We start from the raw sequence: 61,052 nt of genomic DNA on the forward strand, positions 1-61,052 counted from the left end.
CTAAATGAGGTCCAGTGGGAGTAGGGGGGTTCTGTCCCAAAGAGCACAACCACCTAACCATGGTCCATGGGAGCCCACAAAACCCAGGACCCCGTCCCCCCTCTCCTTAAAAGACGGTACTCCAACAGAATGTCTGTAGCATTTCTCCCCTGGCCACCCTCTCTCTCCATCAGCTACCGTTTCCAGGGTTTTTGAAATTGAAGTTAGGGAGGAAGGGGTGATGGGGGTGGGTAAGGCAGTGAGGTAAGAAAATGCATACACCCACTGGGCTGAGAAAACTCTTTCCTCTCTCTGCCTGTTCCTTCTGCCAAAATAAAGCGGCATTTCTCCATTCTGCTGACAGTCACCACTAGTAAATAATGGTCATTCCTCACTGGCTAGGCAGCTAGGCAGAAAGTCTCTCTCTTAGCAAGAGATTATATTTGGAAATATGGATCATTTCAACAATCCTAAGCAGGAGCCTTTGGTGTAAAGCACTTACTTTAAGAAAATAAGATAGTGACTCCAAATCAAAAACTATTTTAATCAGGACCCTCTTGCGGGGTGTGTGGATGGATGGGGAAGGGAAGGGGAAAAAAACAGGAGGAAAAAAAGGTAGAGGGAGAACAGAGGACAGCATATCATTTTCACAAAACCAGTAACATTATCACCACTGAGAGCTAAGGGCTTCTTCCAATCAACTTTGATCCAACTACTGAAATCCAAACTTGCAAACTCAACCTTAACAGCTTATCACACCTACTGTATATCAGTTTACCCCAATCCAACATGCAATCCTTAATTTCAGACATTTAAAAAGCTTGCTAATAAACATATAAAAGAGGGACCCTGAATCGTTGGATTTATTTATTTATCTATGCCAAACGTTTATTAGTGAAATAGTCCTGAAGATATAATTCTACATATGGCGCTTTGATTTCACATAATATTTAAGAAAAAAGACAAAACACATAGAATTAGACATATAATTCAAAGACCACGATACAACCTTTATCTTTTTTTTTTACTTCAGCAAACAAAAAATAATGTCAAATGACATGAAAAGTGGCAAGTCTTCTGACAATAAATAATAAATTACTTTATAATTTTTGCAATGCAAGAGCAAACAAAAAAAGTTTCCTTTTTCCTCTTTATTTCCAGAGAGAGAGAAAAAAAAACAGTCATTTTAACCAATAACTATACACATCTTTGGGGGTAAAGTTCTTGGACAGACACAAGTCAAACACAATCCCGAGACGCTTGTGGCAAAATAGAGGTAACCTTGTTGCAATGCTTTATAAGTTGGTTTTTTAAACTGAATTTAAAAACCTTTAAAGTCGCTTCAGACTTCTTGATAGAGGATGGATCTCAAAAAAAAAAAAAAAAAAAAGGAGACAGGGACAAAAGTAAAAAGGAAACCAGCTATAGGACATGCTAAGAGACCCAGGATTTCAATTAACCCCTTGTTAGTCAACTAAAAACATCGCAAACCAATGTAGCTCCACCTTCCTGAAAGGACTCTTTCCAGCCAAGGAGGCCAGTCTCTCTTCCTGATCTTTGCTGGAGCTCTTGTTTGGCAAGGCAATGACCAATATAGAAACAGCACCATTCAGATTAGGACGGACTAGAAAATTTTCTATTTCTGCTTTTGTTTTTTTCTAGATGTGCAGTGAAATTAAAATGCTTTTTTTTGAGATCCTTGAATAAAAATCCTCTACATTTTAAAAACGTCTTTTTTTTTTTCTTCAGTACTCCTAAGGTCATTGAATAGCGTATGTTGGGTTTTAGGTTTTGTTTGTTTTAATTCTAGTAAAATCCCATGATTGTCTTCACAGTGTTGCTACCATATCACCTTGTCGTTAAAACAGACTTCGTGCATTTCATGGAGCATTCATTTCTTGATTCAGTTTTCATTGACTGGGTCGTTAAATACTTTAGTTTCGGAGTTCAACATTATAATTTCCCACTTTCTCCAACAGGGGAAAAAAATACATCTGAATGAATGTTCCTCATGCCTCAATAGGACTGGCTACCATGCTGTTAGGTGTATCTGGGAGTTGAGAGGACATCGATGCTACTTCACTGCCAGTGGAATTAGAGCCTGGTCCTCCTTCTGAAAAATTGACCTGCATGGAAGGTTGAGAAATAAATAAAGTAGGCTGTAATTGTATTCAAAAAGTAAACTCGTCGTACTGTGTATGTATGTACAGATGTTTTGTAAACAGATGGACACGTAGATACATACATAATATAATTTTAACATGCTTATAGAAAGCCTATGACGAAGAGAAGTCAAAAAGAAATCCTCTCACTTTCCCATCTTCTTAAAGATCTGTTTTAACTCAAACTGAATTCCCAATTCCCAACATTATGTTGCATTAAATTATTTAAGAACAAATGTGTTTCCCACTGTAAAATGGTATCACAACTCTAACCATGCTTGCTCTAAATAAAATTATCCTGCTGGCAACATGTTGCCCTGGGAGCAGGCGAGTTCTCAGTCTCTAGGCATCAAAGCCTCTCTTTTTGAGTTAGAAAATCCATAACACACGCTCAGATCAAGTGACGGGAGATTCAGAGAAGGCTCCATGAACAATGATTAACTCCTTAGAGGACTCACAGTATGGGTTTTCTTCCTCTGTCCTGCTGCTTCTCTGCTTCTTGCTCTCTCTTGCATTTTCCCTCCCTCCTCCTTTGCTCCCTTTCTCCCTTTCTCTCTCTCTCTCTCTCTCTCTCTCTCTCTCTCTCTCTCTCTCTCTCTCTCTTCTTTCACAGAGGAGATCCATATATTATAACATCCTCATATTATAAATATCTGGCTTTTCCTTTTAAATGAAAAATCACTGCATTGCTGTAGAAAATCTCCTTAGCTGACCACATCCTGATCCCTTCCTCAGCTTCCCCTCTACTGCTCCTACCTGACACTAAAGTTTCAGAAGGTACCAACATCTGGCTGTCCAAAATCTGGCCCTTACCTTCTTTTGTGATTTAGGTTTTTATTCAAACAAATTATCAGATTAATAACTTTAACTTAAGCTCTTTTCTAGTTTAAGAGTCTACTTACCTTCCTTCCTACTCTGTTAAACTTTTCCATTGTGAGGTCAATGGATGAACTTCTCAAATTTGCCTACCCTTTGCTTGGGGCACTTAGAGACACAGGCCTGGGGCCAACCACTTGCCTCCGGACCTTTACTCACAGTTTACACCAGGGAAGCAAATGCCCTCTGGGTAAACAGGAGGGTGGAAAAACTGTCCTCTCCTAATACTTTATCTTTACTGCTCTAGGAAGGATCATGCTTTTAGGATAGAGCTTCATGTTCTATAAGACAGGATTTTATAGGGTTAATGACACTTTAAGAAAAAAATTATAAGCCAGATGCAGTGGCACATGTCTATAATTCCAATAACTTGAGAGGCTGAGGAAGGAGAATCACAAGTTGGAGACTAGCCTCAGTAACTTAGCAAGACCCTCAGCCACCAGTGAGACTGTTTCAAAATGAAAACTAAAAGGACTGGGGATGTACTTGGTGGTAAAAAGAAAAGAAAAAGATTGTTAAGTATATATAAATACAAAGGACACATAATTAATACTTATAATTATCTTGGCCTTTTGGAGGTTAACAAGGGGAAAATAATTATCTTTTCTGAATGTGTAAAACATATTAATGTAAAATGGGTTTCCCAGGATTAAATAAGCACTCTGATTGTTACAGCTATGTCCCTTTTCCTATATAAATGCCAGCACAATATATGACTATATGACATTTGAATTTATATACTTAAAAAAACGTTTAAGTAGTCTTTTGTATATGCAATATAGCATTGTATAGCATTGTATATTACAATATTCCCAGAAAGGGATACAGTAATAAAAAGTGTTGATCAACTACTTGAACTAATTCAATTAATTAATAAATCTCTATACTAATAAATCTGAAAATTGTACCTAGACAGGTGCCTGCTGCTTATTGATAACAACATTGATTATGTATTATAACATTGCATATGTATTACAATCACTTTGAACTGGGCCCCTGGAATATCCCATTCTCTAGATGTTGAAGAGAGAATAAACATGCTGATTGTTGATTCAAATGCCAAGGTGATCTCTAAAGTTCCTGAAAATTCTAAAAGTCTAAGGTACTTAATTTTGCAGCCCTTATGCATCTCTTTTCACACAAGTCATCTAGTTGGGTACCTTGAAGTTAATCCCAAAAAGCATGTCTGATAAAAAAAATATATATATATTTAACCTATGGAATCAAATTTCGCAGTCTCATAAAAAAAAAAGAGAGAGAGAGAGAGAGAGAGAGGCTTGTTTTCCTCACATTTGCCTCACTCCGTTCTCTTTACCACCATGCCTCCTCAGTCTCTCCCCAAACTGGGGTCAGGGAGTACCCTCCCCCAGAATCTTTCAGTATATGACAGTTAAACCAGAATCCCTTTTCTGTTGGGAATTTGCCCTTCTCTTTCTGTGGGCTGACACTTACCAGTTGCTGAAAAGCAGGCTGATCTATGTCACTCTGCAAGGCGAAGTCGCTCAGTACTTTCCAAGGCGGCTGGTAACTTTGCACCTCAACTGGGTTAGCCTGTAAGCCACCGTCGTGCCTCTCTGGACTGGCAGCTACCATGGGAGTTCCTGTCATCCCCTGGATATTTTGTGAATAACCCCCCCATCCCAACATGTTAATGAGCAAACTCCCTCCCTCCATTGTCTGTACAGGCTAAGCAAATATACCTGGGTATTATCTTATCTCTACGGTGGCCCTTTATTGATTCAGTTAATCTGCCGCACCTATAGAAATGAGCTGGAGTTCAGTTTTGTTTTTCTACTTCTGTAGTCTATATTAGGTCTACCTAGACCTTTTTAAAACAAATTCTACTTTGACTGTGATTTTTCCCCTTACCTTTGCAGCTGATCCCCAATTCCAACTATGGGCTCTCACAAGCCATAATTCCCCCCTTCTGCCTCAGGACATGGTGGTTTTCTGGGCAGTTTTAATTAGTCTGCAACTAACTAAAGTCTGCAACTAACTTGCAGACTTTCTCCAAGCGGTTTTCTCCTCCCAGAACTAGCCCCCACTCCCAAGTCTTTGGATCTGGCAGCTATTGTGCTATTATGTACTAACCAACTTACAAAGTACCCTGGCCCAGTCTCGGCTGGCCTGCCAAGTTTAATGACAGCAGGTTTTATGGCATTTAAAAATAGAGCCAAACAGTAAAATGAAAGGGGAAAAAAAAGGAAAGAAAGAAACTCTTTAGCTTAACCAGGAAGCCTGCAGTGGGGTGCTGCCCTGGATAACAGTGCCAGTGGCCTGACGCCTTTGTGGAGGCCTGGGCTCCACCAAGGGTGAAGGGTGGAGGAGGAGATCACCCAGGGGGACCTCCCCAGCCTACAAGTGCATGGGCAAGCCTCATCAAGTAGTGGGGTAGGCCCTGGAGACTGGCAACATGACTAGTCCCCAAGCCCCAGGATCTAGACTAACACCCAAGGTGTTACTCATTGTGAGAAATTGACAGTCCCCAATGCTCATTGTCACCTACCCTTGGAGGGGGCAATTGAGTCCTTCAGGTTCACATGTTGGTAAGGTTCAGAGCCTGAGCCCACCCATAGGGATGTGAGCTCCTATCACTTTGATAAGTGCCTTTCTAACCTATCCAGTGCTCAGATCAGCACAGGGTGGACATCAGGATGGCCTCCCCCAGCCACTTTGATACATACTTTGTTGGGGCTGGGGATAGGAGGGCCACCCCCATTGCACTTCAGCTGGTGCAGGCCAGACTGGACACACAAAGGCTCTGCATTTCCTCCTTCCCCTTTACACTTGAGTCCCCTGCCTGGGCCCCAGGACAACTCACAGTTTTGTCATTGGGTTGCTGCTGCTGTAGCTGCTTCATCATGATGCTCCGCTTCTTATCCTTGCACCGCTTGTTTTGAAACCAGACTCGGATCACGCGGGGGCTGAGGCCTGTCATCTCCACTAGTTGCTCCTTCATGAGTGCATCAGGCCGGGGGTTGGCAGCATAGCAGGTCCGCAAGGTGTGCAGCTGCTTCTCATTCAGCACAGTCCGCACACGGGTGGTCTTCTCTGGCTGCTTATGGACATGGGGCCGCAGGGCCGGCTGCCGGGCAGAGATAGGCTCCGCTGCGGGGCAAGGGGCACCATGAGCACAGTCCAGGCTACTAGCTCACTAGCCAGTTAGACCAGGCCTCTCAGAACTATAAGTAGAGCTTTGGGGACAGCAGAGGTGATGGTGAGGCATGTGCAAAGCAGAATAAAATCTCAATCCTGCTCTGTAATCTACAAGGGTTAATGCTGAGTAATACAGGTCTGAACACAGCCCTTGCTCCTGTTCACATCAACACAGCCTTAGCCATGGAAAGGGCTGCTCAGGATGGTTCCCCCAGCTCACATCAGAGACAATATTTTAAGTGTTCTTTTTCCTCCTTCCTCCCTAATTCCCCATATCCAGAATGGGCTCAGATTACAACAAGCACCCCCACTTCCATACTGGGAGTTTCCTCTTGGGTAAAGTCCACAGAGGGTACTAGGGAAGGAAATGCAAAACATCCCAATGACAGCTAGAATGTCTGCAAAGGGAAGGTCCAGAATTCTGCTAGAAAGCCTTGAACTATAGTCCCAGAGGACAGTCCTTTTAATGGTCTAAAAAAAAAAAAAATCCCATATTTCTCTCATCTCTCCAGTCCCTGGTCATTTTAGTACTGAATCAACATGGGATGGGCAGGAAAGGAGGCCTAACCCTCAGCAAAGGAAAACTGAAACTCTATTGAGCTGCGTCCACTAGAGATAAACTACTGACTAGGAAATGATGTGCTTCCACATCCAACCCCCAATATTTTGGGCTCTTCTGTATTTCCCACCCTTGGCTTTGCCTTTATACAAGCTATTCACAAATCCCTAGAGAAAGAATTCTTAAGAGCTGCCAGTAAAGGGTCAGCTGCGGGTGGGAGGGAAGAGCTGTCTTTTCCTCACCTCTAGTATATGGGAACTGATACTTTAAAACTACATGGTGTGGGGGAGGGGCAAGGGTTGCAAATCTATTCAAAACTAAAAGGCAGGTACTGAAACACTGCCTCACCAGAGTCTTGGCACTGGCCAATTTTGCTCTGTTTCCACTTTCCTTTATAGGGAACTGGCCTTCTGATCTATATGGTAGAAATCCTGCACCTTCTAAGATCCCCTGGGGTCAGTCCAACACCTATGGGGTCATTTTGGACCTACAGCAACAGGCTTGAAGTTGAAATTCTCACCGAATCATATAGAATGAATGGCTTAAAGAGTCAGGTTTCCTTTAAAATTCAATTACTGCAGATTAGCTTGTTGACAGTTTTAAATTACAGCTCTGCACAGTGGCCTGCAGTTATTAAGACCTTCACTTTTCTGGGCCAATTCTCCTACAAAATGATAAAATAAAATCTAAAAATGTTTTGGAGTGTGGAGTAATTCTCAAGGAAAAAAATATATTTGGTAGGATGAATGACTTAGGGCCATCTAAGCTTCCTTCATTGGGCTAAAGGAAGCTCCTGGAACCTAGAACTCCACCCCTTTAATTAGGCAGCTCAGAGAATACCTGGCGGGGAGCTGAAGCCCTTTTCAGAAAGCTATGGTTTGGAAGCCAAGGTAAGCTGACAGTACTGTTTGGGCTTGTGTATACTTGTGAGCACAAGCGGTATTGTGTTCGTGTGTACCCATATATAGACACACAGACTTGTAGGTGTGGTTGCGGCGTCAAGGCAGACAGTGTGTGCATTGAACCTTGCTGCAAAAGAGCAGAACGCATATAACACTTCATTTAACTGCAGGTCTGATGTCGTGATCACCCTGTGGCTACCAGGGTTGCTACGTCCAGTGCCTCTGCCTCCCCAAGCTGGGTCTGACTCAGGGCGGAGGAGTACCTGCCATTTGCAGCGGCCGTGCCGGATGCAAGGGACTGAGAGGGTCGCTGGCACCCAAGCTGGCTCTCTCCACCACATCGTGGTCCGCGCGGCAGAAGAGCCCATCTTCCCGCAGCGCAAACTCGTCCCCGGGGATGAGCTGGCGGCTGCAGGCCACGCAGCGGAAACACTCGATGTGGTACACCTTGGAGCGGGCGCGCATCATGAAGTCGTTCTTACTGAAGCCGATGCTGCACTTGGCGCATTTGATTCCATACAACCTGCGTAGGGGTCCAGCCGGGGACAGAAGACAAGCACAAGGAGAGGGGGTCACTTCAGGCAGATACTGCCCTGGCCCAAGATCTTCAGTGATCCCAGCTGTAAGCCCCTGAGATGCCCAGAAAAATCAGTTTACCGAACAGAAGCAAGGAAACGGGAGGATAGAAATGAAACCTCTTTCTCTCCATTTCCTCCATCTCTTTCCTTCTCCTTCTTCCTCTCCTTTTTCCTTTCCCAAGAACCTTTGTATCTCAGTTGGTACCTCTTAGTTCAGAATACTACACCCCAAACAAGGGAAATTCATTCATGGATTCAAAACCTTTGTCGCTGTTCTTGCGACCAGTCCCAAGGTTCTCCTTGTAGATCTTAGCGGGAAGGAATTCAGGAGTGCTCTGGTGACCAGTACTTCTCCACTTTTGTTTTCTTATTTCTCAATTTTAGTGGCTAGAAATATTTCTGATATTGCAACAAAAAAGGGGACCGGGGAATGGGATTGCCACTGCACTTCATATGTGCACACATACAAATACACACAGAGAATAACAAAATGAAACCTCTGGGGGTTTCCAGGTCCCCTCTTTTAAGGCTAATACATTCAAATCTTTATCCCACCAAAGATTTTTCATAGGCAACAACAATGTTATTGAAAAGTTCCCTCTCCATTCTTTCTTTTATTATTATATTAAAAATCTGCATCTGCTCTCTCTTTTTCAAGTTGTGGAAGCATCTACATCTATTTCAGTTTCCTTGAAAGCCATGACCAGTCTAAAAAAAAAAAAAAGGAAAGACTCACTTCTAAGGTCTTCCTCATTGCTTTCTTTTCCTTACCAAGGGACAATCCTTATAGATTCTACCTAAGGTTGCACTGCCTGGCCCTCTTAGTGACTATCAGAATAACAGAAGCCCAGCCGTTCCTTCAGAGAGAATGAAAGAAAGAGAAAAAGATGCACGCAAAGCATGAGGAGATTTTGAAAATTTTGAAATCCAAATGGTCTGTCTGCTTTGTTTTTACAACTGCAGTATTTCCAAGGGCAAGTGCACACATACAAAGATAGAGTTACAGAGTGGAGGAAAGTAAAAGAGCAATTGGGGTTCTTCTATAATTTTATGTATCCAGAATTAGGAACGTGCAGGTCTGTGCAATTGAGCAAAACAGTATCTCCATAGGAGTAAAGATGTTCTTGGAGGTGTCAAGTAACTCTCCAGAATCTTGAGTTTACATGCCAATCGAAGAAGAAAGAAAGACAAAAAAGGGGAAAGAAAAAAGAAAACAGCTCATTTGTCAAAGGTTAGAGGTAGATTCAAAAGTTTTCCTCCCTCCGCCTACCCAATGTGAGATCTTCCATTTTATAGGATGAGGACTTTGCCTATGACCAAACAATTTAGAAAATCCCTCCCCCTTCCTGTACCCCACTTCCCCTACTTCCTCCCACTATCCCCCTAAGTATTAAAAAAACCTCCCTTCGTGTATAGTTCAATTTTATCTATCAAAGTTATACTCTCTGCTTCACAATTTTAAAAAGGAGAAAAAAATATTGGATACTATGTGAGCAGAAGAAAATTGTGATTGTGTATTAAATCTTAATTAAACTTCAACAAAAGTTCTCAAGCTCCAAAACCCTCCAACTTACAAAAACTAATTATGTGTTAATAGCAACTGGAGAATTTTAAAAAAATACCACTTAACATAATAGCAATGATAATCTCTTCTGTTTGTTATTATAACTAATACAATTTTTCTTAGAAATTGTACTGGTTTCCTAAGGGAGAAAACAAATTTCCTGAAATCTACACAGGTCTGAGAAAACTTGAGACTAGAAAGACCCATGTAGAGTAAACTGAAAGAACAATAACAACAACAAAATCAAACTCAGAAAGTTCCTATGTAGTTGCAGTTGTGTCAGTATGGGCAAATCACTAATTTTATCACTAACTAGATTTTAATGTGAGAAAGGAAGCTGTTCAATTATCTAAATATACCAATTGTTCCTAGACAGATGATGGGCAATTTGATCTGCTCTGTCTAATTCATCAACTCAGATAAGATAAGAAAGAACAGACAGTCAAATGTCACCAAAGGGTTAATATTTAAAAAGATTAAATTTCCGGTGTTTTTGCAAGGAATATTTCAGTTGGTTTTGAAATTTCCCAGGAAGGAATTCTTACCCTAAAAGTAAAAGGGGCAATATGTCTACTTGCTCTTTCAAAATTCATCTCCAAACATGCTTCAAACTTTTATCTATTTCACTGACACCTCCAATGAATTTTTAAGTTACTAATAAAACAGGAGTAAAATAAACAAATAACACTGTTTTATACAGTGAAAATCAACCATATTTTAAAGTTTAAAAACTCAAACTTATCTGTCTTTAAAGTTTTTATTTGTTTTGGAAGGGGAAGACAAAAGGAGGAAATAATTTGAGCATCACAAATTCCAAGAGTAATTTACTTAATACCATACAATTTATGACACCACTGTGAAGGGCTTTTCCCCCCCTAAAAAGTGAAATGAAGAGCATATCTTAAATTTTTAAAATACACTTGGACAACTTTTGAATGCTACACTCCATTAAGGCAAACTTCCCCAAAAGACAAAGCCATACCAAATAACACAAATAAGAAATGGGGAGAGACAGAGAAATCTCACACAATTAAGAAAAAAGGATAATGGCATACCTGATATAATCTCTTTTACAGTAGGTTTTCCCATCCCTAACAAAGCACGTACAGCTCTCGTCCAAATACTGATTACACTCTGCACATTTCAAACATGCCGCATGCCATTCCAAATCCGGAGAAACCCTCAGAATAAACTGATCGTGAATTTGATTGCCGCAACCAACACATAGGGAAATCAGACGTTTTTCTGAAATGAAAATAAATACATGATTGACTAACCGTTTACTTCCTACAGAGATAAACACACTTTTAGTATCATTCTCTTATAGGGCGTACTCTGGGAGGTTTTTTCTCCCCCCCCCCACCCTTTTTTAAGAGTATTGCACTTTGGGATGGTAATTGAAGTGTGCCATCAAAATCTTGACTCGTTTTTAAAAAGGAGGTGGAATATATGTAAAATGCAGATTTGAATAGTCTACATTTGTAAGCCTAGCACGCAATCAAACCCGCTCATTTTGTATTTTCCCCCTCCTACTTCTTTGCTATAATCATTGGGAAAGATTATGGATAAGTCAAGTCAAAGAAAAGGTTTTGACTAGAAGCGTTAAGTGAACGCAGGGATGTCTATATTTTCCATGAAGCACGCTCTTAAACAGCACATAGGACTGGATATTGTTAGCAATAGCAGACATCAATACAGTTGTCACTCGTTCTCTTTTGCAAGTCTAATGCTAATTCGTATCTCCGAATATTGTATGTGCGGCAGACCTTTGCAACATAATAACCTTCTCCTAGAGCTCAGAATTCCAAAGGAGGAAATCATCGCTTAGCACCAGAAGGCTAGGCTTTGGGAGGGCACACAGAATTCAAACACAAGGTACAATCAGTTTCCCGAAGATCAGAACCAACAGCAAGCATGCAGGCGGCAACAAGAAAAAAGCCACCTTTTCTTTCTCTCCAGGCAATGACTTCAACTCCGAAGAGCCCTTTGCATCCGTGCCTAAGAGATACCCCGCACAAGAACAGCAAACCGAGCCCCACAAGGTAAAATAGCCTCTTACTTTTTGGTGGATCTCCCATGTCTCCCATATCTGTGAGAGGGAGTAATGTCCACAGTGAAATGGTGGTTGTACAGTTGGTGAACAGCCCACAGAGAGGATGCTGGAGCTGTGGCTAAGTGGGAAATAGTGGCCCCTGGGGTTGCCAAAGCTGAGAGAGCCGCTGCCCGGCTGCGCCGCGCCCTCACAGATCCGGGAGTCCACTTTAAGCCCGCGGAGTTGGCGAAGCAGAGGCGCTGCGGCGGCGGCGGACTCGGCGCGGCTCGGGCACCTCTCTTCCTTATCTCTTACTCAAACTTCTCTGCTCCAACTCAGCTCCATCGCCATTGGTCTGACGCAGCGCGCGGGGACGTCAGGCGAGCGCCGCGCCCATTGGCTGCGGGGCGCGCGGCGCAGCTGTTCTGATTATCATATTTCAGCCTTGCCACTGCCGAGTGCCACTGACCGCTCGGCGAGCCCGCGGGAGAGGATTAGGGCTCCTGAGGCAACTTGCTCCGGGCTCAGGCTGTTCTCCCCCGATGCTCAGGCTGCCTGGCTGCTCGGCTGCTCTGGCTTTTGGCCTCCCTTTCCTCCTCCTCCTCCTGCCCCTCCCTGCTCCTTCCTGGCTGCTCCGCCTGCGCGCTCGCCTCCTGTCGCGCTGCTCCTCCGCCCTGCGCTCCTGGGGTCCCCACAGTCAGCTGGCTGCGTTGAGCGCGGGGCTCACTTTTCTGCCGCCGGTGGCGAGTGGCTGGTGGGTAGGTCTTCGTGTTGACGAAGTCCCTCCTGGGCTCTAGGAAAAGGGGGAACTTGGAACAGTCTGTTTAGCTTGGTTGGTCCCACGCTGCAGTGCACAGCCCAGGGCCTGGCGCGTCTTTGCTGCCTGAACTCCCGAACTGGCTGCCCATGGCTTGCTAGGGAAAGAAGAAGCGGGAATGGGTGCTTAGAACCAGAGGAATTGCTCGCTGACTGCTACCCCATTACCTCATCACCCCGACCTCAGAACTCCAAAAACGTGGGGTGGGAGGAAAGGGGCTCTTCTGGCCATAGCGGACAATCAGGTTGGAAACGCACAGGTAAAACGAAGTTGACTCCGCGGACTGCCTCTCTCCTTTTGACCCGCGAAGTCTGCTTTTCAGTTTAACTCTAGAATTAAAGTGTGTACTAACCCGAAGCCAACGAGTGAAATGATCTTCTGGTAGGCTGAAGTTTGTAAAGCGGTTATATACTGTCCAGTTTCTCTCTGGTGATCTCTTGCCCTCTGTTTTTAAGCAGTCTCGCGCAATTAGTTAGTCCTGCTTTGATAATTATAAAGACAATTCTCCGTATATTTCCAGAGAGTTAAAAAAAAACTGTATTAGTCTAAGAGCTCCAGTAGTAAGGAGTCTCTTACAGAAAAACAGTGAAATGCCCATTTCACTGCACTAAGAGTGGATATAATATTTTTCTCTCGGGAAACTACCTGGAGAGAGAGAGAAGACTGTTGGCTGCATCTCGCCGGTAACTTTTCTCAATAATTTTTTACATGCACCTATCATCTCTTACAGTTTCCCAAAGACAAAGTCACAGGAAGGCCACGAAGAACTCCCACATTTCCCCCAAAACTTATAAACAGCCATCCCTTATTTAGCGGTACTTTGAATTTTATCTTTAAAAGCCTGCATCATGAGCCGTCAAAGGCTAAATTTCGGTATCTTGTGGCAGCGAGAAGATTCTGTGGGTTAGGGAACTCCTTTCTTTGTATCTTTCACCAGATCTAACCCTTGATAAGACCTGTGAGCTCTCGGATGGCCTCAGTGGCTGGGTTTGAACGGATATGCCTCTACAAAAAGCAGCTAAAATGCGTGAGTTCCCTCCTGACATAGCTGGGACTTTACCAAGAACTGATAATAATATTATGTCTTATTTATTTTGTTTTCTCTCAAAAAAGATTTCAAATTTGATACCTTCTTTTCCATACTTATTATGTTAAAAATGAGTGGAGTGCGTGTGTGGAATTGGAAGTCAGATTGACACAGGTTGATAAAATTTACCAGTTGTGCTTTGTTTTGTTTTAATCCATGTTTCTAGTCTCTGGTGTGTGCATGGAGTCCTTTGTCAAGCTGGTTCTGTAAAGATGATGGTAGTAATCCTAAGCAAGCCTTCCCAGTATACGGGCATGTTTCCCTTACAGATAACCAAGTTGACCCTAGTAAAAAAGATACCACCATAACACCAGAAAGTAAATAGAGGACTTGAAACAATCATATTCCCTCCTGCCATGTTTATAACATGGAATTAAACACCAGAAACACCCTGGTGAGTTATATTTGAGACCCACAAAACACCTTTACTGCCCACCCTCCTTTACACACACACACACACACACACACACACAGAGAGAGAGAGTTGTATTTTAACTCCCTTAACCCATAAGCAATCACAAAGAATTATTGCTGATGATAGCAATTCTAAGTAGAAAATCTGGCATGTGGCTCCGAGGAAAACCTGCAGCAATAAGCAGTTTCACTATAATGGTGAAGACAACAGGTTTTCTTTTGCTTAGCCCAAACCATTATTGTCAACCATTATTTTCTTAGTTCCTAAACTAACAGAAGCAAGGATCCATCCAATAATTATGTTGTTCCATGATGAATACGCTCTGGAGATCTATGTGTTTGATAGTACATTTTGCATTAAAATCAAAATTCAGTTGGCAGCATTATTTCACTTTACCTGAAAATTCTAAGGTGATCAGATCCGAATTTCCTTAGTTAATTGCTACATGTAGATTTAGCATACTAAATATATCTGTGAAAATTTTAATGTTTATTAAAATACATTAAACTGATTACATAAAATTATGATTAGCAATATTTTTCCAGAGCACTTGATCACAGGAGCGACCTCTTGTGTTCAAAGGGGAGATGAGACACTCTCCTGTGGTAATTGGACTCACTTTGACCTTTGTATATTCTGTTAGGTCAAAAATATATCTTTCAAAACATCAGTGGTGTGAATTTCTGATTTGATCTCCTCTACTGACAAGAGGAAAAGAAGAATAAGTATTTGTGGAGTTTAGTACCAATCACTCCAGGCTGACCCAATGTACCTTCTAGTGTCTGGTCTGAATACAACAGAGATGCTGAGAATATGCTACTCTTGAGTCTGTAGCATTTGCCCACGTGCACTTTTACACACCTTCCAAAATGCAGCTGTTACATCCAAGCTTCTAGTGAGCTGTTATGCCTGTTTTTGTGAGCTATTGCTTTCTTCCTCTGCTCTAATTAAACATTCTAGATCAGACTTAATGCCAGATGTGGATGCCTGAACAAACATCATGAAGTCAAGTTACTTTCCAAAATATTTTAAAAGGTTTTAATTGCACTTGAAAAGTAAAGTTATACATTTAGAATTTACTTCTTTCTACCAACTTCTGGTAGATATAAGTGAATTGTAAGTTGTTTTTTTCAGAAATTATGTACTGTGAGAAAGCTTTTTCCTTCCCACCTAAGAAAGACTGGCCCCTAAGAGGGGCTTTGATTAGTTTACTTGATCTATGAATATGGTTGGCAGTTTTTTCCCCCCTCAGGGAGATGTTGCTCTGTTTAGCCCATACCAGAACTAGATTTGAAAGAGTAGAACAATTAGGCTGCCAGTTTCAATGACTTATAGATTTTATGTACCACATACTCCAATACATGAAATGTATCAAAAGTGTATAGCTTACCATTTAGGTATAATTATAAAGCAATTATATGCTAATGATAGCACCATTTAACACTACAAAATAATTCCATAAAGAAAAAATTGAAGTACTATTTTTAATACAGATAAAATCCTCCTTCCAGGAAAATAATTGGTAGGCTTAAAATAATATCCAAGGGTGCTTTTATAAAGAAAATAGAACAAAATCTGAAGCAACATGAGCCAAAATTATATCAAACAGATTGGTCCATAACCAGGTTGTTATGTGTTAATACTATCAGAAAATATTCTTATGTTTTGCATATCCTCATTTTAGGTGCATAAAACAAACATATTTAAAGGTGTGAATTTAAATGTGTGTGTTACTAGTTTGACATCTTCAATCATACCATACAGCAAGAAATCAAACCTGAATACATCATAGGCAATGCTTAAGGAATAACTATGTGGTTAGATGATATTGTATGTTGTCTAAATGTCTGTGTCAAGGCAATATATTAATATAGCTAAATAATATCAATTCATATTTTATAAGAATCAATGTGAGGTGGAAGTATAACAATCTTTCTATGCTTTCTGCAATGTCCAGTTAAGAGTCTCTTATCAAAATATCATAATAAAGATAAAATTCACATGTTTAACAAATATGTAGCTATCACTCTGCTATCAGAGTTGAGTCTAATTATAAAAACACTGAACTTTTATATGATAAGTACTCTCACTAGATGTAGCTAATTTCATACTTTCCAATATTTTAAGAATCCCCTGCCTTTCCCCAAATACTGTAATAGCCCAGGAAAATCCCTGCACCTTGAACTATAATGCCGTCAGAAATTAGATGTTTACCGATAACTTGTCAGTAGGATTGCCAACTTTCACTTAAATACCAGGACTAAAATTATTTTATGCCTTATTTCACAATGAAGTAGAATGTGTTATTTAATATTCTTGACCTGGTTTTAGGATTTCTTGTACACTCTCCTATTTATGAGCTGCACAGACATTTGGTAATAATGTAAACCTGTATATAGGTTCACTGAATTTTTCTCATATGGTCTATGGAAATTTATAAATCAGATCTTTTAGACTTGACATACTGTGATTAGGTTGTCCCAAATATCACATGATGAGCTTCTGCATAGGCCTGTACCCAAGCCAAAGCAGATCTGCTGATGTGACTTTGGATAGGTTGTGCCAGAGCAATTTTTTTATTATACCAGCAATGAGGAAGAAATATGAGTATAGCACTCAAAGTGGAGGAAAATGTAAGTAGATTTTTAAAATCACACTTTTAAATGTGGTGGTGTAGAAAGAATTGAGTGTAGGTAACTTTATCAGCCATCAAAAGAGAGGATGTTAGTAGATATTCAGCTAAGATGAGAAAAGTATTCAATTTTGAGAAGAGAAAGCTTATTGAGAAAAAGAAAGCACAGGAAATGTCAAGAGGGATAAAAAAAAAAAAGGAATGGGGCTTCGTGACCCAGTTCATCCTGATAAAAGATGTATTTAAAAAGCAAAACTCACATGTGGCACAGATAGTAGATTGAGGATGGGGAAAAGCAGACTTTATATTTTTTTTAATCTGAAATTTACATCTTGAAAAAATTGGATTTAAGGAAATTGGGGGGGGGGGTAAGAAACATAGATTATTTTGTAATGATTTTTAAAACTTTAATTGCATATTTAAATATATTAAACTAGAATGTTTTCCAAAGGCAAGCTTACACTCTATCGATACAGGGAAAAAAAAAAAAAGCAAACTGAAAGTTCTAGAAATACCCTAATATGGATCCTATGTTTTTTTTATGTAACTAAGCTGATTTAACAAAAGGATTCAGGACTCAGAAAGGAGAGGAGACTAGATTTGGGAAGGAGTTTTTAAAAAATGGCTTTAAAGTTTTTCAGAGTTTTTTGTTAGCCCTTGCCCTTTCTGCAGATTGGATTATGCCACAGAGTATAATTTAGATATTTGGCACTGCTTACTTAAACCACAATAAAAAGGAAAAGGTGTTGTGAAAACACTGCTCATGTTCCAATTTATGCAAAATTACTTGAAGGGCTGCCAGCATTCTTGTTATCTTAGCAGTTCTGAACAGTTTTCATATTCTCCTAGACTAGTTCTTCTGAAGTGAGAAGAATGCAAACCAAAATCATAAGGGAGCATTCTCCATGTCCTTGCACTTGGGAAGAGTTACAGTGTCCAAATGTTGGAAAGGTCAGATACATGGAATTTTTTCTGGAGGTCATGGGGTCAAAATGTCTGCACACATGCACAAACCAGCCGGCCCATAAAAGCCTGATAGGAGGCAGCAGTGCCCCATGAAAGGTCACATCCAGTCAAAATCCAACAATATTCCAAAAGTGTCTATCATGGACAAGAAAAATGAGGCCGACAGCATTGGCATTATCAGCAGCAACAGAGCAGCCAGAAAGGAAGGTAGATTGGGGATTAATCATGGTAAAATACCAAAAGAGATAAAAAATTCTGATACACAAAAATTCTCTATTCATAGGTTTCACAAAGTATACTTTTCAAGGTGCAAGCTAATTGGCCAAGGATTATCATACTCCTCCTCCTGCTCCTCCCCCTCCTCCTCTTCCTTCTCCTCTTCCCCTCCTCCTCTTCCCCCTCCTCCTTTCCTCTTCCTCCTCCTCTCCTTCTCCTCTTCCTCCTTCTCTTCCTTCTCCTTCACCAGGGATTGCACCCAGGAATGCTTTGCTACTGAGATGCCTCCCCATTTTTCATTATGACACAGTGTCTCACAATTTTACACAGACTACCTCCAATTTGCAACCCTCCTGCTGCAGCCTCCTGGGTAGCTAGGATTATAGGCTTGTTCCACCATACACAGCCAGATTCATCTTGACTAATGTAAAAGAACTAGCTGCTGAGTATACCCTATTGCAGATGAAGAATACCTAAGGATTTTAAAATGTTATTTAAAAAAGAAAATAATTCATAGTTCAATGGAAAAATTCCTGATACACATGGCAATCAAAATTGCATTCCCTATCAATGCTCATGACATTCACTTTTGGATAATATTAGTTTATAAATGTTATAGGTTGCTATTAGCCTGTGGCTCTCTGGGGTTTCACTTCTAATGCATTGCCCTTGTGTTTCTAGATTTAGCATTTTGACTCATTTTATAATCTCTCCTCATTGAGATAATTTGTAGTAAGCAAGAACATTTGATGTGACAATCTTCAAAAGACTGAATAGGTAGCCACTAAATTGTGCAGTGTAAAAGACAAGACCACCCAGACTGAAATAGCATCCACTTCAAGAATCTTTATACACATAAAACTAGAGGCACCACAAATACATCTACTACAGATTTACTACTTTTAAAATTATAAAGTCTCCTTAGTTTTCAAGGGTTTTGTTTGATTGTGTTTGTTGGTTTTTAACTCAAATGCCAAATCTTTCTAAAGGTGATCTTTTTTTTGTTGTTTAACTCTTTTTCTTTCTTTCTTTCTTTCTTTCTTTCTTTCTTTCTTTCTTTCTTTCTTTCTTTCTTTCTTTCTTTCTTTCTTTCTTCTCCTTCCTTCCTTCCTTCCTTCCTTCCTTCCTTCCTTCCTTCCTTCCTTCCCCCTGAGGATTGAACCTAGGGGTGTTTCACCATTGAGCTACATCTCAAGTCCTTTATATTTTTTGAGACAGGATCTTACCAAGTTGCTTAGGCTGGCCTCAAACCCTCCTACTTGAGATTACAGGCATGCACCACCATACCCAGCTTATGTTTCTTTACCCTTTTGTACTTTCTATGAAAGTTTCTATGAAAAGCGTGTCAATAATGGGGGGGGGGAGTAAAGGAAAGAGTCAAAAGAAAACCAAGATGACAGGCCAAGAAATAGGTCATATACAATGTGTACAATGCATCTTGGCTTTCCTTTTAATACTTCCTTCATTTTAATAAAGGAAAGAACAATTGATACATGCTATGACATGGATAAATCTCAAAATGATCTTCTTAATGAAAGATGTCATATTAAAAATGGACACACTATATTTCTACTTATGTAAAATTCTGGGATATATAGAGTCATATAAGACAAACAGAAGGATCAGTGGCAGCTCCAGATGGGGAAGGCAAAACAGAGATGTGGAAGGTAGAGATTCCAGCAGGACTGGAGGAAATTTTTAGAGGTGATAAGTAAATTCTTATTATGACCAAATATATAATTTGGTGAGTTTTGACATATATATGTCAAATTATGTATTTTAAATATATGCAGTTTATTGTATATCAATCTAACTCCAAAATGTTATTAAATTAAGAAAGAAACTATGACCCTTATAGGGGCCCTATTCTTCATTATTATTGCTACTATGGTCACATTATTATATAATTTTCAGAATGAAGGGGTGGGGAAAGGGCAAATGCACAGTATTGCATACAATGAAGTCAAGTGCTTGAAGGGAGAGAGAAAGGAACTTACCTCAACTTAATTGGTGTTTGGTTGGCCGTTGCTCAGGAACCCTAACCTGAATTTTCTATTACTTAATACTCTAATTTTTAGTGCTTTTCCTTCTTGTTATATCACTATTACAGATCCCAAGACGTACTTTCAAGACGTCTTTTCTAATATCTTGCTTCCCCCAAAGTCAAATTAATTCAGTCAGTTCCAAGTACTCTATAGGTTTTTATTTTTTATATTTTAATGACATACCACTTTCTCTTTTGATTAAGTCTGGGTCTTAGCACCAACTTCCAAAATAAAACAAAACCAAAATGTTTTTGAGGACGGAGTTCATATCTGGTCCATTACTATGAACTATTGATTCTCTACCAATCTTTGAGGAATTTTTTCATGGTCCCCCAGACTGATTATTAGGGTCCTTTGACCTTTTGCTGAACTTTCTCAGGTATCAGATACTGATTTAACCAAATATTCACCTGAACATAAGCATCAATTCCTAAGTTGCTAGTTCTCCAGACCAGTGGGTCCTAAAGAAGGTCTGATTCATGTGGGAGTTCTTTACTTCCTTTAGGCAAACATTCCAACAATTAAGTGCAGCCCAAGACTTTCCAGAAAGGTTAGCCACCTTCCTCTTTCTGATTATTGTAGATGCATCTCTGGCATGTTCCTATCTCATGTCTTCTTCTTCATATACTTAAGTTACTGTGATCTTAATCAATATCTGATCTTTGAACAATTATATTAGCTCCACCTGTAACACAAACTTCTCTGAGAGGAAAAAAAAAACAAATGGGAAAATAAATTATTTAAATGGAATGTGGAATATAAGATTTATTTCTCTTCATGTTTTGGATTTGGAGTTTAAACGTCACTGATCAGGGAAAAGATTGACTAGTTTCTTTGTGGCTCATCTTTTTGAATCTTCTTACAGAGCAAGACATAGACACAGCAGAAGACATTATGGCTTGGCTAAAGACAGAGATGAGTATTAAACACTTGGGGATAGGAAAGATGAAGTGTGATCAAGAGCATAGCACTGATTGGAATCTTTCCTTCATTTTTTCGTCAGATATACAGCTGACTTAACTCGCAACATATTGCTGTTTGCTATAAGCATTCTACTTTGAAAATTTTCTCCTATCAGAAGACTTTTAAAACAGAAAAAGAACACTGGAAGAGTAATGCAATTTTTTTCTTCCTTTTCTTTACCCCCTCCATAGAAAATATTACTATTTGTTCCCTAACTGCCCATATCATCCTACCTTCTTCCTTCTTCCAGACTCTCTTTTAATAATAGAGTCCTGTTTACCTATTGGCTATATATTTTTTTTTAAAAAGATTTATTCTTAAGTTTTAAGAATATCTTTATTTTACATTTATGTGGTGCTGAGGATCAAACCCAGTGCTTCATGCATGCTAGGCGAGCACTCTTCCACTGAGCCACAACCCCAGCCCCTATTGGTTATATTTATGGCCAATTATTTTCTAGGAATAGAGCATGAATGGAGGTTGCTATGTGGAAGGGAACAGACAACTGATGTGAACCTCTCTGTCTCCTTTTTATTTATGATTGGAATCTCTGACATTACAGCTGGAATTCCATTGGCCACCTTATCATTTTGGGGTGACATTGAAGATGGAAATCAGATGTAGTGGGTGGTGTCTGGGCCATTGGTTAGTTTCTAGAGCCATCATACCATCTCTGGGCTGTTATATTATCTGCTGCTGCATAACAAATTACCTTCAGCAGTTTAAAGCAGGATCCATGTGTTATCTCAGTTTTCTCAGATCCAAAGTCTGGGCATGACTTGGACTTAGCTGGTTCTTTGCTCAGAATCTTATGAGGTTGCCATCAAGGTGTCAGCTAAAGTGCCTTCTCATCAGGAGGCTCAACTGGGGAACAATTAGCCTCTGAACTCACTCAGATGATTGGAAGGATTCATTTACTTGCAATTGCATGACTGTTATCTCCGTTTTTCTTTTGCTAGCTATTGCTGGGGGGCTGCTGGCAGCAAATAGTTCAAGATCTCACCCTATGGCATCTCTCCAGTACACAACATGGCTATTAGCTTCTGTAAGGCCAGTGGGAAAAATCTGTCTTCAGGAATTTGTTTCCACTTTTAAGAAATTTCACTGGACGAAGTCTTATAACTCAGGAAAATATCCCTTTTTATTAATTCAAAAGCAACTGATTTGGGATCTTAATTGCATATGCTAATACAAAAACATATAAAGAAGAGTCAAAAGTGGAAACCCTCTTTTTTCAAATTTTCTAGTATTTTATCATTTCCTTAGAGTAGATACCATTAGCTACTCTCTATGTATTCTTCTAGTCATTTTTGTTGCAATTTTACATACACACACAACCCCTTATTTGTGTATGCGTGTATATACATACATATATATGTATATATATACAACACAATAAAACAATTGTATATAGACATATATATCCATCTATACTACAAATTGAGTCATATATGTAATATTCTGCTAAAGATTTTACAAGTTACTACCTTCCAGACAAAGACCACCAGAAATTTACTTGCAGTTGGACACATTGGGTTTATTGTTCATTACAAGGAAGATCACATACCATGGAGAACCGTGGAGTGTGCTAGTAACACAGTGCTAGAGTCAAGAGATTTTGTACTTTATTTGAGTGATTTGGGGGAGAGTTCAGAGCAATGAGGATTTTCTTACCCTGGAATGAATACTATCAGAAGTGAGGGTAATTCTGTGATTGAGTATCATAAATAATTTTTTTTCCAGAAGGAGGGAAGACTAGAAGGAAATAAGGCTGCAGTTTAGTTAAAGAAGCAACTAAAGTTAGCCAAGAGAGAAAGAAGATATCTGGTATTCACCTAAGTTAGCCAAGAGAGGAAGATATCTGGTATTTTTGTGCTTTGACATTTCTGGGGTTTCTGTGGTTTCAATGACCTTGTTGTTGTCTTATCCTTAGACAAAATTATAAAGTGGTCTCATTAATTGCATCATGTCTTCACAGTCACAAAGATATCTTGTCTCATGTTAATGTTCTGTGAGAATGTTTTTGTCCAATGTTTTGTCCAACGAGAGAACACCAAGCTCTTCCTGTGAGAACCAATCCAGCTCCTGGCGACACTGAAACCCAACTGCAAGTTTCAGACCAGTTCCCATATGTCAGGGACTGCTTCTCTCTTTCCCCCATCTCTTTTTGATGAGAGGAAAAAGAAAAATACAAATGAGGTGACATAGTGCATTGCACTAGGGATAGAAGAATTATAAACTATCTTTGTACATAAAATTATAAGCAGGAATATAATGTAGTTGTTAATTTAAACTTTATTAGACATACTTTAGTGTTTAAAATGCCCACTATTTAAATATGTACATAAATATATTAATCTCTTCAACACAGAGCATGTTTCATATATGTGAACATGTATACATCTATACATATACATATATATATGCATAAGTAAAATACACATTTTATACATGTGTTTTATGTATATGCTTTTAAAGAGAAAACATCATTATCACATCTTGAATCAGTACAAAGTTAGAACTCACAGGATTTATCATGATTGGTCTTTGTTTCAAAATTGTATAAAATAAACAACTAGCTGCTGCTGCTAATATCAACATTTTCTAAAAATATGTTGAGTATGTTGTGGGCTTCTAAATATTTATCTTTTAAAATAATCTCAATAAGCTATATTTTGAAAATCTTATTGGGTGGGCAAATAAATACTTCCAACTGAAATAAAATGAAGAACTGTTCAACTCTCTCCTAACATTTACACAGATTCTCTTCATAACTAGTAATCTAAACGTTCTCAGTTCAAAATAGGTCTAGTCTATAATAATTTTCTCCAAAGCTGGTGGAAGAGAGGTTCCACTTCAATATGCAGCCTTATTTTTAATCTATTGAAGATAAGGTGCTTTCCAAATTCATTCTGAATTTCCCACTGAAAAATATACACTTATCATATTTCTAATATTCCAAGTTAGTGTTATAAATCTTGTCTACAAAATAATTAGAGTTATCTAAAAGGGATCATGAATTTCTTGCCTAACCAGTTGGGATAACTTGTAATTTTGGAGGAGGGGGGAGAGTCAGAAAATGAAAGTTATCTGTGTTTGTATCGAATTTCAGTATTCAAAGGATGAATTCTTCCACAAATTTTCCCATTTAATGTGGTTCAAAAAGGTGTGATGAAAGCCTGATATTGCACCTTCTTTTCTTTCTGTTACTCCTGGAAAGATGCCATAGAACATGAAGTTTACATGGATCCTTACTTAAGGTCAGTCAATAATTATGATGGATCAGTTTGGTAGCCAATATATTTTTTTTCCCATGCTGGTGATTTAATCCCAGGGTGTTTTCACTATTTCACTATTGAACTGAGCTACATCCCCAACCCTTTATAGTTTTTTGTTGTTGTTTTTGTTTTAATTCTGAGACACGGTCTTACTAAATTGTTTAGGGCCTCAATAAGTTATTGGGGCTGTCCTCAAACTTGCAATCTTCCAGTGCTGGGATTACAGTCTTATACCTCCATGCCTAGCCTTTGGTACTCTTTCCTTCTTTCTTTCTTTCTTTTGCAGCAGGAGTGGGAGGTGACTTGGGGAGGGGCGGTGCGGGGGAACAGGGTGGGGAGCGGGGGAGGTACTGAATGGAACTCAGGGGCACTTGGCCACTGAGCCACATCCCTAGCCCTATTTTGTGTTTTATTTAGAGACAGGGTCTCCCTAAATTGCTTAGTGCCTTGCTTTTGCTGAAACTGGCTTTGAATTCATGATTCTCCTGCCTCAGCCTCCTGAGCCACTGGGATTACAGGCCTGGGCCAACACAATGAGCAGGTACTTTTTTTTGACTGGAGTTCTATCTACTTGCCTCCCAGTCTATAATCTCAAATGCTGCTTCATATTCCAGTTACCTGGTGATTCAAAAGGAAATCAGAATGGATATTGCTTACTCTTGAGAAGGCGGAATGATGAAACAAGCTGATTTTTAGCACCTTCCACTTCCTCTTTTGCTGTCAGGTACTGTGGCCAGGATGCCTTAGGATCCTGCTGAGTGTCCTGAGTAATTGAATTGAATGAGGAGTAGAGTTTGGATGCCAATGCTGGTGCTGATTGAGTTCTAGTGCTCACCATTATGACTTGAGCTCTTACATTGGATGAGTTCTCCCAGCTCTGGTCTGCCCTTTCTAGATTTGTTCCCTACTTCTGTTTGGTTAATAAGGTGCAGTTATTACTCTCAGATAATACCTCTGGTGATTTGGGGCAGCCTTACATTGACTAAAGTTTGTTCGTGTTTTTAAAGCACCAAACCAGAAAAAGCAGTTTTCGGGTATCTGCTTCAGATTTCATATAAGCAGAAATGGAAAATCTTCTCCCAGAGAAGGTAAAGTATAGGTCTTAGTTGGAAGACACAGACGAGACATAAATAAATGTAATTTTTCTCTCCTATCACTACAATACCTTTCCGTACCATTCATTTTATACAATCAGTCCTCCACATCCACAAATTCAGCTAACTGCAAATATATTTGAAAAATAAACTACATGTATGCCAAACAAGTATAGATGTTTTTCTTATCATTATTTCTTAAGCAATATAGCCAAATAATTATTTGCCTAGTATTTAGCTTGTCTTAAGTAGTATAACTCTATTCCTTTTTCCTTTGATAATCAGTAAGAAAAAAAATGACTAAAACACATTCTTTCACTCTTTGAAAACATTTTCATAACATTTCTGTAAAGTTATTTTTTATATGTCAATATGAAAACCATATGTGCTTTTTTATTGCTAAAGGGGATAATTCAGTTTTCCTGAAGTAGGAACAGCTATACTATAATTTGAAAGTTGAAGAAATTAAAACTTGGGTTACAGATAAACCACCATACTGTCTTAAACTTTCCTACATTTGGTATTCCTTTAGAGTACCTTATGGGAAATTTAAGACTTGGCTATTTGAGTCCTCAATAAATCGTTACAGAAAAGATACTCTGTGTTGAATCAGACAGTGTCCTGACAGCATACAGATGCCACAGTCACAGGGTTTAATAGAAGAAGGAACTGGTTATGGGAGTGTGAACTGGTTACGGGAGTGTGGTTAAGTGAACGAGCAGAAAGTAAAGCACCAGGGACCAGCAACAGTGGAGAGTTCCTGCCACCTAGGCCTGGGATACTGGAAGTTGTTGAAGGGAAGGTGCTGCTGTGAGTGATGGTTGGAGAGAACCAATACCACTGCCAACGCTCTACTGATCCAAAAGCCTCAAAGGGACAACCCCTCTTGCCCTCTGTCTTCAGCCCTTCCCACTTCCTGACGGTGCTGCCCATTCAGTGATCTCAGCTAGAAGCCAGAGATTTGCATCTTGTGTCTTAGACCAAGCCAAAAAAGGGTGCAAAATGGATCTGAGAAGTCAGAGGGAAACAATTAGTATAGACACTTTATTAATTACTTCTGCTGTAACAAGTAACCATTAATTTAGTGGCTAATAAAACAGAAGAAATTTATCATCCTACAGATCTGAAGGTCAGAAATCCTAAATTAAAGATGTCAGTAAGTCTAAATTCTTTCTGAAAAGTTGAGGGGAAGAACTAATTTCCTTGCCTTTTCCAGTGTCCAGAATCTACACATATTCCCTGACTCTGGGGGCTTTCTCGAATCACTCAATCTCTGCTTCCAACATCACAGGTCTTTCTTTTACTATGACCCTCCTTCCTCCCTCTCAAAAGGTCCTTATTGAAACAAGGCCCACCTGGATAATCTAGGACAATTGCTTCATTTTAAGATTTTTAACTTAACCCCATATGCTGCAATGTGCACACATTCACAGGTTCTGGGATTAACATGTGGGAAGCCAATTTTCTATACACAGACCACATACTCCAACCAGCTATGAATATGAAAGAAGTTGAAGTCTCCAATACAGATAGATTAAAACTAGAGACTACGTTTACACATTGTACAATTAAAATGAATTCATTTTTATACTTTGAAAAGTCTTTTCTTTTTTGAAAAATGAGAAAATTGAACTACTGTTATATTTAATTTTAGCATTGTTGTATATGCTTAAGCCTTTATATTTTTATGTCTTCTAAATTTTCAACATCCCAAGTTACCTTCTTTAATCTTGTGGCAATAATACTACAACATTTTTCGTAAATAAACTGACGTGCAAAAATAAAAATAACTAAAAATTATTGAAATGCTATGATTTTTCTCATTTTAATGTACCATTTCCACAATATCCATAAGAGAGATGGCATCATTAATTTTATTCAAAGGTGGTAGAGCAGACACATAGGTTAAGTAATTTGCCTTTCATACTATAAGAGGTGGATATGTTGGTTATCATTTCCATTTGCTTACCCAGATCCACTTTGCATTTCTGTCCTGCTCTGGGAGGCTGAACTATTAAAACTTTATCATCCATGATTATTCCCCCTGGCTTCTAGTTGGCCTCAACCAATGGAACACATCAGCAAAACTCTTAAGGTTAAAAGAAGAAGTGAATTTATGTTTCCCTATTTTGCTCCCATCCTGCCTTGCTGTAGAGTCGACTTCCCTATACAATTATTCCCTATACAGCTGTCAGGTGGGTGTTCATTCCACTCTTGCAAGTTCTGGTAACACTGTTAAGTCTTGAGTCCTTAGAGTTAGTAATGCCTTTCCATTTTTGCTAGCTCCTGGGCTCCTCACCATGCCTAGCTGTTTCTCTCAATCTTTCCACGTCTCTAAAACTAATTACTTTATTAAATTATTTCCAGATAAACTGCTCTGACTGTGCCATCTTTTCTCTTCCTTTGGAAGTTAGCTGCGATTTGATTATAAGGATATTTGATTTTAGAAATGGAGTCATTTCAATATACTGTCTTTAATAAAAGAATATTCCAAAAGCAAATGAATTTATAACTTGAAATAAATTAGTTGCATTTAGTCAATTACTTATATACTTGTTCTAGTTACTTTTTTTAAAAAATGACTAACTCACTGAATTAAGCCACTTTCATAATTTTCAAATTTGAACATAGCATACCATAGGTTGTATATAATGGATATTTTCAGTAAAAATCAGTTTGTACATATAAGACCAGTTCTCCATTGTTATTTTTCCATCAGTATTCATTGTTCATAACATTTATCTGTCATGCTTTGATGTCATGCTTTGCAGTGAGTTTGGATTGGATTCATCAATATGGGAATCTCTTCAAGTTATTTCACAGAAAAGGTAGTTCTTGCCCACTATAATATACAATTTACTTCTGTTCTTTTCTTGTTTCTTTTTACCACTTCCCAAGTGATGATATCTGTTTCCTTGACAACAAGTCAGGATGAACATTGAAATGACACAGAGTGTATGTCAGGTGTATTCACAAAGTGAGCTATAGTTGTTCAAATGAAATATATCAGAGCAAACTTGTCTTCTTTTGTATGCAAAGATGCTAATGAAGGAGCTTCACATTGCGCATGGTTTCCATGGTGCCAAGGGGATAGGTACACATGACACTCAGCCCTGGGCCATTACAATTTTACGTTTGTTTATTACTACTGTTAACTTTTTATTTTCTCACATTTATTTTTAAGTCACTGTTATGGTTTAGATATGAGGTGTCTCCAAAAAGCTCACATGTGAGACAATGCAAGAAATTTTAGAGCTGAAATTATTGGGTTATGACAGTCTTAACCTAATTCATGCATTGATCTGCTGGTAGGAATTAATTGAGCAGTCACTATAGATAGGTCAGGTGTGGATAGAGAAGGTGGGTCATTGGGGTCTACCTTTGGGGTACATGTTATTTTCTGGTAAGCAAAGCTCTCTCTCTGCTTCCTGGTGGCCATGTCCTGAGCTGCTTTCCTCCTCCATACAGCTCTACTATGATATTCTTTCTCACTTTGGGCCCGGAGCTCTCTATTGACTGAGATTTCTGAAACCGTGAATACCAAATAAATGTTTCATCCTCTAAAATTATTCTTGTCAGGTACTTGGGTCACAGCAGTGAAAAAGTTGAGTAAAACAGTCACACATACTAAACATCTAGTTCATAACTTCAATGCTGAACAAACACTTGTTTCTTCTTTCAATTGTGGGATGAATTAAAGTATAACATGATGGTGTCTATTTTGTACCTAGAACATATAGTTCAAAATGTATTATGACAATATAATATACATATTGGGATCCAACAACAGATCAGTCAGAAATTCCCCTTAATGGTTGTTCCTGTGTTTCTAAATTACAATGTCTATGTGACAAATTGGTGAAGAAACAAGATCCTAAAATGTTTTATAAATCATAAAAAAGCTGTCATGCTCTTTTCATAGACACCTTAATATTAACTATATAGTGATGTGTTCTAATTATTTGAAAATTAATAATTCAAACATAGTACATATGGAATATCTATTAAGAAGAATATGATTAACCAATGCATTCCTTTCCCTGATCATAAGATAAATAGAATTTCTGAGACTATTTGAGTAATGCTCTTCCTGAAATTGAAACCTCTGGGATGCTTTGGTTAAAAATTAAATTATATATGTAATGTAATATTTAGCTATAATTATGGTATATGGATACCAAGTCTTTAAAAATTTAATTCTCTTTGATATTAATATATTTTCTCATTTAAAGGTGTTTTCAAATGTATGTACCTACATCCCCATTGAGGAAAATGGTAATTAGTCCAGAGAACATATATTTTTCCAGCAACTGGACACCCTGATGATATAGCTAAGTACACAATATAAGGGGTATTTGTTTCTCAGACCATGAAGGCTGTCTACTTCCGCTATTAACAAAAGCTTTTATCATCCATAAAGCTATCCCATTCTTTATATGTTGGTAGATGTTACAGATGGAGTCCCTGTGAAGCAGATATTGAAATGGAGGACTAGAATGCAGGAATCTCAATAGGGTGTTTTTTGGAAAGGTTAGAAAGCAGGATCCTCTGATAGAGGGGGGGTTTGGTCTGGGATACAAATGCAAAAAAAAAAAAAAAAAAAGCCTCATCTAAACTTCATGGGTAGCTCCCTGTCTAAGCTAGAACAGCCAGCCCTTCAAGGTTGTCCCAATGTATGGGGAGAGACCTTGACTTTCAAGTCCTGTGCTTACTAATGATTAGCTATAATAATTCCGAAAAGAGCTAAGAACAGGTCTGAGAAAAGAGCTAAAAACTAGATCTCAGAGTCTTCAACAAACTTCCCAGTAATTGAAGAATCCTTTTTCAGGTCTGGAAGGGAGGCTTTAAAGCAGTATAGCCCAGCATCCCCAAAATCCAACACTTTAGCCACTTAGCTCCACTTGCTTTATGTATGTGGCTAACTGGTTTCTTCATTCTGGACTGTAGTGGGCATCTTTTCCTCAGGGAAACTGATAGGAGAAAGTCAATAGAAGATACTCAGCTTTTGCTGGCTGCAGTTGGTCTCAAGGCTGCAACTGGCATTTAGCATTTGTCTCTTCCATTGTCAATACTAGAGTTGCCTCGTCTTCAGTTAGCAACTCTTCTTGTCTGGATAGTTTTATCTAGTAGGATGACCAAGATCCTCATAGCTGAGAAATCTAAGCTCCTGGTTACAAGGGTCTTTTTATCCCCCCATCATGCTGTAAATTGAACCTGGGGCCTGGCACATACGAGGCAAGAGCTCTCCCACGGATCTGCTTCCTCATCCCAATCATGCTATTTTGAGGTCGTGTACTTGTTCATTTGACATTAATATTGGGCAAGGGAGTGTCAAGAAACACCCCTAGTTGATTGCCTGAGTAGGAAACATATTTTTTCTTATCTCCATTGTTTAACCACATACCTGCATTTTCTTGATGATGGTTGTTAATGACTCCTGCCATGATGGCAACTTTTCTTTTTGCTTTCTTGTACCTTGGCACAAAGAGTCCAGAGTGCCTAGGCAAGAGCTGTAGCTTAAAGTTTAATGAGACTCTTTCTGCTTTTCCAGGTGGCAGAATTTCAGAACTGAGAAACACAAATTATTCAAATGAATCACTGAAAATGATGGTAAGTAGGACTACTTCTATTTCTATCATTTGGATTCCAGACTGGGTATATTTTAATTTTTGCATTATATAATAGTTATTAATGTAGTTAGTATGCTATGTCCTGAAGAATAACACTTATCTTACAAGGTATCGTCTTCAAACTGAAATTCAGCTGTATCTTTAATAAAGTGTAATATGTTGTATGAAGATAGCAGCTACTGTGTGTAGTATGTGTTAGGAACAGTGGATTTCATGGTCATGTGTTCACTATCATACCACCTTTGCTATAACATGAGACCAAACAATGGATGCAAAGTCATAGGTGATAATGTACCATCATATCATATCAAATATTCTGTAAGCCCTTGGAAAGTTGTAGTAATCAAGGCTATGGATAAAAACATCACACTCACCCTTGTACTACATATCTTTTACCAACAAAATACATCACTGCCTCTTCCCAAGGTAGAAGAGATCAAATGTAATAGACTTGCTACCAAGTGACCAAATGGTTTCCTCTAGGGAGAGTGCCACATTGGTTTCCCAGCAGTGGGTTTCTATTACTAGCAAGTTGGTATTCTGAAGCATCAGTAACTCTTTCAGCCTTGGTAAATGAGAACACACTTTTTTTTTTTTTAGCCTTGGGCACTATCCCTGTCATTCTGACTACTCCAGTCCCACACCCATCATACCAGCACTGTGGTAATTGATGACAAATGTCCCATGTCAACCAGCTAAATTGTTCTACCTATCAGGTTGTTTATTCTCTTTTCCATGGTGGATCTTCTCATGATCAACACTTGTGGGAAAAGGGAATGAAGTAAAACTGAGTCGAATGAGAAGTTGGGAACAGTTGCAACATTACTTAGCTGACCCTGGTGGAGGCTTGAAGTTGTAATGGCTCTTCAGACTTTCCTAGAAACGTAAACAGAGAAGTTGATCTTTATAACAGTAAATCTGCCTACCAATCATTGGATGTGGGCTGGTCTGAGAAGGGAAGTATAATCTTAGATAATCACTCCTAGGGTGGTGGTATCATAGAGAAAGAAACCTTGTACCAGAAAGAACTTGAAACTTAAAAAAAAAAAATCTGATTCCACCAAATGAACCTTCAAAACTGAGCTGCAAATCAATCTGTATTATATATCACAATATTTTTTTGATGGATGAGAATGGAGCCTCCTTCACTGAGGATTGGGATCTGACTAAACACTCCTGAGGCCTATGTTGTCAGATGGAGTACCTTTGGGAATCAAGTCCATTTGCAAGGTTCCTGACTGCCACCAGTAGAAGAACTCACGATTAGTTTCCTAAAGATGGAGACCAAAGTACAAGGAGCTCTCCTTGGTGCTGCATATAACTTCAGACTCCATCCTCTGATCTTTTGAATAGTGCTCATCTCAGTCTCTAGTTTATGCTGCTTAACAGGTCACCTATTTTGCTTCCTCTCTAGCCCACCAAAGCTGAACAAATCCTAATGCAGTAGTGACCCAATCTGATTTTAAACATATGCTTAGCTCTAGTCATTACCTGATGGCCAACTCTCCTTAGGCTAACTCTCCCAGTACTAAGAATTCATCTACTGAAAAACAAAAGTTATATGCATCCTTCTTTTGAAAAACTGTAAGATTCATTTGATTGGTCAATAAGGAGATTTGGGTTATCAAATAAACCTGGAAGATGAAAGTGCCTACTAAAATCTAAGTCAAGTTATTGTTCAGGATTTTAAACAGAAGCAAATGCTATATATTTTTGCTCCTTCTGTTTAAAATCCTGAACAATGTGAATCAAAGTGAATCAGAACTAAGATATGTGCTGGGCTCAGTGACTTACATCTATAATCCTAGTGACTCGGGAGGCTGAGGCAGGAAGATTGCAAGTTCAAGGCCAATCTCAGCAATTTAGTGAGATCCTGTCTCAAAATGAAAAATAAAAAGGGCCAGGGTGTATCTCAGTGGTAAAGTGTCTCTAGATTCATCATCATCATCAATGTTAGGGGTCCCCTTTCAGTTTTATAAAGATAAAAGAGAAGTATGTTGGGGAAGTGGGATATTGGTAGGTAGTCACCATTTTCTACTCTTTGGGTTGAGTTAGGAATTAAATTAAGTGCAGATACAAAGTTCTGTTTTGTTAATATCAGTAGGAAGAAAACTCATAACTCAGGAATTATAGTAATTTAGACCAAAGAAAGTTATTTTCTATTTTTGCTTATACTCTTGAAGTAGATGTTAGACAACTTTAGTCCACATAAGTACAATCCAAAGCTTACTGTGGAAGTAAAGAAAAATGAGCTATCTCATATGGTCGATTTATAAAGAAAATCTTCATGAAGGCACTCAGTCTAGTTCTTGGAAGAGAAATATGACTGTTGTATGTGACAGTCACAGGGCTGCCATAGGTGTGTGTGTGTGGTGATGGGGATGGATGGAGATGGAACCCAGGGCCTTGTGCATGCTAGGCAAGTGCTCTACCTCTGAACTTTACTCTCATCCCTGCAACATATTTTAATGTCATTCATTACTAAAAAGGATTTAGCTATGTACCTTGTTAAGTGAATATCCATTACTCCACATGTATCCCTTTAATAACTAGCAGAATATCTTCACAGATTAAGGACAAAGAATTCTTTTTCCATTGAGGGATTTAAGTTCATTACACTTTACTAGGAAAATGTTCTAGCACATACATATACAAGTATTTTGACATTCTTGCTATCTATGCTACTTTAAAAATATACCTACCACCCTGTGGAAATCCCTTCAAACAACAGATCCCATCTTAGACTCAAATCTGATTAAAGGGCATGCCAGGGAGTGGGCATATGAGTTTGGGAGCTGAAGTAAAATAGAATCAGAGCATATTTGGATTTAGAAAGTACAGTATGGTTGAAGCATCAAACATTCAACACAGTGGTGGGAGAAAAACAAGGAACACATAGACACTGATGAGTATTGGAGGCAATAAAGCCCAAGAGAATTATAATCCAAGAAAGCTGATTAACATAGGAGGGATGCAGTATTAGCAGTGCAGTGGGGGAGGAAGAGACACTAGAAGCATAGTTATTCAATTAACTAAAGATCAACTTAGGATGCTATCAACAACAACAAAAAAGAGAGGATAAATGAAAAAGACACTGAGGAATCATAGCTAATGGAATGTGGTGACTAATTTTAAGATGAAATGGATCTTCATGGGAGAATAGACCAAAGAACACCAAAATTTTTAACCAGGGTGAAAAACACTACGTAGATGTACGTAATTTACATAGAACTCTTAGGAAGAATTTGGTTTGAAGTATGGTATTTCAAGTGGCTACAAAATATCATGTGGGAAAGTGAGCCAAGCAGTTGCCAATACAGGACTAGGGTTGAAGAGAGGGTTTAGGTCCAGAGAGTAAAATTTGAGAACTATATAGAAATAAGAACAAAATTAAATTAAATGGAAACAAAATAGGTTGATCTGATAGTCAATTTCCTAAGTCTATATGGCTCTTGGGATCATGTGTCTGTAGTTTAAAGGGATTCCACAAGGTGGTGATGTATTCTTAATAGCTAAAGGACTTTAGGTTTTAAAATAATTAATAACAGTAATCCAAAGACAACTATATTTTGCCCCATCTCCAGCATCTGAGTTCATTATTTGATGTTTGACATGAAAATTTCCATTAATAACAAGATATAACTAAATTTTATCTTATTATTTTATAAGATATATTAAAATAGAAAAGTTACTTGAAATAATGACCAACCATAAAAATGTAGGACTATTAAGGGCAGTCTTATCTTCTATGTGAAAACAATATCTGGTGTTTTCTCAAACTTTTGACATAATTTATTATATAATCTCTTCTGTTTTCTTTAATGACACCATTCCCCTTAAGTCCTATTTTTCAGATCAATCTTTATTTTTTCCCACCAGTCTTATGTTTTTAAATGTAAATAGTATTATTTTTTTCTGGTTTTAAAAGCATTGCTCCACCCACATTCTAGAAATTCAGATTCTCTTGACAGCTTTATCCCTCTCATACTTGCTTTAAGATCCAAATAAAAACATGTACTCATCTCATGTGAGTGACTCATCAATGAATCATATAATACTGTGGCTCTACATGTAGCTTTAGTTATCTGAACTCTCAACCACATATTCTCTATAACTACTTACAAAATTTCCCCCACACTCATTATTGAAATTGAAAACAGTGTAATGTACCAGTGAAAACATCTAAGTTGCTTAAGAGTTTGAATGAGAGAATATGGATTGTGTTACAGTCATATATTATCTCTTTTCCTACTAGGATCATTGTTTCAAAGTATTGTGCATTATCTACTCTCTTCCCTACATGCTCAAGTGAAAATGTCTTTAAGAAATTAGGTTTTCCTGAAGGTCTAGAAAAAGAAAATCCCTGTATTGGCAAAAAGTTATAAATGCATTCAGCCTTTATATCCATGGTTCCTGCATTCATGGACTCCATCAACCATAGGTAGAAAATATTCAGAAAAAAATCATATCTGTAATGAAAATGTAAAGACTTTCTTTTATTATTCCTTAAACAACACAGTATTATAATTATTTAAATGGTATCTATTTCATTTTAGGCATTATAAGTAATCAATAGATGATTTAAAAAATACATGATGATGTGCTTAGGTTATATGCAAATACTCTGCTATTTTGTGTAAGGAACAACAGGGTTATCCAACAGGGGTTCTGGAATCAGTAAGGGACAACTGTATTAACTTGGATTGAGAGAGAAGAATTCATAAAAGACATAAGCTTGACAATGCACCTGTCTCCATTATGAAACATGCAATGGTTTTCTACAAGAAAGCACAGTGAAAAAAAATATGACAAGTCTTGTTGGCACTGCAAATATTTACCACATCGCTGAAATGCTGCAAAATACTTTTGTAAAACCAGAGAAATAATCATGTGCTGTGTACTGAAAATCTCAGCCTGTGTGGAGTGCCATTGAGACGCATGTTGATACATAAGAAAGCACTGTGCATCTTAAAGATCTGAAGGAAAAAGTTAAGAAGGAGAGAAAGCATTCATTAAAAGGCCTTAGTTTGAGCAGGCAAAAATACTTCAGGACATTTAAAAGTCATACAAGGCCATGTAATTTGAAGGTCAGAAGTAAGTCAGATAGACATCTACTGCATATTACCTGTAGTGGTCTTTCATGGTGAATTCCAGAAAACTATGATAAATGTAGTTCCTGTGTAAGCAAAATTCCAGTACTAATGGAGTTGGATATCATTGGAGATGAATGCTATTTTGTAGGTTTATTACAGATAATGAAGAGAAAATGGTGCCAAAACCTAAAGCATCCAAAGATTGGCAAACATTCTTTTTCAGTAGAAATTGCAAGGTACTATCAAGCTAAAATTTTTGTTGGTGTGTCACTCCCCAAACTGCATAACCTCAAGAGAGCATTTAAGAGTGCTTTGAGAAGCAAGTGTTTGATCACTATAGGAGTGTTATCTTTGTGATTATTTATAACAGAGTACATGAAAAAAGAAAATCTTGCAAACAAGCCTCTCTTGATAATAGATAATATTCCCAGACATTCCTCTTTTTTTATTGATTAGGAAGATACTATCTAAGTATTTAGTTTCTTTTGCTTCTGGTGTTATTGATTAGAAAGAGCCTAAGTGTTATTTTTCCCCCTCTCAAATATTATGTTCAGTATCTCGTGTGACATAGCTCCATTAGAGGTGTGGTATAGTTTTGACCTCAAGAAAGTGTCTGAACTTTATCAATCAGATTTTAACAAAATTGAATCACAATATACAAAGAATACTTGTCCCACAAGTTGTTGCTCTTTTGCAGGATTCAGGGAAATGATTGCTGTGAAGCAAAAAACGTAAGAGTTCAGGAAGGAAATTACATTTACGAAAGTAAATATTGAGGGGTTGGGGTTGTGGCTCAGTGGTAAAGCACTTGCCTTGCACACATGAGGCACTGGGTTCAATCCTCCACACCACATAAAAATAAAATAAAGATATTGTGTCCATCTACAACTAAAAAATATTTTTAAAAAGAAAGTAATATTGAGAATATTGAAGAACTTACCACCAAATAATTCATTTAGCATGATGCTGAATATCAGATAACAGAAAAGATCCACATATACTCTGCACCAGATTTTTAAATTTTAATATCGTGCAGGCAAAATGATTACTAATGAAGGTAATTCTGTTAGGGAAGAATACATGATAAATCCAGGTTATTCACTTGACCTTGAGGTTCTATCTTTTCTAGTTATAACTGCAAGAGGATATGTGCAACAACCTTGGCCTGAGAACAATATGATTATCAAAAGCCTAGCCCCCTCAGGAATGAAGATTTGGGTTGTTCTACCAGGTTTTATATGTGATGGTTTTATATGTCAAGTTGACTGGACCAAAGGCTGCCTAGATATTTGGCCAAGCATTCTTCTGGGTCTGTTTGTGAGAATGCTTTTAGATGAGATTAACATTTGGTTTGGTAAAATAAGTAAGGCAGTTTTCCCTCCCTAATGATATTGGCCCTCATTTCATCAGTTGAAGGTCTGTACAGAATAAAATGGCTGTCTCTCCTTCAGTTGGAGGGATCTCCTCCTGCATGATGGCTTATACTTTTGTGTTGGCCTTTTGTTATTATTATTTGTTCTGCTTAGATATGCATGGCATTGGTCTTTAATAGCCTGCAGACTCACACTGAAACATTAGCCAATCTTAGGTCTCTAACTGCCCACCTTTTGACTGGAACTATGCATTGGTTTACTGGATTTCTAACTTGTCACGTGCAGATATTTGGACTTCTCACCTTCCATAATCACACAAGCAAGTTCTTTATAATATCTCTCCTTCTCCTTTTCATATGTACATATATACAAACATATATACTCTTTGTAAATATACCACGTGTGTGTGTGTGTATGTGTGTGTACATATGTACAAACCATCATCATTCTGACCTGGAGAGGTGAGAGATGAAGGACAGTAAGGGAGGGAGATAATGAATACCAATTGTGATCTTGAGAACAGTTGCTTTAACGAAGGCTGTAGTTTGTCCCACCAATCTCCATCTTTAAAAGAAGGATCTATAGAAGGTTCCTGATAAGACCTGGTTATTCAGAAAAAAATGAATTGGCCAACTAGACTAAGGAATGAACAGAGAACCAATAGGATCTAACACAATCAGAATATGATGCTTTACGAAGGAAGTTCCCCTTAGGTGACCAAGTTCATGGGGGGCAAAGTTAAGTTGCTTCTTAAAGATACCTGGAGAAGAGGATCGGTGCATTGTAAAAACCAGACTGTGATGCAATGAGCTAGTCTTCCTTGAGGAGAACAGATAACTGACAGACTCAAGCTGTCGTTGAATCTACTGTGGTGTTCCTGCCAAAACCATCCTCTCTCAGAATCCCTCTCAACCAACAGCTAAACACAGCAAGGGAACTGATGCCCCATCACTTTAATTTCAGATGAATCGTCTCTAAAAGCGACCTTTATTAGGGTTTTCCTATAAGCCTGGCCAAGAATTTTCGGTAAATGCAATGTAATCTAAAGCTCTTACCCAATTGTCTTTTCTTGAAAAGTTTCGTAGGCTCTTTCCTCCTCCCATGCTTCTGTCCTCTTTATCCTTCACGTATTTTTCACAACCAATCTTTTGCATATATAATTTCTTCTTATTACTTGCTTCTCAGAGCTTCCAAACAGATACACTCACAGGTCTAAAATTAAGCAAGTGTAACATATCTCATTCTACTTGGCCTCAGCTGGGGCTACTCAAAGATTAGGGATTAGAATGATATAAACCCTAAATCATTCACATCTTTGGCATTTGAAACTGATTCTTGGTTAAGGCTGGGGTTGTTGACTGGAATGCATACATGTGGTTTCTCCCTCTGACCTGGAAATCCTTCCAGTATGATTTCTAGACTCCAAGTCCTGAGAGAAAATCAGACAGAAGTCATATTGCCTCTCATAGCCTAGCCTCAGACACCACAAAGCATGATATTTACTGCATCCTACTGGGCACACATTTAATGTGGGGGGATATCACACATGGGTGCAGTTAACAAGAGTATGGGTCATTAGAGACTATCATAGAAGCCCAAATGTAACGTGGAAAAACTGATCTTAAGAATATTGTATTAACGGGGTAAAAAGGGGAGTTCATAACCCACTTGAATCAAATGTATGAAATATGATATGTCAAGAGCTTTGTAATGTTTTGAACAACTAGAAATTACTATTGTCATTGCATATTAATGTACTATCACAAAACAAATAAAATGACCTATCTTTAAAAAAAGAATATTGTATTAAAATAGAACAAAGAAGCAGAAGGAATTCTGAATTAAAATATTTTTATAAATTTAAATACCTGGACAGAAAAAAACACAAGAATGGCTACAATAAAACTTTAGACACCAAACATTTTAGAGTAGTTTCTATGGGAAGAGAAAAAGAATGAAGATGGGAAATAGGAATTAAAAAACTTTAAAGCCAGAATTAATGTTATTATTCTCAGTGAACATTTAAGTTGAATATGGTTTTCCATTTATGTAAGCATTCATATTTTAAAATGGTGTCCATATGACATATACAAAATACTCCTGGGAGATGGAGGAAGATGAAAACTCAATTGCTTTCCTGGGAGCCAGAATTTATTTTAATTTCTGTTGAAATAGTTACCAGCGGTTTGAAATTTTGCAAAAGGCCTTTGATTAAAGTTTCTTATTTATAAAAGACTGTGCCAAGGTCTAGGCTCATAATAAATATTAGACTCTCAGGAATTATTATTTCCTGTGTTTTGAGTTTAATTGCTTGTATGATGTACATGTAAAATTTGAAGATTATAAATGACACATTTTGCACATGAGAAATTCCTGTGTTTTAACTTATTAATTAATTTAGATAACATTACTCATAATTTTTGTGTTTCAAGTGTAGATGCATCATTTGTTTTTTGAATAAATAGATATCCAAGAATAAATTAGAAAATAATTGTGAGTTGTTAGTATATGACTTTCTAAACTTGTATATTTTCTTTTTTTTTAAAGAGAGAGAGAAAGATAATCTTTTTTTTTTTTTTTTTTGTAAATGGACACAACACAATGCCTTTATTTTTATGTGGTGCTGAGAATCAAACCCGGGTCCCACCCATGCTAAGCAAGTGCTCAACCGCTGAGCCACAATCCCAGCCCCCAAACTTGTATATTTTCTTGAGGAACTTACTTAGCATTTGTTTTTGTAAAATGATAATATATTCTCACATTTTTAAAAGATTGAAATAATAATTTTTAATTTGCTGTATACTTCTCTTTCATTATAAATGTTATGGTCTCTCAGAGAATTATAACAGGAGTAATGTTAATCACTTATACATATATATTATTTTATTTCCTCTTCCTTTTAAAACCTTTGCATACAGGTCCCTTTAAAAATCCCTTACTTTGACAGTTGGCAACTAATCAATGCTTAACCAACTTCCTGCAAAAGGACATTATTTTGCATGTCCTTGGAGACTGGATAACTAATGTGTAATGTTTTACTTAAAACTGTAATTAAGTTTAAATTAAAATTCTTTGGGTTTTTAAGAGAGGAGGAAGCATTTTGGTGCCTTTTTCACTTAAGGTAATATTTGCCAGCCTGTCTGGGCCCAACGACCTCCATTTATAGATACTTAATATTGTTGTTTTAATGTTGGCATCTGGCCTGGAAACTTTAAGAAAACTTGGTTGTTTTCTGCCTACCCTCCATTACAGTTGTTTCTCTTCAGTTTTTGTTAAAGATATTATAAAACAAGTCACCTGTTGTCATTTACTATTTATCCCTTTCTAGAAACCAGAAATACCGTATTTACTCTTTCCTGGAAATTTAATTTATAAACAGTATAAATTAAGGCTCACCTTTAAGTACTCTTTTCTACAGATATTCCTTTGCAATCACCCTTACCTTCTATTCCCTGTTCCTCAGGAGTGGTTCCTTCTGAAGACCAGGCGTGTGCTTGTGAAGATTCATGAACAAGCTTCATCACTGACCACATCAATTGGAGAATTGAAGGTCCCTACCCATTTTGTTTATAGCTTAAATATACATTTCACCCCTGTCATTGAAGGATACTATCATACTATCACTTTTTTTTGAGGGGGAAATACTATTATTTTTTGAACTCAAAGTGTTTTCAGATTCATCTTCACAGTCAATAAACAAAGTTAATATCAACCCCCACTATACTTTTCCTTGTTTTTTTCTTTTAGTTCTTAGATGTGGGAAAGAATTTTAAGTTATAATTAATCATTTATTACTATTCCTACCAAAGACTGTATTTTATTTTTAAATATCTGAGTCAATTGGTAATTTGTAATATCTGAATTGTAGACAAAGTCATAAAGCCATAAGGCCACAAAAAGGAACAACTGTAGAACATGAACAGGCATATTCAGTAATGGTGAATGAGTTGTCATGGTTAGTGTGACTGCACAGTGACCATTTTTGGAATAAATAGGATGTACAGTTTATAGAAAAATCTAGTTATATTCAATATGTGATTCAACATCCACACTTCAAGCAAGTAGAATCATTCAAAAATATGTTGCGTATTACTATTTTTATTATAATATAGCCAAATGTCCAATAGAAAACAAATGAGGAATTGTACCCTGTGTCAGAATTATAAATATTTAAGAGGCTAAAATAAATGATGGTATATTTAATGTACAGAGCTACTGTCATTCATCATCTGTGTTTAAAATAATTTATATTAAATGATATATGTACTTCAATAATAATATCTAGATTATTTTTATATTGAACATGCATAAATAAATCATTTATGGTGCAAATCTAAGTATCAGCCAACAGTATTTAAGATATTTACACTTTAAACAATTATGTGATTAAGTTAATCTACAAAGGAGAGGAAGAGGGAGGAAGAGAATCAAAGAAGAGAAAAAGAAAGAATATGAATATGCGATTACTTTCAAGCAAAGAATTTAAGGAATTGAATAAATTTAAACTTCTTTTATTCATAAATATTCAATGATTTAAACATTTTAATTTGAGAATGTGAGCCTAGTTCAATTAATTTTAAACCTATGTGATAAATAGAAATTGTTTTCAAATAATTGAACAATCACATTGCATTTTCATTCTTACATGCATTTTTACATTTTCTACATGTTCTTTTATTTTCTTTAATTTCTAAAATAGTATGTATGTACTCTTGTCTTCTTAATTAAATCTAAATCTATTGATATCATTCATTCATGGATCACACTTTCTACTTTTCTATATCCTCTACTGTGTGTATCTCATACTAGACTCACAGTGGCCTACCATATGTGGGTTGACTATTTACCAGTCATATTTATTGATCAGGTTTTCTTTTATACAATTTGCAAAATGCTGAATGGTTTATATTTGATTGTAATTTTCTCAAATAAAAATGTTTTATCTAGCATGTATAATAGGTACTAAAATAGTATCAGAACTGAAACATGAAATGAATACATTAACAGAATTTATAACTACAGACATTTTGAATATCAAATAAATCAAACATTATAATTTGCCTTTGTTTTTCTAGATTTCAAACTGTATGGGAATTTAACAAGTCAATTCAGTCTCATAAAGGTTGTAAATATAATGGATAATGTAAACTATTTTTGAAATGTATAGTTTCTATTAATTTTGTGTTAAATATAAAACTTTCCTATTAGATTAAGTATTATTCATACTGTATTTAAGGTGACATTCTCTATAAACATTGAAATATTTTGCATTTTCATGTTAATTTTAAAAACTTTCTGAGAGGCTGAGGAATAATGATCACAAGTTTAAAGCCAACTTCAGCAACTCAGTGAGATCCTGAGCAAATTTGTGATACTCAGTTTCAAAATAAAATATAACAACAGGCTGAGAATGTAGATGAGTGGTTGAGAGCCCCTGAACCTACAGGTTCAATCCCTGATAACAACAACAACAACAACAACAAAAATTCCTTGAGTTGACTTCAGTCTTTCTTTAGGCTGTAAATTAGCACACTATCAAAGGAGCCTAAATTTTAGAACATTTGTTTTCTCCAGGATTGATTCATTAAAATATATATGTATTTCTTTGTTTAACCCATGCTATTTTCTGAGTTATATTTCAATCTTTCTCTCACTTCACTAATTGTGACAACTGTGTTTAATCTATTGACTTACCTGTCTTTTGTCCTTTTAATTATTATTATTATTATTTTATCCCTAGATATCTTATTTAGTGATTCTTGTTTTCAATCCATCTTTTTTTTTCTGGTAATCTCCTTGTATTTCATTACACTTTTGATATTTTGTTTTAATTTCTTTAAAGATATTAAGCATTTCTTTTCTGTTTCTGGTCATTACAGCAACTACAATTTTTTTGTGGGAATATTTCTGCAGTTGCTCTATTTCTTGACTTTCTCTCATTTGTTTCCTTGTATAGTCTGCGCTTTTTCCCTTATGAATTTGTGTTACCTGGGCCAGGGGTTCATATTAAATCACTCCCAACCCAAAGTGTTTGTACATGTGCTTCCTTCATGTTCCTGGGATGCACTGATGACACTAGGATTATGTTTTCTCTCAATGTTTGGGATAGAGTTTGGGCTTAGAGTTTCCAGATTCTGTGAACATAAGAATTCTTGTGCCAGGTCTAAAGGAGGACTGACTTATCAGTAGGAATGTACTAGGAAGCTTTTTGGTAATTTTTCCTCCAACTTGAATATAAGTCAGATGAACAAGGGCTGCCTCCAATTCCCTCTGTGAGGCATGTGTTGTTGTTTTTTTCTAGTTTTCCCACTGACAGACCTCTGACTTTATCCAGAAGTCTCTGATTTATTAATCTACTTTTATTCATGAGTCCTGATTTTGTCTTCTGACTACTAACCTGTCTGCTAACAATTAAACTCAGGGATACTAAGTATTATCAAATGCCCCTAGGAATTTGACTAATTCTTTGAACTTCTCATTGTTTCTTACTTGGAGGATAGTTCTTATTTTTCTACTGTCTGAGAAGTGCTTTCCAAAAGACTTTTAAAGATACAGTCTATATGGAATTTTAGGAGCTCTGTACTGACTTACCAAAAAAGAAAATATGAGACAAATATTTTGCAATAATTTCATTCATAATTTTTACTAAATCAAAACCAAATCTCTTAACATAAATAGTGCTTTTAAAGAAGCCACAGTCCAGGTACTGTGGCACATGTCTGTAATCCCAGAACCTCAGGAAGCTGAGGCAGGAGGATCACAAGTTCAAGGCCAGTCTCAGCAAAAGCAAGGCACTAAGCAACTCAGTGAGAGCCTGTCTCTAACTGAAATACAAAATAGGGCTGGGGATGTGGCTCAGTGGTTAAGTGCCTCTGAGTTCAATCCCCAGTACACCCCCAACCCCCAAAAGAAGCCACTTAGTAGTCAAGACAGACTACCATGTTATATCAAAATTAATTTTTCCAAAATTGTATTTAATTAAAATAGTGGTACTAATGAAAAAAGAAGCAACTGTGAATTCTAAATATTTTATTGTTTAAAAAGTTCTCCTTTAGATTACTTTAACATAAAAGAAGAAAAGAATTCCTTTATAGAAATTCTCAAGAGCCCTGAAATTTCAAGCCAGTGGCCTAAGATTCTTTTAAAATCAATATTCTTTAGTACCTCACAACTACACTTCAAATTCCCACATTCTATAGGGTAAAACAAACCCATATTTATTCAGCATTCTACAAAAAAGAAACAATATTGACCATAACCGTGAAACTGGCATTCCATAAATTACAAATTATAAATGTGTGTTACAACACTGAATATCCAATAACGTCTTGGCAGCTTTTTTGATCAGAAAATACTTCTGTGATTTAATGTTGCATTCAAGCTGTTTAGAAAGGAGATAAGAGTTTGAAGATATTTGTCAGGGTTTTAGATTTATATTCACTTCTTTTTACCAGATTTACCATGTAATCTTTAATCTCTGGAAAACTTTGATTTAACATGTCATCTAAAAGACAGTACTCTGCAATTTTAATGCTTCAACCAGAATTTCATGCATTTTGTAGTGCCCAGAAAGTTTTCGTGATTTCTGTGTAACATTCTATATGTTTTAATTCTACATGTGAAAACATTAGAAAATGTGAACACATACTTTCAGAAACTTGGACGTTGTGTTGAAGGATATATGCATACTGACAATCTCTGTTTCATTTTTTATAATTAGATGTCTTCTTTCAAGTTTATTTTGTAGTATGAAATATATCTTGCTTAAATACAGATTCTGATTAAAGTTTAGAGATGATTGCATTTTGGCTTTCTCCCAGTGACTTGGTTTTAGAAGTTTTTATCCTGCATGACACTTAAAGAGAGTTTATGTGCTATTCATGTTGGGTAAGACTATAATCAATTTCACAATATTGGCTAATTTTCTTTTAAGAATTGAGCTTGAAATCCCATACTTTCAAGATGTGAAACTGCTTATGGTACGAAATAAAATCTCCAGGGTAAAGAAATTTTAGAGTGTTATAAGATTATATTTCATTTTATAATGTCAAAGATCCATAGAAAATATTCATAACAGTTAAGAAGTCTGACCTTTAAATTAGTCACATCAAATTCTAGACATAAACATTAAAATTATCTCATGAGCAACCTATTTCTGAAAAAAAATGCATGCCCTAGTCAAATTATACAAGCTGCTAAATTAGAAAGATCTTTAATGAACTGGTTATTTGTGTATTTGTGTGGAAAACAAACAAAAAAGAATTAATTGTGATGCTTTGAATTAAGGCGTAAATGTAATATTTTGGCTCTGGATTATTTTTTTAATAGATTTTATTTTTTTAAATACACAACAGCAGAATGCATTACAATTCTTATTGCACATATAAAGCACACTCTTTCATATCTTTGTATATAAAATAGTCACGCCAAAGCATGCCTTTATACATGTATTTTGGGTTTTTTTGCATTACAATTCTTATTACACATATATACCATAATTTTTCATATCTCTGTTTGTATATTAAGTATGTTGACACCCAATTTAAGTCTTCTTAAATGAACTTGATTCTTAATGTGGGTATTATTAAGACGTTCTTCTAATAGCGGTTGTAGGCATGAATTTGAACTTCCCATGTGCTCTTAACATGGTTTTCTTTGTTACCAAGAGAAATATTAAAGTTGATGGGCTAATTTTATGAGTTTTAATGTAAGACTAATACAAAATTCATCCATTATGAGAAAATTAACTGTGGCACAAATCACAGATCTGAACACATTACCACTCCCTTACCTAAGAACCCTTCCAAGTCCCACACTGTCTGCCACCTGCAGTTTGGGCCATGCAGGAGTGTACATGAAAGGGCTTCGATCTCCCTCCCCCTCTTAGAACTTGGGTGAGGCCAATTTTTCTCTTTGCAGGATCACCTTTGATCTCTGTATTGACCATGTGTATCAAGCCCTTCAGTGTCTTCTCACTGCAATCACTTCAACCAGTGTTCCAGCAGGAGTGACAACCTCACTGATCTTTGGCTCACTCGTGCAGGTACAACTGTACAGAACCTCATTGTAGCCCTTTGCTTCTTATTTATCATGTGTTCCTTCACATGGCCCTTCTCTGAGGCCTTAGCACGGTGAGGCTGTTTAAACCTGCCAGCATTCATGTACATGCAACTGAAGTTTCCTAAAATTAATGCCAGTGGGGTCACCCTTCACCAATGTGTGACTGGAGCTGATAGATAAATGCTTCCCCTTTTCAACCCTCAGGTCTGAGAGTTCTGAAATGTATCTTATCTGTCTCCTCAAATGACACCAGCTTATTAACTATCCCATCCTTTACTTCTGCTACCTGGGGTCATATTCCTGTATAATACCCTAATATTCAGGTCTTCACCAATGTTATAATTTTTAGGGGAAACTTGGTTGGCTATATAATCACTTGGCTCCAATTGTATGATGGGCAAGATACCATATTATTGAAGCAACTTGATTTTGAAATAGGTTCCCGCCAGTGCACAATTAGCTGCTGTCATATCCCAGCACTGTTCCTGGCACCTGGTATATATTCTACCAGTCTTTGTTGAATTAGCATCCATTTACAACTTACTCTTTGCAAAAATATTGTTAAAACAATAATATTGTCCCTCAAAACCTGTCTGAAGACCAGGTTCAGGTTTATATTCATAGTCATTAAAAATCTAAATGTCAGATTTGTATGTGTGTATGTGATACTGGGGACTGAATCCAGGGGTGCTCTGTCACTGAATTACGTCCCCAACTCTTTCTTTTTGTTGTTGTTGTTGTTTTTTTTTTAAAGAGAGAATGAGAGAGAGAGGGGAAGAGAGAGAATATTTTTAATGTTTATTTTTTAGTTTTCAGCGGACACAACATCTTTGTTTGTATGTGGTGCTGAAGATCGAACCCGGGCTTCACGCATGCCAGGTGAGCGCGCTACCCCTTAAGCCACATCCCCAGCCCCTGTTGTTGTTTTTTATTGTTGTTGTTGTTTGTTTCATTTTTTAAAATTTTGGCTAGGATGTCACAATGATGCTGAGACTTTTCTCAAACTTTCAATCCTCCTACTTCAGCTTCCTGAGTAGCTGGGATTATAGGTGTGTCCCATCATATCTGGTTTAAATGTCAGTTTAAAAAACATATTGAAAGGAAAATAGTTCTTGAAAATGCTTGAATTTTTTTGTGAATGAGAAAATCTTAACAGTTGTCAGAAGTTTAATCATACAGATTTACCTTTCTTAACACTTTTTTTTGGTACTGTGTTTAAAGCACAGAATTAAACACTTTGAGGAAGAGTAAGTGGAGTCCTTGCTTTTGAACAGCATCAGGTCTGTGGAATTAGGAAAAAGATGCCTGTGTTAAATTTCTGGGAAGAAACACAAATGAACATATCAGAATAAATCAAATAAGGTGGTATTAATTGAAAACTGTGGATAACTTTTTCCAAGAAGATACCAAATACTTTTAAATTGGTCTGACATCATTTGCTTCATATTACAAATAGATTGATCAATTGATCTGATTATTGACACTCCTGTTAATATTTCTTTATAAACATAAACTGCAAAGCCTCCTCTGGTAATTCCTAAGCCAGAGATTAGGTTTTTTTTCTAAAATAAAAACCTCTCTCTTTAGTACCAAATGATATAATCTTCTGGATGGAAAATAAACACATTAAAAACATGTTTCAAATCAAGCTCTTCTATAATCCTAGGTAAGTTGAATACTGGACAAATTGATAAAATTTAATAATTCATTAGATCTAAATGATGCATGGCAGGCATTTATCACATTGCTTTGCTAGCTCAATAAATGCACTACGCTTGATGTAGAATTAAAATAATCACCTCCTAAAATATAAATATTCAGTTCATGCTGAGTGCTTACAACAAACACCAGAAAATTGTTCTAAAGGAATCGGATCTGAAAGTATGTGTTTTTACTGCACACTTTCTTCCCTACATCTATAAACTGAAAGATATAGATTTAGTTGAGCAGCAAGGCATGCTGCAGTTTTGGAGCATGTTAAGTCTCAGATAAGAATTCTGAAAATGGAAAAGCTGTTCTGTATTATTGTGGAGAAGGAGTACCATTGTCATGTAAACAAAGGGAAACCCAGCACAATTTAAAACGAGTTACACACTTGACAGCTTACTCCCATGCCAGGTTTTCTTATTCTTTCAATACAAAAATAAATAATGGATTTTTTCCTATTTTCCTTTTCCAAGTAGGATATCTATTTAATATGGTTGCATGATTACAAATACATATGTTTTATGACACACAAAAACATTAAATGTGATATTTTGTAGCTAATGTAAAAGAATTAAGTTATAAATAAAGTAATTAAATTATGATAATATAGTTTTAGGCTATATTTTGGTTAGTGTGCAAATATGTTACCCAGCCTGTATTTATGGGTTTTTGTGATTCAAATGAACAATTTCTATACATGTAACATGTTTTTGTGCCAAGAGAGTTCATTTTATTCCTTTGAATTCATTTCTTTCATAGTTTTCAAAATGTATTCAAAATTCCTTGGAAAAAAATACAAAGGAATTTTGTATTACAAAGAAATTTGTCAGCTCTGGAATTGACAAAAATATATTTTATTGAAGAAAAAAGAATGTTAAACTGAAAATATCAGATGAATAATAAATTAAAAATAAGGAAGTGATTATCTGTTTAAAAGATGGTGTCCAATGAAAATATCTTTACTAAATCAGATAACTTAAGGACTTTATTTTCTTCCAGTTTACTTCCTCTGGCTATCTGCAGCTCTACTTTGGAAAAGCAAGGAAAAAAAAAAAGAAATTTCAAGGGATCTTAATTTAGTAGAAATGCATTAATTAGATTGAAATTATAACTGCTTCATGGAGATAAACCATATTTTCAGTAGTTTAACATATAACAGATATAATGTAAACAGAATATATAATGGCTATGGGACAATAGAATCACCTAAAACAATAATCCTATATTATTAAAAATATTAGAAATCTTAAAGTACAGCATTATTTCTAACACCTATTTACTTTATCTAAAGCATTACTTAAATGTCACTAGGCTCTAGGACCATACAAATGGAAATAAAATTGTTTTTAATTATCTCACTTTCGAAGCTTGTCAAAAGTGCATGCAATAGCATGTTTAATTCATCATACTTTTCTAGTTAATTAACAAAAGGAAATTTCACAGACTAAAACTACAAAGTGTTTTAGTATGAAATGATAGCAAAAGATCCAATTTGAGTTTTCATATTAATTTTATTTAAAAATGACTCAGTGCTGCTTTAAAAAGCCTATTTGTGACAAATGTAGTATACTATCATTATAAATATTTTAAGATGCATATGATCTTTACTCTTTATTTTAATCTTCATTTAAATGTTTGAAAGTTTATTATTTGTGAGACACTTAAAATTGAGTACTCCGAGAAAGCACACATAGACAAATTTTCATTAGCATAGAAGTTATTGCATTCATAGGACCTACATGGTTTGAATTTATTTTGGAGATGGAGGATGCATCCAGAAGAACTAGCTCAGACCTAGAGTTTTAGGCATCATAATTACAACAGCTTTTGCCAAAATTCTAGATCAGCTACTAACTGACCATATGACATTGGACATGTTACTCAGACTCTCTGTACCTCAGTTTCCTAGTCTATAGACAGGGATTTGGGAGAATGAAAAGGCCAATACCCATAAAGTGCTTGACACATATTCAACATTAACATCACAGTCATTTCCACATCATGTGCTTCACACTTTTCTAGATTAGAAGGGACTGAAGTCTCATTGTTCCCTTTCTTGTTTCCTGGATAAAAGCTAGAATTATCAATACAGGCTTAAAATGAGTAATATTTTCATATTACTGTATACTGCTTATCAAAAGATTCTTTCTTCAAGGAATCTCAAAATATGTAGAATTTTATCATGTCTGTTATTAGTTTTAAGTCAGACCAGATATGTGAGTTGATTCTGGATTCCTAGTTAGGGATCTATTTCCTGGAAGACATGAAAGGAGATTTCATAATCTGGACAAAGGATCATATTCTGATCCCAGTTATGTAGATGCATTTTCCATCTGCCTACACAGCCATTTTACTTATAAATATTTATACACCCAAAACTTCTTAGCCCTGTAATGAATACTACTGTTAAGACAAAAACCAATAGAAGATATCCCTGTCATTAGAAATTTAAGGTATAGTTGGCCACATGTTTAATCATGTGATAGATCATGTGGAACACAGGAATACAAAAAAAAAAGATTTCTTGCAAATCAAAACAACAATGACATATCATGTATCACAGGAACAATGACTATTATCAAAAAGACCAAAAATAACAAGTGCTGGCAAGAATGTGGACAAAAGCCAATGCTTGCACACCATTGGCGGGAATGTAAATTAGCACAGCCATTATGGAGAACAGTATGGATGTTCCTAAAAAATTAAAAGTAGAATTATGATATGCCTCAGCAATCCCACCAATATGTGAAAAATCAGTATTTAAATCAGTATTTAAAGAGACTTTTGCACTCCCATGTTCATTGCAGCACTCTTCACAATAGCCAAGAAATGGAAACAACCTACGTCTCCATCAGCTGATGAATGGATAAAGAAAATGAGGCACATATACACCATGGAATACATTCAACCACAAAAAAGGAATGAAATCCTGCTATATGGGACATGAATGGAAATGGAGATAATAAGTCAGGTATAGCATGATCTCATTCATACATGAAATGTAAAAATGGTGGTTATCAGAGGCCAGCAGAATAGGGGAGAAGAAAGATTAATCAATGGCTACTAAATTACATGTACACAGAAACAAGAAATTCTTGTGTTGTATTACACAGTAGGATGGTTCTAGACAACAATTTTTGTAGATTTCAAAAAGTTAAAAGAACCACAGTTTTCACTATAAATGGGGGCACATGCCTGTAATTCCAGAAACTATAGAGACTTAGACAGGAAAATCTCAAGTTTGATATGAGCTTGGGCAACTTAGTGAGATCCTGTCCAAAATTTAAAAAATAAAAATAAATTGAACTGAGGGTTTAGCTCAGTAGTAGAGTACTCCTGGATTCAATCCCCAGTTCTGCAAAGAGAGAGAGAGACAGAGAGAGACAGAGAGAGAGAGAGAGAGAGAGAGAGAGAGAGAGAGAGAGAGAGAGGATTATTTGAGGAGATAGAAATATGTTAACCAGATTTAAATATTATGCAATGTACACATGTATCAAAATACTACATAATATTTCTTAATATATACACTCTTTGTTTTTACAAGGCAGTTAAAATTAATTAAAAAAGAAAAGAATTCTGAACCTTAAGTTTCTAATCTGTAGGAGGAGATACCAATATGTACTTTACGGGGTTGTTATGCAGAGTAAGTGGTATAATTATATATCCTAACTTAGAGTCAGGAACATTACTTGACCTTAATAAATGATAGTTGAAATATATCATCTAGATAAGCTTGGGTAGTGTTATATTTCCAAGCATTCTATGGAAATCCTCAATTATATGGCGCTGTGAGCCAATCATCAGCTGGTAGTCTGAAAGGGCAGGGAAACAGCTCAATGAGCATCTCCAATGAGCATCACTGCAGAGGAGCCAATCAGCTAGATGTTGCTGGGGCCGCTGTGAGCCAATCATCAGCCGGCAGTCTGGAAGTTTGCTGGCAGCAGGAAGTTTGCTGGGGCCCCTTCGGCAATATGGAGATTAAGGTGTTCAGAATACAGTATGTACCAAAGTGGGTTCTACCATTATATAGCTTAAATTCTAAGTTTGGAAAGAAAATAATTACATAAATGGACAAAAGGAAAATATCAAGCAGTGGCACTTTAATTGAAAATAAAACAAGCAGAGGATTGTGCAGAGAAAGAGGAGTTACTTTGAATTTGATAGTCAATGAAGGTTTTCCAAAGGAATGATATTGAAACTGAACATTGAATGACAAGGATAACCAACCACATTCTGATCATGTCTGTTATCAAAGGACAAATTTAAAGACTTGTGGAAATCCCTAATGACCTTGAATAAAAATGCTACCACTCATATTGACTCCTTACCACTGATATTGACTCCTCAAACAATATACATCCATTCCATGACCTCATGAAATCCAAACATGCACCTAATGTCTCCTTGGGGAATTCTGTTTTCCTTGTGTGTTTGAAGACATTTTGTGTGTAAAAGTGTTTTATAAAATGCCATGATTGCTAACCTGCTTGATATTTTACTTGATATGATTATGCCATGCAATTGACCTGTCAAGATGATAACACTTTTCAGAATGTTAAGCTCTACTATCATTGATCTTTTTTATTCTTAACAATTGGTAGCAGGTTACCTGAAGGGGTCCAAGCCATAATCACAGAAGAGAACAGTTTTGTAACTCTTTGTGGTGTGACCTTTTTGCTATTTGTGATTCCCTGTAGCACATTAATTAATTATCTATATGGGACGTTAGCTTGAAACTGAAGGCATTTCTGTGGCTGCTAGTTGATTTTGAGGATGAAGAAATTGAAGAAAAAGTGGGCATGCTAAGACACATTATTGCCTGAAGGCAGCAACATTTCCATGGGATATGACCAACTAGCCTTGTTATGAATCCACATTAACCTTAGAAGATTCTCTTAGATTTAAGAACAAACTTTAACAGATGTGGCAAAGAGTTCCTAGATTTATCACTAACCTCTTCAGCAATCATAAAATATATGGAGCACATAAGTATACCATCAATTGAGTTTAAGAAATTTATGAGTAGGTTCCTTTTATAAAGCTAGGTACATGGTTACATTGTAAGAATAATGGAGCTATCTCAAAGTATCTGAATAGCATTTTTGGGAGGCTTCTGGCCAACAAGTTTAAATAGGTTTGTTGTCACTTGACAAATATTGTCTAAATACCATTGCCTTTCTGAATGAAGTAATATTTCTCTGTAAGCCTTGCCATCCCCTCTAGACATAATTGAGGACTTATAATACAAATAACAATGTATAAATGTTGTCTTATATGTCCATTTAAGAAAATTTTTATCATAATCATCATGCAGCTTTATTGCTGACACAGTCAACTCCAGTTTCCAGAATTAACTATTTTCACTACTGACCTACCATAAAGCTGGTTTTCCACTAGGGATCAGATAACATAAAACAACTCAAAGCATTTTGAGAACATGCTGTGTTTTCTTCAATGGCACAAAACATTCAGTGTTAAAAGGTCAATGACTCTCCTGAAGGGTTCATCTGCTGAAGTAAAAGATGAAAAACTTTTGCAGCTAACTAAATATTAGGACAGGTTCACAATTTAAGACCTCAATCAGATTAATGGATTATGCCAATAGGAGAAGAGGTAACCATATTTGCCTGGCAGGTTTAATTTCAGATAACTAATGGTTTACTTGTATTCCTGTATCCATGTGACATAATGGCTTAGGAATAGACTGGTTCAAAAATATATTGGCATCAATAAGTAATCATGGATGGAAGATTTGCAGTTCTGTGCCTCACATTACTTACTAATAAAGGGAAAATTTTCTTTTAATATTAAAGTCTTCTTATCTTAAATATGTAGTATTACATTGGTGAAGAGAACTGACAATTAATTTAGATAAACCTGTGTTAAAATCCCAGCTCTGACAGTTATTAATTGGATGATATTGGATGGATTCTCAAGCACTTTAAAATTGAGTTTTGTAAAATTTACAAATCTGGAAATTAAATATGTATCTTAAAAGGGTATTAAAATAATCGAATATATCTAAAATACTTGGAACAATGCTGAGTATGTTTAAGTATTCAATAAATGGTATTCATTATATGATTCTTGACATCTAGAAAAGGCTTTAGAAGGGCTACTGCTCAATTTAATTCAAACACAGCAGTCTCTTAGAGTACATTTCTCCTTTGAAATTATCCCTAAGGCTCTCCCCCTCCACCCCCCACCCCCGCCCTCTCTCTCTCTCTCTCTCTCTCTCTCTCTCTCACAAACACACACACACACACACACACACACACACACACACACACACACACACCTTCTTATTTTATATTCTGGCTTTCATTATGGTGGAATTGGTGGGATTGGTTTAATAGCTTCCTGATGTCATCCTCTGTGTCTCCATCTTTTCTCTTCTTGTGATCCATCTTTCATGCTGACTTCTTCAGAGTTTCCTAAAACATAATTCTCACCTTTATTTAAAAAAAATCACTATTTGCTCTTTGATCACAAATGAAATGTCCTCTTATTATTCTTAGTATTCTCCAGTATATGGCCACACTCTCCTACTGTTAGTGATGGTCAGTTGTAATCTTTCAAGTTACCTTTTTCCTCCAGCCTCGTATTGTGACACTCCTCTCTTTGATGAAGCTTACCTTTTCCTTGGCTTCACCCACGTCACACTCTGTCCTGCTGGGAATGTTCCTATGAACTATTCATACTGCTTAAAATGCTCTCTAGCATTTTAGGATTAGTTTTTTCCCTCTGAATCATTGCTTGTGTTATTAATCAGGAAATGTCACCTTTCAAGTCTATCAGTTCTGCTCTTTTACAGTTTGTGTTCTCCAAAGTCAAATTTAAAATGTGAAGCATGTATATTAAGGAGTAAATGTCTATAAAAGGCAGGAAAAAATAAACAGAATTGGGCCAAGAGAGAAGTCAAGGTGCAAAGCAAGCCAACAACAACTTGAGCTGGCCCCACAGGAAGCTGTAGAGCTAGAATGACCCATCACAGTTGTCTTCAATTGGGCTGAAATGGCCAGGTTTTTATTGCTTCAATCAATCAGTTATGGACCCCTCTTTGAAGAGTGTGAACTTGACCAAGGTGCTTCCTGCAGCTGATGTGCCTCCTTTGTTTCTTTGAAGGGGCAAACAGGTGAAAACTGTTGACCGAAGTCTAGTAGCTAAAGCAAGTTTTTATTGAAGGAAAATTTAGGAAGTGCCTTCCCTTGTATGTCTCATACCCATAAAGCAAAGCTAGCTAGCTGAGCTTAAAAAGAAAAAAAAATAGTGACCTAAATGTTTTCTATCTCCTACTGACCAGAACCAATTTGCAATGTCAAATACAGGAGTCTGTGTCCCATGCCATACACCAGATAGCTCCAACTGTCAGTAATCTGTGTCACCAACCATAAATAGAAAGTGGGTTTTATTCCAGAAAATGACCCTCTTTTATATCACATGGACTGGTGTAAAAACCAACAAGGTTATCACTGAGTAACAGAGATCTTCTGTCCATAGTCATGTATTTTAACATTCATTTAAACGCCAAAAAAAAAAAAAAAAACCCACACACAAAGTTTAGTAACCTAAGTAAAAAATGTGCTTTTCTTATGAACTTTGTCTTTGCCCTTACAGACCCCAGATAAGACAACTTATCACCTCAAAACATCACACCATCATATTTCTCCCTGCAGAATACTATTGCTAATAACAATTTCAAATTGCTTCTTGAGAGCCTTAACCTTTTCAAGGGTCCTCATCACGTTGATTTCTCAATAGTTTGAATCTCTGTATTCTCTGAGTTCTAGTATCTTATGGTGACATTTTCTGTCAGATAATTATGTGTATTTATCTGAAGCTGAGTTCATGCATAGAGAACATTAGTCTTCTACTCAAAAACCCCACTGGCTGTTCACTCATTTTAACACATCTTCCAAATGTATTTTCAAATGCTTTAAAGAAACTTTCACATCTCAGATGCTAGATTTCTCATTCCATGATCATATACCAGATGACTGTACTTGGTGCCAAGGACTTATCACACCTTGTCACCATGACTTCCTTAATTCAACACATTCGATACACATTTATTTCTTACAAGGCTCTGTGCTAAGCACATTAGTATATGCAAATAGGAACATAATACAGAGCCTATTTATTAAATTGAATTGTAGGAGCAGTCTTGAAGTTTTTAAGAGAAATAAATAGCTATGAATTAAGTGAAAATGCTATCCCTGTTGGTTGAGGATTGGTGAAGATACCATCTAGGAGAGAGCATCATTGTTGAGCTTTAGACATTGGATAATGATTTATTTCTTTATAGGTATTCATTTATTTAAATTTTACAGGTAAATAATGTTCATTATAGCAAGATAAAAAATATGGAGAAAGCTAACGTAAGATAAAAATCATGCACCTTCCCACTATCTTTACTTTGTTAAAACTTTTATCTGATTTGTGTTTATTCATCAAAGCTATGTCAAAATTCTGATCAAATCAGGGGATTTGATCTTTCATCTTTCTTAATAATTTGAAATTAAGCAAGGACTTGGAGTTACAGTCATTACTCATTTTCTTTATTAGGTTCATAGGATATTATGATCATGTTATGGCTTAGATATGAAGTCCTCCAAAAGCTCCTGTGTTAATGTAGGGAGTGAAATGATCAGATCACAAGAGCTGTGACCTAACAGGCCCATCCTTGTTTGAATGGACTAACTGGTGGTAGCTACAGGCAGGTGAGTTGTGGCTGCAGAAGACAGGTCACTGTGGGCTTGCCCTGGAAAGGCTCATCTCCCCTGAGACCCATTCCCCTTTCTCTCCCTGCTTTCTTACTGCCAGAGGCCAAACAGTGCTCCTCTGACAAGCCCTTCCACCGTGATGTTCTGCCTCACTTGGGCCTAGAGCAATAGAGACAGTCCACCATGGACTGAACCTCTGAAACCTTGAGTCAAATAAACTTTTCCTCCTCTATGTTGCTCTTGTCAGATACTTTTGTCCCAGTGACACAAATCTAACTAACATAGATCATCAGAGCAGTTTTCCTTATTATGATCCACAAGTATTTGGTCACATTAATTTCTAAATACAATGGCTATAAATATAAGACAGGAGTAAGTGTCTTACTGAGTTTATTTAAACCCCTCAAACTAGGATCATGGGTATGTGACTCTACTTATTCAGAACTTGTCACTTCCAATGTACGGTAAAATTCATCAGAAAAAAAGTGAGACAATAATAAAATGAAAATATCACATTATATTCTGGGTTGAAAGTCATACACAAATAGAACATAAATAACTAATTTCCCTAAATGCAATCACAGAATGAGAAATCAAGTAAAAAACAATTAATCAAAGGCTCTTTCTTGCTGAGTCTCTTAATTTATCGATTTTAACATTTTTAAACTTAAGTTGGGGTACTAATAATATATAAAATATGCCTAGTGCTTTGTAATTTTAGATGATTCCACATGCAGTAGCTCTTTTTCTTCACAATGAGTAGGTAAAGAAGATAGTATTCTCTTAATTTGCCATATGAGAAAATGGAGATGTTGACAGGTCATGTGGAAGTTGATCATCTAGTAGTAAGTTTTAGAAGCTTGTCTATGAACTGGATCCCTAGGTTCATTTTCAATGAGCTTTGGTAGTTTTTAAATGCAAAATCAGCCAATTTTCTTTTCACTTTTGAATAACAATATCTGGTGAATCATTTCAGAAGAGGAACATTTTCCTAACTCTCACCTGAATGAACTATTGTTTAAATGCTATTAGTTATTGGCAATGGGCCTGAACTGAAGTGCTGACATATGGGAATAGAAAACCTTTTTGCTCCTTGAAGAAAACATTTATTTTTTCCTGGCAGCATATCTTCAAAGTAGTTGTTGGATGGTGTTAATAAGCTCGGAAGGAAGGATCTAGAAGGGTGACAAATATAGGTGTGAAATCCAGCTGTTCCTGATGTTAAATAAGACCCTTAAGTACCAAAGAGCCCTGAACCAAGAGAGAGCACTGTGACTCACAGCGTTTACTACAACACAACTGAAGAAATACCTTGGAGGGCTAGGTGAAACACGCCAGTTTAACATTTGCAGCTTTCAAATGTGACTTTTTCTCATTTTAAAGTAAAAAAAGAAAAAAAAAAAATCAAGTTTATAGAAGAACTTTCTGGCCACATTTTTGGTTATTCCACATGAAAAAATTATTAAATTCAAACTAAAGTTATTAGGAAGCATTCAGGATCTCCATGAGAACTTCATGGAGAAAATAGAACACCAAGGTGTCAGCACAGGAATTTACTAAAAATAATACTGTCCATATACATTTTTTTTTCTTTTATATAAATTGTTTTGAGGGTCTGAAGTAACCCAAAACATATCTCTGAAGGAAAAACTTACAAGTTTGATTTTAGGATACAGTGCATGAAACAAAGATGATGGATGACTAGAAAATAGTATTTACATAGAAGGTAGAAGTATCCAAATAATTGAATTGGAGAAAGACATGGCAAAGGATTACAACTTTCAAGTAGACTGAATATTTTCCAAATGATATTATTCATTCATTTCTCTGTTTTCTTGAATTAAGAATAAATGACAAAACTTTAAATGACATTGTGAATATTTTGGTAGGATGTAAAAATAACATTTATTTAGTTAATATATATGAAATGCCTAGAATTTTTTATATTCTTTGATAGATACTGAGGTTACAAGTATGAATTATGTTCCCCCCAAAGGATACTGAAGTCTTAATTGTAGTACCAATGGATATGACTTTGTTATATCTGTTGCTACAATGAAATTGAGGTCATTAAGGTGAGCCCAAACCCAGTATGACTGTTATCCTTAGTAGAGCAGGAGAGTATCAAGATACAGACACAAGGAAGGAGAGAACACTGTTCCATGTAAAGACACAGAGAAGAATGCAGAGACATCACATCATCCACAGGGCGAGCACGGCTATGAGAAGATGAAGGCAGACAGTGGAGTTCGGTTGCAACAGACCTTGGCTACCAGAGCAGGAAAGAAGCAAGGAAACATCCTCCTCCAGAGGCATCATAGAAATCATTATCTGGCCAAAGTCTTGAATTAAACACCTCATTTCCAGAACTGTGAGACAATAAATATTCTGTTGTTTTAAGCCACTCCGTTTGAGTACCTAGTTACAATAGCCCTAGCAAACCATCACAATGTACACCATGTTTGGCTATGAGAGACTCAAAGCCTAGTGAATAAATCTGAATTCATGTAATTGTGGAGGGAGGGAGGCTTAAGATGTTTCCAAAGTTCTATCCTGAGAGGTATAAAATGCTTCCCTTAAAAGTGAAATGTGTAGCATGACCCTAGAATTTCCTTTCTGGTTGAATGAAAGGAAATTTTCGTTAACATTTCAACTATGACTTTTCAGGCTAATAATACAGAAAAATATGCAGCTTAAGAAATACTTCAAGTTTCACCTTTAACAATCTTAATTTACATTTCCACATTTTGAAATATTTCATTCGCATTTAAAGAAATAAATTCATTGCACCACAGATGAATAATATGATAATTTATGGGACTGTCCACTCTGTACACAACTTACATTTGCAATGAGCTTTAAGCACCAAAATTTCACCTGACCCTAAAGAATACTGAGATAGTGCTTTTATTTAAGCAACTGTAAACAGTAGTTTTTATTTTTTTCTCTAATTCATTGAGACTTTCTTTAGAATACTTCCACAAGACTAGAATCCATTTTACTTTAATTTTATTAACTCGATAAAGCTTATCTTTCCAAATTTTATCAAGTTATTGACAAATAAAATGTAAATTCCAAAATATGTAAGAAACATATTTTGTGTGTTCATCTGATACATCCTTTAGTAGAATCATAATTCTCTCTATGTAAGTGGATTTAGCACTTAGGGTAGGTAATGCTTATTAGATTTATTCTTAATATTTATTCTCAAAAGAAATTATATATCCTGAATATGTGAACTGCTAAGTCATTCTATTCTTACACAATAGCTTTGAGTTTGTCACTTTCTATTTAATTATTATTAATTTCAACCTTTAAGTTTAGCTTACTATTTTAGTCTGTGCAGATTTAATTTTAGTTCTCTCACTTTTGGAGAACTGCTCACTTTTATATGATCCTTAAAATTGATGAGAACACATTCTCTATCCTTGCTTGTTGTGGTACATGGGGTAGGACCCATGTGAATCCTTTCTCGGACTTACCTCAGGAAATAACCATATAAAGTTGCAATTGAGACATAAGTCAAAACTCTCTGCATTATATTGTTTACTCAGCACCTACTAATACTGTCTTCTCATCCACATTCCCACCCATTTCATAAACACAGCATGCCAGTGTCTGTGTTTGTCTAATACTAACCTCTCTTTTTAAAAGAAAAGTTGTTCATATAATGGTCATATTCATTAAACATGGCAATTTTTAGGAATACATTTTATTAGCTAAAAAGTATATTTCCTGAACTCCTTTGCAATTTGTGTGGCCATGTGACAGCATTTTGGTCAATCAAATGGTGTTTAAAATGGTCTCCAACTTTCCCTTCTCTCCCACTTCCTGGGCGATGACAATAAAGGCAGAAGCTGCCTTGGACTTGTTGGAAGCCACATGGAAACAATGGTAGTGTTTCCATACCAGTCCCACATGAGCTACATTTTTAGGTCACTTTACTACATTTGCTTAGTTAGTGCATTAGTTAATGCAGATGGCAGGAGAGGAAGAATTGTCACATGTCCAACAGATGCACTATTCCTTTGCCTTTGAATTTAGTAATCTTATCACACGCGAATAATTTATATTAGTAGGTATTCCTTTCACGTGTGGAGGCTTCAGAAAGTGTTGCCTGTCAGTCAGTCATAACTTGATATAAT

The 61,052-nt window shown here is 36.6% G+C and overlaps 1 protein-coding gene and 1 long non-coding RNA gene across 2 annotated transcripts; one reads left to right on the forward strand and one right to left on the reverse strand.

The window, feature by feature from the left end:
- Positions 1-1,988: 1,988 nt before the first annotated feature.
- On the reverse strand, positions 1,989-11,863 carry LOC143640798 (insulin gene enhancer protein ISL-1-like). Its single transcript, XM_077108356.1, has 6 exons — positions 11,836-11,863; positions 10,832-11,021; positions 7,898-8,157; positions 5,840-6,125; positions 4,470-4,638; positions 1,989-2,105 (listed from the first exon to the last, which is right to left on the reverse strand). Exons 1-6 carry the CDS (start codon positions 11,861-11,863, stop codon positions 1,989-1,991), a joined length of 1,050 nt encoding a protein of 349 aa, XP_076964471.1.
- A 4,819-nt stretch (positions 11,864-16,682) lies between these two features.
- On the forward strand, positions 16,683-41,057 carry LOC143640797 (uncharacterized). Its single transcript, XR_013155151.1, has 3 exons — positions 16,683-16,760; positions 30,873-30,931; positions 40,881-41,057. It is a non-coding gene; the product is annotated as an uncharacterized LOC143640797 (long non-coding RNA).
- The last annotated feature ends 19,995 nt before the right edge of the window (positions 41,058-61,052 follow it).

The sequence above is a fragment of the Callospermophilus lateralis genome, unplaced genomic scaffold, assembly GCF_048772815.1.
Source record: "Callospermophilus lateralis isolate mCalLat2 unplaced genomic scaffold, mCalLat2.hap1 Scaffold_619, whole genome shotgun sequence".
Classification (NCBI taxonomy): Eukaryota; Metazoa; Chordata; class Mammalia; order Rodentia; family Sciuridae; genus Callospermophilus; species Callospermophilus lateralis.

Bases quoted from the DNA above. Each gene is read 5' to 3' on its own strand.
- LOC143640798 (XM_077108356.1), bottom strand. From the start codon at position 11,863: ATGGGAGACATGGGAGATCCACCAAAAA. The intron at 11,022-11,835 runs GTAAGAGGCTAT...TTTTCATTTCAG, and splicing joins CATGGGAGATCCACCAAAAA to AAAAACGTCTGATTTCCCTA. The intron at 6,126-7,897 runs GTACTCCTCCGC...CTTGCCCCGCAG, and splicing joins ACGGCCGCTGCAAATGGCAG to CGGAGCCTATCTCTGCCCGG.